The sequence below is a fragment of the Mobula birostris genome, unplaced genomic scaffold (assembly GCF_030028105.1).
Source record: "Mobula birostris isolate sMobBir1 unplaced genomic scaffold, sMobBir1.hap1 scaffold_1499, whole genome shotgun sequence".
Classification (NCBI taxonomy): domain Eukaryota; kingdom Metazoa; phylum Chordata; class Chondrichthyes; order Myliobatiformes; family Myliobatidae; genus Mobula; species Mobula birostris.
Genome location: NW_027274540.1, coordinates 6,391 through 77,419, shown reverse-complemented (window position 1 = coordinate 77,419; position 71,029 = coordinate 6,391). Strand labels below are relative to the sequence as shown.

The 71,029-nt window shown below is 56.5% G+C and overlaps 1 protein-coding gene across 1 annotated transcript; it reads right to left on the bottom strand.

The window, feature by feature from the left end:
• Positions 1 to 32,193: 32,193 nt before the first annotated feature.
• Positions 32,194 to 67,041, bottom strand: LOC140192493 (epidermal growth factor receptor-like; the record flags this gene model as incomplete). The annotated part of the gene is made up of 8 exons (XM_072250080.1): positions 66,842 to 67,041; positions 66,519 to 66,757; positions 59,863 to 60,014; positions 59,178 to 59,361; positions 52,528 to 52,665; positions 51,840 to 51,908; positions 49,892 to 50,010; positions 32,194 to 32,280 (listed from the first exon to the last, which is right to left on the bottom strand). Coding segments are annotated over exons 1-8 (1,188 nt in total), but the record flags the coding sequence as incomplete, so codon positions are not given.
• Between the last annotated feature and the right edge of the window lie 3,988 nt (positions 67,042 to 71,029).

Sequence of the window (71,029 nt, the reverse complement as noted above, 5' to 3'; positions counted from 1 at the left end):
TCCTCAGGGTGCAGAGAGACACGGACAGTCCTCAGGGTGCAGAGAGACAGAGACAGGCCTCAGGGTGCAGAGAGACACGGACAGTCCTCAGGGTGCAGAGAGGCAGACAGTTCTCAGGCTGCAGAGAGACAGAGACAGTCCTCAGGGTCCAGAGAGACAGACAGGCCTCAGGGTGCAGAGAGACACGGACAACCCTCAGGGTGTAGACAGACAGACAGTCATCAGAGAGCAGAGAGACAGACAGTCCTCAGGGTGCAGAGAGACGGACAGTCCTCAGGGTGCAGAGAGACAGAGACAGCCTCAGGGTGCAGAGACACGGACAGGCCTCAGGGTGCAGAGAGACACGGACAACCCTCAGGGTGTAGACAGACAGACAGTCATCAGAGAGCAGAGAGACAGACAGTCCTCAGGGTGCAGAGAGACGGACAGGCCTCAGGGTGCAGAGAGACACGGACAACCCTCAGGGTGTAGACAGACAGACAGGAGTTAGGGTGCAGAGAGACAGACAGTCCTCAGGGTGCAGAGAGACAGACAGTCCTCAGGGTGCAGAGAGACGGACAGTCCTCAGGGTGCAGAGAGACAGAAACAGCCTCAGGGTGCAGAGAGCCACGGACAGCCCTCAGGGTGCAGAGACACGGAGAGTCCTCAGGGTGCAGAGAGACAGACAGTCCTCAGCGTGCAGAGAGACAGATAGTCCTCAGGGTGAAGAGAGACACAAACAGTCCTCAGGATGCAGAGAGTTAGACAGACCTCAGGGTGCAGAGAGACACACACAGTCCTCAGGGTGCAGACAATCAGACCTCAGGGTGAAGAGAGACATACAATCCTCAGGGTGGAGAGAGACAGACAATCCTCAGGCTGAAGAGAGACAGTCTTCAGGGTCCAGAAAGAGACAGACAGTCTCCAGGGTGCAGAGAGACAGACAGACCTCAGGGTCCAGAGAGAGACAGACAGACCCCAGGGTGCAGACAGACAGACAGTCCTCAGGGTGCAAAGAGAGAGACAGACCTCAGGGTGCAGAGAGACACGGACAGTCCTCAGGGTGCAGAGACAGTGAGACAGTCCTCAGCGAGCAGAGAGACACAGACAGTCCTCAGGCTGCAGAGAGACAGACAGTCCTTAGGGTGCAGAGAGACACGGACAGTCCTCAGGGTGCAGAGAGACAGACAGTCCTCAGGGTGCAGAGAGACACAGACATGCCTCAGGGTGCAGAGAGACAGACAGGCCTCAGGGTGCAGATAGACAAACAGTCCTCAGGATGCAGAGAGACAGACAGTCCCCAGGGTGCAGAGAGACAGACAGTTCTCAGGCTGCAGAGAGACAGAGACCGTCCTCAGGGTCCAGAGAGACAGACAAACCTCAGGGTGCAGAAACACCGACCATCCTCAGGGTGCAGAGAGACAGAGACAGCCTCAGGGTGCAGAGACACGGACAGCCCTCAGGGTGCAGAGGGACAGACAGGCCTCAGGGTGCAGAGAGACACGGACAGCCCTCAGGGTGTAGACAGACAGACAGGAGTTAGGGTGCAGAGAGACAGACAGTCCTCAGGGTGCAGAGAGACGGACAGTCCTCAGGGTGCAGAGAGACAGAAACAGCCTCAGGGTGCAGAGAGCCACGGACAGCCCTCAGGGTGCAGAGACACGGAGAGTCCTCAGGGTGCAGAGAGACAGACAGTCCTCAGCGTGCAGAGAGACAAATAGTCCTCAGGGTGAAGAGAGACACAAACAGTCCTCAGGATGCAGAGAGATAGACAGACCTCAGGGTGCAGAGAGACACACACAGTCCTCAGGGTGCAGACAATCAGACCTCTGAGTGAAGAGAGACATACAATCCTCAGGGTGGAGAGAGACAGACAATCCTCAGGCTGAAGAGAGACAGTCTTCAGGGTCCAGAAAGAGACAGACAGTCTCCAGGGTGCAGAGAGACAGACAGACCTCAGGGTCCAGAGAGAGACAGACAGTCCCCAGGGTGCAGACAGACAGACAGTCCTCAGGGTGCAGAGAGAGAGACAGACCTCAGGGTGCAGACAGACACGGACCGTCCTCAGGGTGCAGAGAGACACGGACAGTCCTCAGGGTGCAGAGACAGTGAGACAGTCCTCAGCGAGCAGAGAGACACAGACAGTCCTCAGGCTGCAGAGAGACAGACAGTCCTTAGGGTGCAGAGAGACAGACAGTCCTCAGTGTGCAGAGAGACAGATAGTCCTCAGGGTGAAGAGAGACACAAACAGTCCTCAGGATGCAGAGAGATAGACAGACCTCAGGGTGCAGAGAGACACACACAGTCCTCAGGGTGCAGACAATCAGACCTCTGAGTGAAGAGAGACATACAATCCTCAGGGTGGAGAGAGACAGACAATCCTCAGGCTGAAGAGAGACAGTCTTCAGGGTCCAGAAAGAGACAGACAGTCTCCAGGGTGCAGAGAGACAGACAGACCTCAGGGTCCAGAGAGAGACAGACAGTCCCCAGGGTGCAGACAGACAGACAGTCCTCAGGGTGCAGAGAGAGAGACAGACCTCAGGGTGCAGAGAGACACGGACCGTCCTCAGGGTGCAGAGAGACACGGACAGTCCTCAGGGTGCAGAGAGACAGAGACAGGCCTCAGGGTGCAGAGAGACACGGACAGTCCTCAGGGTGCAGAGAGGCAGACAGTTCTCAGGCTGCAGAGAGACAGAGACAGTCCTCAGGGTCCAGAGAGACAGACAGGCCTCAGGGTGCAGAGAGACACGGACAACCCTCAGGGTGTAGACAGACAGACAGTCATCAGAGAGCAGAGAGACAGACAGTCCTCAGGGTGCAGAGAGACGGACAGTCCTCAGGGTGCAGAGAGACAGAGACAGCCTCAGGGTGCAGAGACACGGACAGCCCTCAGGGTGCAGAGGGACAGACAGGCCTCAGGGTGCAGAGACACGGACAACCCTCAGGGTGCAGACAATCAGACCTCTGAGTGAAGAGAGACACGGACAACCCTCAGGGTGTAGACAGACAGACAGTCATCAGAGAGCAGAGAGACAGACAGTCCTCAGGGTGCAGAGAGACGGACAGTCCTCAGGGTGCAGAGAGACAGAGACAGCCTCAGGGTGCAGAGACACGGACAACCCTCAGGGTGCAGACAGACAGACAGGAGTTAGGGTGCAGAGAGACAGACAGTCCTCAGGGTGCAGAGAGACAGACAGTCCTCAGGGTGCAGAGAGACGGACAGTCCTCAGGGTGCAGAGAGACAGAAACAGCCTCAGGGTGCAGAGAGCCACGGACAGCCCTCAGGGTGCAGAGACACGGAGAGTCCTCAGGGTGCAGAGAGACAGACAGTCCTCAGCGTGCAGAGAGACAGATAGTCCTCAGGGTGAAGAGAGACACAAACAGTCCTCAGGATGCAGAGAGTTAGACAGACCTCAGGGTGCAGAGAGACACACACAGTCCTCAGGGTGCAGAGAGACACGGACAGTCCTCAGGGTGCAGAGACAGTGAGACAGTCCTCAGCGAGCAGAGAGACACAGACAGTCCTCAGGCTGCAGAGAGACAGACAGTCCTTAGGGTGCAGAGAGACACGGACAGTCCTCAGGGTGCAGAGAGACAGACAGTCCTCAGGGTGCAGAGAGACACAGACATGCCTCAGGGTGCAGAGAGACAGACAGGCCTCAGGATGCAGATAGACAAACAGTCCTCAGGATGCAGAGAGACAGACAGTCCCCAGGGTGCAGAGAGACAGACAGGCCTCAGGGTGCAGAGAGACAGACAGTCCTCAGGGTGCAGAGAGGCACGGACAGTACTCAGGGTGCAGAGAGACAGACAGTCCTGAGGGTCCAGACAGAGACAGAAAGTCCTCAGGGAGCAGAGAGACACAGACAGTCCTCCGGGTGCAGAGAGACAGACAGTCCTCAGGGTGCAGAGAGAGAGACAGACCTCAGGGTACAGAGAGACGCACAGTCCTCTGGGTGCCGAGAGACGGAGAGCCCTCAGGATGCAGGCAGACAGACAGTCCTCAGGGTGCTGAGAGACAAGGACAGACCTCAGGGTGCTGAGAGACAAAGAAAGCCCTCAGGGTGCATAGAGACAGAGACAGGCCTCAGGGTGCAGAGACACAGACAGTCCCCAGGGTGCAGAGAGACAGAGAGGCCTCAGGGTGCAGAGAGACAGACAGTCCCCAGGGTGCAGAGAGACAGACAGGCCTCAGGGTGCAGAGAGGCACAGACAGTCCTCAGGGAGCAGAGAGACCAAGAAAGTCCTCAGGGTGAAGAGACACGGACAGTACTCAGGGTGTTGAGAGAGACAGACAGACCTCAGGGTGTAGAGACACAGGCAAACCTCAGGGTGCAGAGAGGCACGGACAGTCCTCAGGGTGCGGAGAGACAGAAACAGCCTCAGGGTGCAGAGAGCCACGGACAGCCCTCAGGGTGCAGAGACACAGACAGTCCTCAGGCTGCAGAGAGAGACAGACAGTCCTCAGGGTGCAGAGAGACAGACAGTCCTCGGGGTGCAGAGAGACACAGACAGTCCTCAGGGTCCAGAGAGAGAGACAAACCTCAGGGTGCAGAAACACCGACAGTCCTCAGGGTGCAGAGAGACAGACAGTCCTCAAGGAGCAGAGAGACAGACAGGCCTCAGGGTGCAGAGAGAGAGATAGTCCTCAGGGTGCAGAGAGACACGGACAGCCCTCAGGGTGCAGAGAGAGAGATAGTCCTCAGGGTGCAGAGAGACACGGACAGCCCTCAGCGTGCAGAGAAACAGACAGTCCTCAGGGTGCAGAGAGACAGACAGTCGTCAGGGTCCAGAGAGAGACAGACAGTCCTCAGGGAGCAGAGAGACACAGACAGTCCTCCGGGTGCAGAGAGACAGACAGTCCTCAGGGTGCAGAGAGAGAGACAGTCCTTAGGGTGCAGAGAGGCACGGACAGTCCTCAGGGAGCAGAGACATGGACAATTATCAGGGTGCAGAGAGACAGACAGTCCTCAGAGTGCAGAGGGACAGACAGCCTCAGGGTGCAGACACACAGACAGTCCTGAGGGTGCAGAGAGACAGACAGTCCTCAGGGTGCAGAGAGACACGGACAGTCCTCAGGGTGCAGAGAGACAGACAGGCCTCAGGGTGCAGAGAGACACGGACAGCCCTCAGGGTGTAGACAGACAGACAGGAGTTAGGGTGCAGAGAGACAGACAGTCCTCAGGGTGCAGAGATGCACGGACAGTTCTCAGGGTGCAGAGAGACAGATAGTCCTCAGGGTGCAGAGACACAGACAGTCTTCAGGGTGCAGAGAGAGAGATAGTCCTGAGGGTCCAGAGAGAGACAGAAAGTCCTCAGGGAGCAGAGAGACACAGACAGTCCTCCGGGTGCAGAGAGACAGACAGTCCTCAGGGTGCAGAGAGAGAGAGACAGACCTCAGGGTACAGAGAGACGCACAGTCCTCTGGGTGCCGAGAGACGGAGAGCACTCAGGATGCAGGCAGACAGACAGTCCTCAGGGTGCTGTGAGACAAGGACAGTCCTCAGGGTGCTGAGAGACAAAGAAAGCCCTCAGGGTGCAGAGAGACAGAGACAGGCCTCAGGGTGCAGAGAGACACGGACAGGCCTCAGGGTGCAGAGAGACAAACAGTCCTCAGGATGCAGAGGCAGACAGTCCTCAGGGTGCAGAGAGACAGACAGTCCTCAGGGTGCAGAGATACAGACAGTTCTCAGGGTGCAGAGAGAGAGACAGTCCTCAGGGTGCAGAGAGGCACGGACAGTACTCAGGGTGCAGAGAGACAGACAGTCCTGAGGGTCCAGAGAGAGACAGAAAGTCCTCAGGGAGCAGAGAGACACAGACAGTCCTCCGGGTGCAGAGAGACAGACAGTCCTCAGGGTGCAGAGAGAGAGAGACAGACCTCAGGGTACAGAGAGACGCACAGTCCTCTGGGTGCCGAGAGACGGAGAGCCCTCAGGATGCAGGCAGACAGACAGTCCTCAGGGTGCTGAGAGACAAAGAAAGCCCTCAGGGTGCAGAGAGACAGAGACAGGCCTCAGGGTGCAGAGAGACACGGACAGGCCTCAGGGTGCAGAGAGACAAACAGTCCTCAGGATGCAGAGGCAGACAGTCCTCAGGGTGCAGAGAGACAGACAGTCCTCAGGGTGCAGAGAGACAGAGAGGCCTCAGGGTGCAGAGAGACAGACAGTCCCCAGGGTGCAGAGAGACAGATAGGCCTCAGGGTGCAGAGAGGCACGGACAGTCCTCAGGGAGCAGAGAGACACAGGAAGTCCTCAGGGTGAAGAGACACAGACAGTACTCAGGGTGTTGAGAGAGACAGACAGGCCTCAGGGTGTAGAGACACAGACAAACCTCAGGGTGCAGAGAGGCACGGACAGTCCTCAGGGTGCGGAGAGACAGATAGTCCTCAGGGCGCAGAGACACAGACAGTCCTCAGGGTGCAGAGAGAGAGACAGTCCTCAGGGAGCAGAGAGACACAACAGTCCTCAGGGTGCAGAGACACGGACAGTCCTCAGGGTCCAGAGAGACAGACAAACCTGAGGGTGCAGAAACACCAACAATCCTCAGGGTGCAGACAGACAGACAGTTATCAGAGAGCAGAGAGACAGACAGGCCTCAGGGTGCAGAGACACGGACAGCCCTCAGGGTGCAGAGGGACAGACAGGCCTCAGGGTGCAGAGAGACACGGACAGGCCTCAGGGTGCAGAGAGACAAACAGTCCTCAGGATGCAGAGGCAGACAGTCCTCAGGGTGCAGAGTGACAGACAGTCCTCAGGGTGCAGAGAGACAGAGAGGCCTCAGGGTGCAGAGAGACAGACAGTCCCCAGGGTGCAGAGAGACAGATAGGCCTCAGGGTGCAGAGAGGCACGGACAGTCCTCAGGGAGCAGAGAGACACAGGAAGTCCTCAGGGTGAAGAGACACAGACAGTACTCAGGGTGTTGAGAGAGACAGACAGGCCTCAGGGTGTAGAGACACAGACAAACCTCAGGGTGCAGAGAGGCACGGACAGTCCTCAGGGTGCGGAGAGACAGATAGTCCTCAGGGCGCAGAGACACAGACAGTCCTCAGGGTGCAGAGAGAGAGACAGTCCTCAGGGAGCAGAGAGACACAACAGTCCTCAGGGTGCAGAGACACGGACAGTCCTCAGGGTCCAGAGAGACAGACAAACCTGAGGGTGCAGAAACACCAACAATCCTCAGGGTGCAGACAGACAGACAGTTATCAGAGAGCAGAGAGACAGACAGGCCTCAGGGTGCAGAGACACGGACAGCCCTCAGGGTGCAGAGGGACAGACAGGCCTCAGGGTGCAGAGAGACACGGACAGCCCTCAGGGTGCAGACAGATAGACAGACCTCAGCGTGCAGAGATTCGGACAGTCCCCAGGGTGCAGAGAGACAGACAGTCCCCAGGGTGCAGAGAGACAGACAGGCCTCAGGGTGCAAAGAGACAGACAGTCCTCAGGGTGCAGAGAGACAGACAGTCCTCAGGGTCCAGAGAGAGACAGACAGTCCCCAGGGTGCAGAGACAGACAGTCCTCAGGGTGCAGAGAGACAGACAGTCCTTAGGGTGCAGAGAGACCGATACAGTCTTCAGTGTGCAGAGAGACACGGACAGCCCTCAGGGTGCAGAGAGAGAGACAGACCTCAGGGTGCAGAGAGACGCACAGTCCTCTGGGTGCCGAGAGACGGAGAGCCCTCAGGATGTAGGCAGACAGACAGACCTCAGGGTGCTGAGAGACAAGGACAGTCCTCAGGGTGCTGAGAGACAAGGACAGCCCTCAGGCTGCAGAGAGACAGAGACAGGCCTCAGGGTGCAGAGAGACACGGACAGTCCTCAGGGTGCAGAGAGACAGACAGTTCTCAGGCTGCAGAGAGACAGAGACAGTCCTCAGGGTGCAGAGAGACAGACAGTCATCAGAGAGCAGAGAGACAGACAGTCCTCAGGGTGCAGAGAGACGGACAGTCCTCAGGGTGCAGAGAGACAGAGACAGCCTCAGGGTGCAGAGACACGGACAGCCCTCAGGGTGCAGAGGGACAGACAGGCCTCAGGGTGCAGAGAGACACGGACAACCCTCAGGGTGCAGACAGACAGACAGGAGTTAGGGTGCAGAGAGACAGACAGTCCTCAGGGTGCAGAGAGACAGACAGTCCTCAGGGTGCAGAGAGACGGACAGTCCTCAGGGTGCAGAGAGACAGAAACAGCCTCAGGGTGCAGAGAGCCACGGACAGCCCTCAGGGTGCAGAGACACAGACAGTCCTCAGGCTGCAGAGAGAGACAGACAGTCCTCAGGGTGCAGACAGACAGACAGTCCTCGGGGTGCAGAGAGACACCGACAGTCCTCAGGGTGCAGAGAGACAGACAGTCCTCAAGGAGCAGAGAGACAGACAGGCCTCAGGGTGCAGAGAGAGAGATAGTCCTCAGGGTGCAGAGAGACACGGACAGCCCTCAGGGTGCAGAGAGAGAGATAGTCCTCAGGGTGCAGAGAGACACGGACAGCCCTCAGCGTGCAGAGAAACAGACAGTCCTCAGGGTGCAGAGAGACAGACAGTCGTCAGGGTCCAGAGAGAGACAGACAGTCCTCAGGGAGCAGAGAGACACAGACAGTCCTCCGGGTGCAGAGAGACAGACAGTCCTCAGGGTGCAGAGAGAGAGACAGTCCTTAGGGTGCAGAGAGGCACGGACAGTCCTCAGGGAGCAGAGACATGGACAATTATCAGGGTGCAGAGAGACAGACAGTCCTCAGAGTGCAGAGGGACAGACAGCCTCAGGGTGCAGACACACAGACAGTCCTGAGGGTGCAGAGAGACAGACAGTCCTCAGGGTGCAGAGAGACACGGACAGTCCTCAGGGTGCAGAGAGACAGACAGGCCTCAGGGTGCAGAGAGACACGGACAGCCCTCAGGGTGTAGACAGACAGACAGGAGTTAGGGTGCAGAGAGACAGACAGTCCTCAGGGTGCAGAGATGCACGGACAGTTCTCAGGGTGCAGAGAGACAGATAGTCCTCAGGGTGCAGAGACACAGACAGTCCTCAGGGTGCAGAGAGAGAGACAGTCCTGAGGGTCCAGAGAGAGACAGAAAGTCCTCAGGGAGCAGAGAGACACAGACAGTCCTCCGGGTGCAGAGAGACAGACAGTCCTCAGGGTGCAGAGAGAGAGAGACAGACCTCAGGGTACAGAGAGACGCACAGTCCTCTGGGTGCCGAGAGACGGAGAGCCCTCAGGATGCAGGCAGACAGACAGTCCTCAGGGTGCTGTGAGACAAGGACAGTCCTCAGGGTGCTGAGAGACAAAGAAAGCCCTCAGGGTGCAGAGAGACAGAGACAGGCCTCAGGGTGCAGAGAGACACGGACAGGCCTCAGGGTGCAGAGAGACAAACAGTCCTCAGGATGCAGAGGCAGACAGTCCTCAGGGTGCAGAGAGGCAGACAGTCCTCAGGGTGCAGAGACACAGACAGTTCTCAGGGTGCAGAGAGAGAGACAGTCCTCAGGGTGCAGAGAGGCACGGACAGTACTCAGGGTGCAGAGAGACAGACAGTCCTGAGGGTCCAGAGAGAGACAGAAAGTCCTCAGGGAGCAGAGAGACACAGACAGTCCTCCGGGTGCAGAGAGACAGACAGTCCTCAGGGTGCAGAGAGAGAGAGACAGACCTCAGGGTACAGAGAGACGCACAGTCCTCTGGGTGCCGAGAGACGGAGAGCCCTCAGGATGCAGGCAGACAGACAGTCCTCAGGGTGCTGAGAGACAAGGACAGTCCTCAGGGTGCTGAGAGACAAAGAAAGCCCTCAGGGTGCAGAGAGACAGAGACAGGCCTCAGGGTGCAGAGAGACACGGACAGGCCTCAGGGTGCAGAGAGACAAACAGTCCTCAGGATGCAGAGGCAGACAGTCCTCAGGGTGCAGAGAGACAGACAGTCCTCAGGGTGCAGAGAGACAGAGAGGCCTCAGGGTGCAGAGAGACAGACAGTCCCCAGGGTGCAGAGAGACAGATAGGCCTCAGGGTGCAGAGAGGCACGGACAGTCCTCAGGGAGCAGAGAGACACAGGAAGTCCTCAGGGTGAAGAGACACAGACAGTACTCAGGGTGTTGAGAGAGACAGACAGCCCTCAGGGTGCAGAGACACGGAGAGTCCTCAGGGTGCAGAGAGACAGACAGTCCTCAGCGTGCAGAGAGACAGATAGTCCTCAGGGTGAAGAGAGACACAAACAGTCCTCAGGATGCAGAGAGTTAGACAGACCTCAGGGTGCAGAGAGACACACACAGTCCTCAGGGTGCAGAGAGACACGGACAGTCCTCAGGGTGCAGAGACAGTGAGACAGTCCTCAGCGAGCAGAGAGACACAGACAGTCCTCAGGCTGCAGAGAGACAGACAGTCCTTAGGGTGCAGAGAGACACGGACAGTCCTCAGGGTGCAGAGAGACAGACAGTCCTCAGGGTGCAGAGAGACACAGACATGCCTCAGGGTGCAGAGAGACAGACAGGCCTCAGGATGCAGATAGACAAACAGTCCTCAGGATGCAGAGAGACAGACAGTCCCCAGGGTGCAGAGAGACAGACAGGCCTCAGGGTGCAGAGAGACAGACAGTCCTCAGGGTGCAGAGAGGCACGGACAGTACTCAGGGTGCAGAGAGACAGACAGTCCTGAGGGTCCAGACAGAGACAGAAAGTCCTCAGGGAGCAGAGAGACACAGACAGTCCTCCGGGTGCAGAGAGACAGACAGTCCTCAGGGTGCAGAGAGAGAGACAGACCTCAGGGTACAGAGAGACGCACAGTCCTCTGGGTGCCGAGAGACGGAGAGCCCTCAGGATGCAGGCAGACAGACAGTCCTCAGGGTGCTGAGAGACAAGGACAGACCTCAGGGTGCTGAGAGACAAAGAAAGCCCTCAGGGTGCATAGAGACAGAGACAGGCCTCAGGGTGCAGAGACACAGACAGTCCCCAGGGTGCAGAGAGACAGAGAGGCCTCAGGGTGCAGAGAGACAGACAGTCCCCAGGGTGCAGAGAGACAGACAGGCCTCAGGGTGCAGAGAGGCACAGACAGTCCTCAGGGAGCAGAGAGACCAAGAAAGTCCTCAGGGTGAAGAGACACGGACAGTACTCAGGGTGTTGAGAGAGACAGACAGACCTCAGGGTGTAGAGACACAGGCAAACCTCAGGGTGCAGAGAGGCACGGACAGTCCTCAGGGTGCGGAGAGACAGAAACAGCCTCAGGGTGCAGAGAGCCACGGACAGCCCTCAGGGTGCAGAGACACAGACAGTCCTCAGGCTGCAGAGAGAGACAGACAGTCCTCAGGGTGCAGAGAGACAGACAGTCCTCGGGGTGCAGAGAGACACAGACAGTCCTCAGGGTCCAGAGAGAGAGACAAACCTCAGGGTGCAGAAACACCGACAGTCCTCAGGGTGCAGAGAGACAGACAGTCCTCAAGGAGCAGAGAGACAGACAGGCCTCAGGGTGCAGAGAGAGAGATAGTCCTCAGGGTGCAGAGAGACACGGACAGCCCTCAGGGTGCAGAGAGAGAGATAGTCCTCAGGGTGCAGAGAGACACGGACAGCCCTCAGCGTGCAGAGAAACAGACAGTCCTCAGGGTGCAGAGAGACAGACAGTCGTCAGGGTCCAGAGAGAGACAGACAGTCCTCAGGGAGCAGAGAGACACAGACAGTCCTCTGGGTGCAGAGAGACAGACAGTCCTCAGGGTGCAGAGAGAGAGACAGTCCTTAGGGTGCAGAGAGGCACGGACAGTCCTCAGGGAGCAGAGACATGGACAATTATCAGGGTGCAGAGAGACAGACAGTCCTCAGAGTGCAGAGGGACAGACAGCCTCAGGGTGCAGACACACAGACAGTCCTGAGGGTGCAGAGAGACATACAGTCCTCAGGGTGCAGAGAGACACGGACAGTCCTCAGGGTGCAGAGAGACAGACAGGCCTCAGGGTGCAGAGAGACACGGACAGCCCTCAGGGTGTAGACAGACAGACAGGAGTTAGGGTGCAGAGAGACAGACAGTCCTCAGGGTGCAGAGATGCACGGACAGTTCTCAGGGTGCAGAGAGACAGATAGTCCTCAGGGTGCAGAGACACAGACAGTCTTCAGGGTGCAGAGAGAGAGATAGTCCTGAGGGTCCAGAGAGAGACAGAAAGTCCTCAGGGAGCAGAGAGACACAGACAGTCCTCCGGGTGCAGAGAGACAGACAGTCCTCAGGGTGCAGAGAGAGAGAGACAGACCTCAGGGTACAGAGAGACGCACAGTCCTCTGGGTGCCGAGAGACGGAGAGCACTCAGGATGCAGGCAGACAGACAGTCCTCAGGGTGCTGTGAGACAAGGACAGTCCTCAGGGTGCTGAGAGACAAAGAAAGCCCTCAGGGTGCAGAGAGACAGAGACAGGCCTCAGGGTGCAGAGAGACACGGACAGGCCTCAGGGTGCAGAGAGACAAACAGTCCTCAGGATGCAGAGGCAGACAGTCCTCAGGGTGCAGAGAGACAGACAGTCCTCAGGGTGCAGAGATACAGACAGTTCTCAGGGTGCAGAGAGAGAGACAGTCCTCAGGGTGCAGAGAGGCACGGACAGTACTCAGGGTGCAGAGAGACAGACAGTCCTGAGGGTCCAGAGAGAGACAGAAAGTCCTCAGGGAGCAGAGAGACACAGACAGTCCTCCGGGTGCAGAGAGACAGACAGTCCTCAGGGTGCAGAGAGAGAGAGACAGACCTCAGGGTACAGAGAGACGCACAGTCCTCTGGGTGCCGAGAGACGGAGAGCCCTCAGGATGCAGGCAGACAGACAGTCCTCAGGGTGCTGAGAGACAAGGACAGTCCTCAGGGTGCTGAGAGACAAAGAAAGCCCTCAGGGTGCAGAGAGACAGAGACAGGCCTCAGGGTGCAGAGAGACACGGACAGGCCTCAGGGTGCAGAGAGACAAACAGTCCTCAGGATGCAGAGGCAGACAGTCCTCAGGGTGCAGAGAGACAGACAGTCCTCAGGGTGCAGAGAGACAGAGAGGCCTCAGGGTGCAGAGAGACAGACAGTCCCCAGGGTGCAGAGAGACAGATAGGCCTCAGGGTGCAGAGAGGCACGGACAGTCCTCAGGGAGCAGAGAGACACAGGAAGTCCTCAGGGTGAAGAGACACAGACAGTACTCAGGGTGTTGAGAGAGACAGACAGGCCTCAGGGTGTAGAGACACAGACAAACCTCAGGGTGCAGAGAGGCACGGACAGTCCTCAGGGTGCGGAGAGACAGATAGTCCTCAGGGCGCAGAGACACAGACAGTCCTCAGGGTGCAGAGAGAGAGACAGTCCTCAGGGAGCAGAGAGACACAACAGTCCTCAGGGTGCAGAGACACGGACAGTCCTCAGGGTCCAGAGAGACAGACAAACCTGAGGGTGCAGAAACACCAACAATCCTCAGGGTGCAGACAGACAGACAGTTATCAGAGAGCAGAGAGACAGACAGGCCTCAGGGTGCAGAGACACGGACAGCCCTCAGGGTGCAGAGGGACAGACAGGCCTCAGGGTGCAGAGAGACACGGACAGGCCTCAGGGTGCAGAGAGACAAACAGTCCTCAGGATGCAGAGGCAGACAGTCCTCAGGGTGCAGAGAGACAGACAGTCCTCAGGGTGCAGAGAGACAGAGAGGCCTCAGGGTGCAGAGAGACAGACAGTCCCCAGGGTGCAGAGAGACAGATAGGCCTCAGGGTGCAGAGAGGCACGGACAGTCCTCAGGGAGCAGAGAGACACAGGAAGTCCTCAGGGTGAAGAGACACAGACAGTACTCAGGGTGTTGAGAGAGACAGACAGGCCTCAGGGTGTAGAGACACAGACAAACCTCAGGGTGCAGAGAGGCACGGACAGTCCTCAGGGTGCGGAGAGACAGATAGTCCTCAGGGCGCAGAGACACAGACAGTCCTCAGGGTGCAGAGAGAGAGACAGTCCTCAGGGAGCAGAGAGACACAACAGTCCTCAGGGTGCAGAGACACGGACAGTCCTCAGGGTCCAGAGAGACAGACAAACCTGAGGGTGCAGAAACACCAACAATCCTCAGGGTGCAGACAGACAGACAGTTATCAGAGAGCAGAGAGACAGACAGGCCTCAGGGTGCAGAGACACGGACAGCCCTCAGGGTGCAGAGGGACAGACAGGCCTCAGGGTGCAGAGAGACACGGACAGCCCTCAGGGTGCAGACAGATAGACAGACCTCAGCGTGCAGAGATTCGGACAGTCCCCAGGGTGCAGAGAGACAGACAGTCCCCAGGGTGCAGAGAGACAGACAGGCCTCAGGGTGCAAAGAGACAGACAGTCCTCAGGGTGCAGAGAGACAGACAGTCCTCAGGGTCCAGAGAGAGACAGACAGTCCCCAGGGTGCAGAGACAGACAGTCCTCAGGGTGCAGAGAGACAGACAGTCCTTAGGGTGCAGAGAGACCGATACAGTCTTCAGTGTGCAGAGAGACACGGACAGCCCTCAGGGTGCAGAGAGAGAGACAGACCTCAGGGTGCAGAGAGACGCACAGTCCTCTGGGTGCCGAGAGACGGAGAGCCCTCAGGATGTAGGCAGACAGACAGACCTCAGGGTGCTGAGAGACAAGGACAGTCCTCAGGGTGCTGAGAGACAAGGACAGCCCTCAGGCTGCAGAGAGACAGAGACAGGCCTCAGGGTGCAGAGAGACACGGACAGTCCTCAGGGTGCAGAGAGACAGACAGTTCTCAGGCTGCAGAGAGACAGAGACAGTCCTCAGGGTGCAGAGAGACAGACAGTCATCAGAGAGCAGAGAGACAGACAGTCCTCAGGGTGCAGAGAGACGGACAGTCCTCAGGGTGCAGAGAGACAGAGACAGCCTCAGGGTGCAGAGACACGGACAGCCCTCAGGGTGCAGAGGGACAGACAGGCCTCAGGGTGCAGAGAGACACGGACAACCCTCAGGGTGCAGACAGACAGACAGGAGTTAGGGTGCAGAGAGACAGACAGTCCTCAGGGTGCAGAGAGACAGACAGTCCTCAGGGTGCAGAGAGACGGACAGTCCTCAGGGTGCAGAGAGACAGAAACAGCCTCAGGGTGCAGAGAGCCACGGACAGCCCTCAGGGTGCAGAGACACAGACAGTCCTCAGGCTGCAGAGAGAGACAGACAGTCCTCAGGGTGCAGACAGACAGACAGTCCTCGGGGTGCAGAGAGACACCGACAGTCCTCAGGGTGCAGAGAGACAGACAGTCCTCAAGGAGCAGAGAGACAGACAGGCCTCAGGGTGCAGAGAGAGAGATAGTCCTCAGGGTGCAGAGAGACACGGACAGCCCTCAGGGTGCAGAGAGAGAGATAGTCCTCAGGGTGCAGAGAGACACGGACAGCCCTCAGCGTGCAGAGAAACAGACAGTCCTCAGGGTGCAGAGAGACAGACAGTCGTCAGGGTCCAGAGAGAGACAGACAGTCCTCAGGGAGCAGAGAGACACAGACAGTCCTCCGGGTGCAGAGAGACAGACAGTCCTCAGGGTGCAGAGAGAGAGACAGTCCTTAGGGTGCAGAGAGGCACGGACAGTCCTCAGGGAGCAGAGACATGGACAATTATCAGGGTGCAGAGAGACAGACAGTCCTCAGAGTGCAGAGGGACAGACAGCCTCAGGGTGCAGACACACAGACAGTCCTGAGGGTGCAGAGAGACAGACAGTCCTCAGGGTGCAGAGAGACACGGACAGTCCTCAGGGTGCAGAGAGACAGACAGGCCTCAGGGTGCAGAGAGACACGGACAGCCCTCAGGGTGTAGACAGACAGACAGGAGTTAGGGTGCAGAGAGACAGACAGTCCTCAGGGTGCAGAGATGCACGGACAGTTCTCAGGGTGCAGAGAGACAGATAGTCCTCAGGGTGCAGAGACACAGACAGTCCTCAGGGTGCAGAGAGAGAGACAGTCCTGAGGGTCCAGAGAGAGACAGAAAGTCCTCAGGGAGCAGAGAGACACAGACAGTCCTCCGGGTGCAGAGAGACAGACAGTCCTCAGGGTGCAGAGAGAGAGAGACAGACCTCAGGGTACAGAGAGACGCACAGTCCTCTGGGTGCCGAGAGACGGAGAGCCCTCAGGATGCAGGCAGACAGACAGTCCTCAGGGTGCTGTGAGACAAGGACAGTCCTCAGGGTGCTGAGAGACAAAGAAAGCCCTCAGGGTGCAGAGAGACAGAGACAGGCCTCAGGGTGCAGAGAGACACGGACAGGCCTCAGGGTGCAGAGAGACAAACAGTCCTCAGGATGCAGAGGCAGACAGTCCTCAGGGTGCAGAGAGGCAGACAGTCCTCAGGGTGCAGAGACACAGACAGTTCTCAGGGTGCAGAGAGAGAGACAGTCCTCAGGGTGCAGAGAGGCACGGACAGTACTCAGGGTGCAGAGAGACAGACAGTCCTGAGGGTCCAGAGAGAGACAGAAAGTCCTCAGGGAGCAGAGAGACACAGACAGTCCTCCGGGTGCAGAGAGACAGACAGTCCTCAGGGTGCAGAGAGAGAGAGACAGACCTCAGGGTACAGAGAGACGCACAGTCCTCTGGGTGCCGAGAGACGGAGAGCCCTCAGGATGCAGGCAGACAGACAGTCCTCAGGGTGCTGAGAGACAAGGACAGTCCTCAGGGTGCTGAGAGACAAAGAAAGCCCTCAGGGTGCAGAGAGACAGAGACAGGCCTCAGGGTGCAGAGAGACACGGACAGGCCTCAGGGTGCAGAGAGACAAACAGTCCTCAGGATGCAGAGGCAGACAGTCCTCAGGGTGCAGAGAGACAGACAGTCCTCAGGGTGCAGAGAGACAGAGAGGCCTCAGGGTGCAGAGAGACAGACAGTCCCCAGGGTGCAGAGAGACAGATAGGCCTCAGGGTGCAGAGAGGCACGGACAGTCCTCAGGGAGCAGAGAGACACAGGAAGTCCTCAGGGTGAAGAGACACAGACAGTACTCAGGGTGTTGAGAGAGACAGACAGGCCTCAGGGTGTAGAGACACAGACAAACCTCAGGGTGCAGAGAGGCACGGACAGTCCTCAGGGTGCGGAGAGACAGATAGTCCTCAGGGCGCAGAGACACAGACAGTCCTCAGGGTGCAGAGAGACACAGACAGTCCTCAGGGTGCAGAGACACGGACAGTCCTCAGGGTGCAGAGAGACAGACAGGCCTCAGGGTGCAGACAGACAGACAGTCCTCAGGGAGCAGAGAGACACCGACAGTCCTCAGGGAGCAGAGAGACACGGACAGTACTCAGGGTGCAGAGAAGCACAGACAGTCCTCAGGGTCCAGAGAGACAGACAAACCTGAGGGTGCAGAAACACCAACAATCCTCAGGGTGCAGACAGACAGACAGTTATCAGAGAGCAGAGAGACAGACAGGCCTCAGGGTGCAGAGACACGGACAGCCCTCAGGGTGCAGAGGGACAGACAGGCCTCAGGGTGCAGAGAGACACGGACAGCCCTCAGGGTGCAGACAGATAGACAGACCTCAGCGTGCAGAGATTCGGACAGTCCCCAGGGTGCAGAGAGACAGACAGTCCCCAGGGTGCAGAGAGACAGACAGGCCTCAGGGTGCAAAGAGACAGACAGTCCTCAGGGTGCAGAGAGACAGACAGTCCTCAGGGTCCAGAGAGAGACAGACAGTCCCCAGGGTGCAGAGACAGACAGTCCTCAGGGTGCAGAGAGACAGACAGTCCTTAGGGTGCAGAGAGACCGATACAGTCTTCAGTGTGCAGAGAGACACGGACAGCCCTCAGGGTGCAGAGAGAGAGACAGACCTCAGGGTGCAGAGAGACGCACAGTCCTCTGGGTGCCGAGAGACGGAGAGCCCTCAGGATGTAGGCAGACAGACAGACCTCAGGGTGCTGAGAGACAAGGACAGTCCTCAGGGTGCTGAGAGACAAGGACAGCCCTCAGGCTGCAGAGAGACAGAGACAGGCCTCAGGGTGCAGAGAGACACGGACAGTCCTCAGGGTGCAGAGAGACAGACAGTTCTCAGGCTGCAGAGAGACAGAGACAGTCCTCAGGGTGCAGAGAGACAGACAGTCATCAGAGAGCAGAGAGACAGACAGTCCTCAGGGTGCAGAGAGACGGACAGTCCTCAGGGTGCAGAGAGACAGAGACAGCCTCAGGGTGCAGAGACACGGACAGCCCTCAGGGTGCAGAGGGACAGACAGCCCTCAGGGTGCAGAGGGACAGACAGGCCCAGGGTGCAGAGAGACACGGACAACCCTCAGGGTGTAGACAGACAGACAGGAGTTAGGGTGCAGAGAGACAGACAGTCCTCAGGGTGCAGAGAGACAGACAGTCCTCAGGGTGCAGAGAGACGGACAGTCCTCAGGGTGCAGAGAGACAGAAACAGCCTCAGGGTGCAGAGAGCCACGGACAGCCCTCAGGGTGCAGAGACACAGACAGTCCTCAGGCTGCAGAGAGAGACAGACAGTCCTCAGGGCGCAGAGACACCAACAATCCTCGGGGTGCAGACAGACAGACAGTTATCAGAGAGCAGAGAGACAGACAGGCCTCAGGGTGCAGAGACACGGACAGCCCTCAGGGTGCAGAGGGACAGACAGGCCTCAGGGTGCAGAGAGACACGGACAGCCCTCAGGGTGCAGACAGATAGACAGACCTCAGCGTGCAGAGATTCGGACAGTCCCCAGGGTGCAGAGAGACAGACAGTCCCCAGGGTGCAGAGAGACAGACAGGCCTCAGGGTGCAAAGAAACAGACAGTCCTCAGGGTGCAGAGAGACAGACAGTCCTCAGGGTCCAGAGAGAGACAGACAGTCCCCAGGGTGCAGAGACAGACAGTCCTCAGGGTGCAGAGAGACAGACAGTCCTTAGGGTGCAGAGAGACCGATACAGTCTTCAGTGTGCAGAGAGACACGGACAGCCCTCAGGGTGCAGAGAGAGAGACAGACCTCAGGGTGCAGAGAGACGCACAGTCCTCTGGGTGCCGAGAGACGGAGAGCCCTCAGGATGCAGGCAGACAGACAGTCCTCAGGGTGCTGAGAGACAAGGACAGACCTCAGGGTGCTGATAGACAAAGAAAGCCCTCAGGGTGTAGAGAGACAGCGACAGGCCTCAGGGTGCAGAGAGACACGGACAGGCCTCAGGGTGCAGACAGACAAACAGTCCTCAGGATGCAGAGGCAGACAGTCCTCAGGGTGCAGAGAGACAGACAGTCCTCAGGGAGCAGAGAGACACCGACAGTCCTCAGGGAGCAGAGAGACACGGACAGTACTCAGGGTGCAGAGAGACCGACAGTTCTTGGGGTGCAGAGAGACACAGACAGTCCTCAGGGTCCAGAGAGACAGACAAACCTGAGTGTGCAGAAACAGCAACAATCCTCAGGGTGCAGAGAGACAGACAGTCATCAGGCTGCAGAGAGACAGACAGTCCTTAGGGTGCAGAGAGACATGGACAGTCCTCAGGGTGCAGAGAGACAGACAGTCCTCAGGGTGCAGAGAGACACAGACATGCCTCAGGGTGCAGAGAGACAGACAGGCCTCAGGGTGCAGATAGACAAACAGTCCTCAGGATGCAGAGAGACAGACAGTCCCCAGGGTGCAGAGAGACAGACAGGCCTCAGGGTGCAGAGAGACAGACAGTCCTCAGGGTGCAGAGAGACACGGACAGTCCTCAGGGTGCAGAGAGACAGACAGTTCTCAGGCTGCAGAGAGACAGAGACAGTCCTCAGGGTCCAGAGAGACAGACAAACCTCAGGGTGCAGAAACACCGACAATCCTCAGGGTGCAGAGACACGGACAGCCCCAGGGTGCAGAGGGACAGACAGACCTCAGGGTGCAGAGAGACACGGACAGCCCACAGGGTGTAGACAGACAGACAGGAGTTAGGGTGCAGAGAGACAGACAGTCCTCAGGGTGCAGAGAGACAGACAGTCCTCAGGGTGCAGAGAGACGGACAGTCCTCAGGGTGCAGAGAGACAGAAACAGCCTCAGGGTGCAGAGAGCCACGGACAGCCCTCAGGGTGCAGAGACACGGAGAGTCCTCAGGGTGCAGAGAGACAGACAGTCCTCAGCGTGCAGAGAGACAGATAGTCCTCAGGGTGAAGAGAGACACAAACAGTCCTCAGGATGCAGAGAGATAGACAGACCTCAGGGTGCAGAGAGACACACACAGTCCTCAGGGTGCAGACAATCAGACCTCTGGGTGAAGAGAGACATACAATCCTCAGGGTGGAGAGAGACAGACAATCCTCAGGCTGAAGAGAGACAGTCTTCAGGGTCCAGAAAGAGACAGACAGTCTCCAGGGTGCAGACAGACAGACAGTCCTCAGGGTGCAGAGAGAGAGACAGACCTCAGGGTGCAGAGAGACACGGACCGTCCTCAGGGTGCAGAGAGACACGGACAGTCCTCAGGGTGCAGAGACAGTGAGACAGTCCTCAGCGAGCAGAGAGACACAGACAGTCCTCAGGCTGCAGAGAGACAGACAGTCCTTAGGGTGCAGAGAGACACGGACAGTCCTCAGGGTGCAGAGAGACAGACAGTCCTCAGGGTGCAGAGAGACGGACAGTCCTCAGGGTGCAGAGAGACAGAAACAGCCTCAGGGTGCAGAGAGCCACGGACAGCCCTCAGGGTGCAGAGACACAGACAGTCCTCAGGCTGCAGAGAGAGACAGACAGTCCTCAGGGTGCAGACAGACAGACAGTCCTCGGGGTGCAGAGAGACACCGACAGTCCTCAGGGTGCAGAGAGACAGACAGTCCTCAAGGAGCAGAGAGACAGACAGGCCTCAGGGTGCAGAGAGAGAGATAGTCCTCAGGGTGCAGAGAGACACGGACAGCCCTCAGGGTGCAGAGAGAGAGATAGTCCTCAGGGTGCAGAGAGACACGGACAGCCCTCAGCGTGCAGAGAAACAGACAGTCCTCAGGGTGCAGAGAGACAGACAGTCGTCAGGGTCCAGAGAGAGACAGACAGTCCTCAGGGAGCAGAGAGACACAGACAGTCCTCCGGGTGCAGAGAGACAGACAGTCCTCAGGGTGCAGAGAGAGAGACAGTCCTTAGGGTGCAGAGAGGCACGGACAGTCCTCAGGGAGCAGAGACATGGACAATTATCAGGGTGCAGAGAGACAGACAGTCCTCAGAGTGCAGAGGGACAGACAGCCTCAGGGTGCAGACACACAGACAGTCCTGAGGGTGCAGAGAGACAGACAGTCCTCAGGGTGCAGAGAGACACGGACAGTCCTCAGGGTGCAGAGAGACAGACAGGCCTCAGGGTGCAGAGAGACACGGACAGCCCTCAGGGTGTAGACAGACAGACAGGAGTTAGGGTGCAGAGAGACAGACAGTCCTCAGGGTGCAGAGATGCACGGACAGTTCTCAGGGTGCAGAGAGACAGATAGTCCTCAGGGTGCAGAGACACAGACAGTCCTCAGGGTGCAGAGAGAGAGACAGTCCTGAGGGTCCAGAGAGAGACAGAAAGTCCTCAGGGAGCAGAGAGACACAGACAGTCCTCCGGGTGCAGAGAGACAGACAGTCCTCAGGGTGCAGAGAGAGAGAGACAGACCTCAGGGTACAGAGAGACGCACAGTCCTCTGGGTGCCGAGAGACGGAGAGCCCTCAGGATGCAGGCAGACAGACAGTCCTCAGGGTGCTGTGAGACAAGGACAGTCCTCAGGGTGCTGAGAGACAAAGAAAGCCCTCAGGGTGCAGAGAGACAGAGACAGGCCTCAGGGTGCAGAGAGACACGGACAGGCCTCAGGGTGCAGAGAGACAAACAGTCCTCAGGATGCAGAGGCAGACAGTCCTCAGGGTGCAGAGAGGCAGACAGTCCTCAGGGTGCAGAGACACAGACAGTTCTCAGGGTGCAGAGAGAGAGACAGTCCTCAGGGTGCAGAGAGGCACGGACAGTACTCAGGGTGCAGAGAGACAGACAGTCCTGAGGGTCCAGAGAGAGACAGAAAGTCCTCAGGGAGCAGAGAGACACAGACAGTCCTCCGGGTGCAGAGAGACAGACAGTCCTCAGGGTGCAGAGAGAGAGAGACAGACCTCAGGGTACAGAGAGACGCACAGTCCTCTGGGTGCCGAGAGACGGAGAGCCCTCAGGATGCAGGCAGACAGACAGTCCTCAGGGTGCTGAGAGACAAGGACAGTCCTCAGGGTGCTGAGAGACAAAGAAAGCCCTCAGGGTGCAGAGAGACAGAGACAGGCCTCAGGGTGCAGAGAGACACGGACAGGCCTCAGGGTGCAGAGAGACAAACAGTCCTCAGGATGCAGAGGCAGACAGTCCTCAGGGTGCAGAGAGACAGACAGTCCTCAGGGTGCAGAGAGACAGAGAGGCCTCAGGGTGCAGAGAGACAGACAGTCCCCAGGGTGCAGAGAGACAGATAGGCCTCAGGGTGCAGAGAGGCACGGACAGTCCTCAGGGAGCAGAGAGACACAGGAAGTCCTCAGGGTGAAGAGACACAGACAGTACTCAGGGTGTTGAGAGAGACAGACAGGCCTCAGGGTGTAGAGACACAGACAAACCTCAGGGTGCAGAGAGGCACGGACAGTCCTCAGGGTGCGGAGAGACAGATAGTCCTCAGGGCGCAGAGACACAGACAGTCCTCAGGGTGCAGAGAGACACAGACAGTCCTCAGGGTGCAGAGACACGGACAGTCCTCAGGGTGCAGAGAGACAGACAGGCCTCAGGGTGCAGACAGACAGACAGTCCTCAGGGAGCAGAGAGACACCGACAGTCCTCAGGGAGCAGAGAGACACGGACAGTACTCAGGGTGCAGAGAAGCACAGACAGTCCTCAGGGTCCAGAGAGACAGACAAACCTGAGGGTGCAGAAACACCAACAATCCTCAGGGTGCAGACAGACAGACAGTTATCAGAGAGCAGAGAGACAGACAGGCCTCAGGGTGCAGAGACACGGACAGCCCTCAGGGTGCAGAGGGACAGACAGGCCTCAGGGTGCAGAGAGACACGGACAGCCCTCAGGGTGCAGACAGATAGACAGACCTCAGCGTGCAGAGATTCGGACAGTCCCCAGGGTGCAGAGAGACAGACAGTCCCCAGGGTGCAGAGAGACAGACAGGCCTCAGGGTGCAAAGAGACAGACAGTCCTCAGGGTGCAGAGAGACAGACAGTCCTCAGGGTCCAGAGAGAGACAGACAGTCCCCAGGGTGCAGAGACAGACAGTCCTCAGGGTGCAGAGAGACAGACAGTCCTTAGGGTGCAGAGAGACCGATACAGTCTTCAGTGTGCAGAGAGACACGGACAGCCCTCAGGGTGCAGAGAGAGAGACAGACCTCAGGGTGCAGAGAGACGCACAGTCCTCTGGGTGCCGAGAGACGGAGAGCCCTCAGGATGTAGGCAGACAGACAGACCTCAGGGTGCTGAGAGACAAGGACAGTCCTCAGGGTGCTGAGAGACAAGGACAGCCCTCAGGCTGCAGAGAGACAGAGACAGGCCTCAGGGTGCAGAGAGACACGGACAGTCCTCAGGGTGCAGAGAGACAGACAGTTCTCAGGCTGCAGAGAGACAGAGACAGTCCTCAGGGTGCAGAGAGACAGACAGTCATCAGAGAGCAGAGAGACAGACAGTCCTCAGGGTGCAGAGAGACGGACAGTCCTCAGGGTGCAGAGAGACAGAGACAGCCTCAGGGTGCAGAGACACGGACAGCCCTCAGGGTGCAGAGGGACAGACAGCCCTCAGGGTGCAGAGGGACAGACAGGCCTCAGGGTGCAGAGAGACACGGACAACCCTCAGGGTGTAGACAGACAGACAGGAGTTAGGGTGCAGAGAGACAGACAGTCCTCAGGGTGCAGAGAGACAGACAGTCCTCAGGGTGCAGAGAGACGGACAGTCCTCAGGGTGCAGAGAGACAGAAACAGCCTCAGGGTGCAGAGAGCCACGGACAGCCCTCAGGGTGCAGAGACACAGACAGTCCTCAGGCTGCAGAGAGAGACAGACAGTCCTCAGGGCGCAGAGACACCAACAATCCTCGGGGTGCAGACAGACAGACAGTTATCAGAGAGCAGAGAGACAGACAGGCCTCAGGGTGCAGAGACACGGACAGCCCTCAGGGTGCAGAGGGACAGACAGGCCTCAGGGTGCAGAGAGACACGGACAGCCCTCAGGGTGCAGACAGATAGACAGACCTCAGCGTGCAGAGATTCGGACAGTCCCCAGGGTGCAGAGAGACAGACAGTCCCCAGGGTGCAGAGAGACAGACAGGCCTCAGGGTGCAAAGAAACAGACAGTCCTCAGGGTGCAGAGAGACAGACAGTCCTCAGGGTCCAGAGAGAGACAGACAGTCCCCAGGGTGCAGAGACAGACAGTCCTCAGGGTGCAGAGAGACAGACAGTCCTTAGGGTGCAGAGAGACCGATACAGTCTTCAGTGTGCAGAGAGACACGGACAGCCCTCAGGGTGCAGAGAGAGAGACAGACCTCAGGGTGCAGAGAGACGCACAGTCCTCTGGGTGCCGAGAGACGGAGAGCCCTCAGGATGCAGGCAGACAGACAGTCCTCAGGGTGCTGAGAGACAAGGACAGACCTCAGGGTGCTGATAGACAAAGAAAGCCCTCAGGGTGTAGAGAGACAGAGACAGGCCTCAGGGTGCAGAGAGACACGGACAGGCCTCAGGGTGCAGAGAGACAAACAGTCCTCAGGATGCAGAGGCAGACAGTCCTCAGGGTGCAGAGAGACAGACAGTCCTCAGGGAGCAGAGAGACACCGACAGTCCTCAGGGAGCAGAGAGACACGGACAGTACTCAGGGTGCAGAGAGACCGACAGTTCTTGGGGTGCAGAGAGACACAGACAGTCCTCAGGGTCCAGAGAGACAGACAAACCTGAGTGTGCAGAAACAGCAACAATCCTCAGGGTGCAGAGAGACAGACAGTCATCAGGCTGCAGAGAGACAGACAGTCCTTAGGGTGCAGAGAGACATGGACAGTCCTCAGGGTGCAGAGAGACAGACAGTCCTCAGGGTGCAGAGAGACACAGACATGCCTCAGGGTGCAGAGAGACAGACAGGCCTCAGGGTGCAGATAGACAAACAGTCCTCAGGATGCAGAGAGACAGACAGTCCCCAGGGTGCAGAGAGACAGACAGGCCTCAGGGTGCAGAGAGACAGACAGTCCTCAGGGTGCAGAGAGACACGGACAGTCCTCAGGGTGCAGAGAGACAGACAGTTCTCAGGCTGCAGAGAGACAGAGACAGTCCTCAGGGTCCAGAGAGACAGACAAACCTCAGGGTGCAGAAACACCGACAATCCTCAGGGTGCAGAGACACGGACAGCCCCAGGGTGCAGAGGGACAGACAGACCTCAGGGTGCAGAGAGACACGGACAGCCCACAGGGTGTAGACAGACAGACAGGAGTTAGGGTGCAGAGAGACAGACAGTCCTCAGGGTGCAGAGAGACAGACAGTCCTCAGGGTGCAGAGAGACAGACAGTCCTCAGGGTGCAGAGAGACGGACAGTCCTCAGGGTGCAGAGAGACAGAAACAGCCTCAGGGTGCAGAGAGCCACGGACAGCCCTCAGGGTGCAGAGACACGGAGAGTCCTCAGGGTGCAGAGAGACAGACAGTCCTCAGCGTGCAGAGAGACAGATAGTCCTCAGGGTGAAGAGAGACACAAACAGTCCTCAGGATGCAGAGAGATAGACAGACCTCAGGGTGCAGAGAGACACACACAGTCCTCAGGGTGCAGACAATCAGACCTCTGGGTGAAGAGAGACATACAATCCTCAGGGTGGAGAGAGACAGACAATCCTCAGGCTGAAGAGAGACAGTCTTCAGGGTCCAGAAAGAGACAGACAGTCTCCAGGGTGCAGACAGACAGACAGTCCTCAGGGTGCAGAGAGAGAGACAGACCTCAGGGTGCAGAGAGACACGGACCGTCCTCAGGGTGCAGAGAGACACGGACAGTCCTCAGGGTGCAGAGACAGTGAGACAGTCCTCAGCGAGCAGAGAGACACAGACAGTCCTCAGGCTGCAGAGAGACAGACAGTCCTTAGGGTGCAGAGAGACACGGACAGTCCTCAGGGTGCAGAGAGACAGACAGTCCTCAGGGTGCAGAGAGACACAGACATGCCTCAGGGTGCAGAGAGACAGACAGGCCTCAGGGTGCAGATAGACAAACAGTCCTCAGGATGCAGAGAGACAGACAGTCCCCAGGGTGCAGAGAGACAGACAGGCCTCAGGGTGCAGAAACACCGACAGTCCGCAGGGTGCAGAGAGACAGACAGTCCTCAGGGTGCAGAGAGACAGACAGTCCTCAGGGTGCAGAGAGACACAGACAGTCCTCAAGGAGCAGAGAGACAGACAGGCCTCAGGGTGCAGAGAGAGAGATAGTCCTCAGGGTGCAGAGAGAAACAGACAGTCCTCAGGGTGCAGAGAGACAGACAGTCGTCAGGGTCCAGAGAGAGACAGACAGTCCTCAGGGAGCAGAGAGACACAGACAGTCCTCCGGGTGCAGAGAGACAGACAGTCCTCAGGGTGCAGAGAGAGAGACAGTCCTTAGGGTGCAGAGAGGCACGGACAGTCCTCAGGGAGCAGAGAGACACAGACAGTCCTCAGGGTGCAGAGACACGGAGAATTATCAGGGTGCAGAGAGACAGACAGTCCTCAGAGTGCAGAGGGACAGACAGCCTCAGGGTGCAGACACACAGACAGTCCTGAGGGTGCAGAGAGACAGACAGTACACAGGGTGCAGAGACACGGACAGCCCTCAGGGTGTAGACTGACAGACAGGAGTTAGGGTGCAGAGAGACAGACAGTCCTCAGGGTGCAGAGAGACGGACAGTCCTCAGGGTGCAGAGAGACAGAGACAGGCCTCAGGGTGCAGAGAGCCACGGACAGCCCTCAGGGTGCAGAGAGAGTCAGACAGGCCTCAGGGTGCAGAGAGACAAACAGTCCTCAGGATGCAGAGAGACAGACAGCCCTCAGGGTGCAGAGAGACAGACAGACCTCAGGGTGCAGAGAGGCAAACAGTCCTCAGGATGCAGAGAGACAGACAGTCCTCAGGGTGCAGAGAGACAGACAGACCTCAGCGTGCAGAGATTCGGTCAGTCCCCAGGGTGCAGAGAGACAGACAGGCCTCAGGGTGCAGAGAGACAGACAGTCCCCAGGGTGCAGAGAGACAGACAGGCAGGCCTCAGGGTGCAGAGAGACAGACAGTCCTGAGGGTGCAGAGAGGCACGGACAGTCCTCAGGGAGCAGGGAGACACAGACAGTCCTCAGGGTGCAGAGACACAGACAGTACTCAGGGTGCAGAAACACCGACAATCCTCAGGGTGCAGAGAGACAGACAGTCCTCAGAGAGGAGAGAGACAGACAGGCATCAGGGTGCAGAGAGACAGACAGTACACAGGGTGCAGAGACACGGACAGTACTCAGGGTGCAGAGGAACAGACAGGCCTCAGGGTGCAGAGAGACACGGACAGCCCTCAGGGTGTAGACAGACAGAAAGGAGTTAGGGTGCAGAGAGACAGACAGTCCTCAGGGTGCAGAGAGACAGACAGTCCTCAGGGTGTAGACAGACAGAAAGGAGTTAGGGTGCAGAGAGACAGACCGTCCTCAGGGTGCAGAGATGCACGGACAGTTCTCAGGGTACAGAGAGAGAGACTGTCCTCAGGGAGCAGAGAGACAAGACAGTCCTCAGGGTGCAGAGACACGGGCAGTACTCAGGGTGCAGAGAGACAGACAGTACTCAGTGTCGAAAGAGAGTCAGACAGTCCCCAGGGTGCAGAGAGACAGACAGACCTCAGCGTGCAGAGATTCGGACAGTCCCCAGGGTGCAGAGAGACAGACAGTCCCCAGGGTGCAGAGAGACAGACAGGCCTCAGGGTGCAGAGAGGCACGGACAGTCCTCAGGGTGTTGAGAGAGACAGACAGGCCTCAGGGTGCAGAGAGACAGACAGACCTCAGTGTGTAGAGACACAGACAAACCTCAGGGTGCAGAGAGGCACGGACAGTCCTCAGGGTGCGGAGAGACAGATAGTCCTCAGGGTGCAGAGACACAGACAGTCCTCAGGGTGCAGAGAGACAGACAGTCCTCAGGGAGCAGAGAGACACAGACAGTCCTCAGGGTGCAGAGACACGGACAGTACTCAGGGTGCAGAGAGACAGACAGTCCTCAGGGTGCAGAGAGACAGACAGTCCTCAGGGTCCAGAGAGAGACAGACAGTCCCCAGGGTGCAGAGACAGACAGTCCTCAGGCTGCAGAGGGACAGACAGTCCTCAGGGTGCAGACAGACAGACAGTCCTTAGGGTGCAGAGAGACCGATACAGTCTTCAGTGTGCAGAGAGACACGGACAGCCCTCAGGGTGCAGAGAGAGAGACAGACCTCAGGGTGCAGAGAGACGCACAGTCCTCTGGGTGCCGAGAGACGGAGAACCCTCAGGATGTAGGCAGACAGACAGTCCTCAGGGTGCTGAGAGACAAGGACAGTCCTCAGGGTGCAGAGAGACAGAGACAGGCCTCAGGGTGCAGAGAGACACGGACAGGCCTCAGGGTGCAGAGACACAGACAGTCCTCTGGGTCCAGAGAGAGACAGAAAGTCCTCAGGGAGCAGAGAGACACAGACAGTCCTCCGGGTGCAGAGAGACAGACAGTCCTCAGGGTGCAGAGAGAGAGACAGTCCTTAGGGTGCAGAGAGGCACGGACAGTCCTCAGGGAGCAGAGAGACACAGACAGTCCTCAGGGTGCAGAGACACGGAGAATTATCAGGGTGCAGAGAGACAGACAGTCCTCAGAGTGCAGAGGGACAGACAGCCTCAGGGTGCAGACACACAGACAGTCCTGAGGGTGCAGAGAGACAGACAGTACACAGGGTGCAGAGACACGGACAGCCCTCAGGGTGTAGACTGACAGACAGGAGTTAGGGTGCAGAGAGACAGACAGTCCTCAGGGTGCAGAGAGACGGACAGTCCTCAGGGTGCAGAGAGACAGAGACAGGCCTCAGGGTGCAGAGAGCCACGGACAGCCCTCAGGGTGCAGAGAGAGTCAGACAGGCCTCAGGGTGCAGAGAGACAAACAGTCCTCAGGATGCAGAGAGACAGACAGCCCTCAGGGTGCAGAGAGACAGACAGACCTCAGGGTGCAGAGAGGCAAACAGTCCTCAGGATGCAGAGAGACAGACAGTCCTCAGGGTGCAGAGAGACAGACAGACCTCAGCGTGCAGAGATTCGGTCAGTCCCCAGGGTGCAGAGAGACAGACAGGCCTCAGGGTGCAGAGAGACAGACAGTCCCCAGGGTGCAGAGAGACAGACAGGCAGGCCTCAGGGTGCAGAGAGACAGACAGTCCTGAGGGTGCAGAGAGGCACGGACAGTCCTCAGGGAGCAGGGAGACACAGACAGTCCTCAGGGTGCAGAGACACAGACAGTACTCAGGGTGCAGAAACACCGACAATCCTCAGGGTGCAGAGAGACAGACAGTCCTCAGAGAGGAGAGAGACAGACAGGCATCAGGGTGCAGAGAGACAGACAGTACACAGGGTGCAGAGACACGGACAGTACTCAGGGTGCAGAGGAACAGACAGGCCTCAGGGTGCAGAGAGACACGGACAGCCCTCAGGGTGTAGACAGACAGAAAGGAGTTAGGGTGCAGAGAGACAGACAGTCCTCAGGGTGCAGAGAGACAGACAGTCCTCAGGGTGTAGACAGACAGAAAGGAGTTAGGGTGCAGAGAGACAGACCGTCCTCAGGGTGCAGAGATGCACGGACAGTTCTCAGGGTACAGAGAGAGAGACTGTCCTCAGGGAGCAGAGAGACAAGACAGTCCTCAGGGTGCAGAGACACGGGCAGTACTCAGGGTGCAGAGAGACAGACAGTACTCAGTGTCGAAAGAGAGTCAGACAGTCCCCAGGGTGCAGAGAGACAGACAGACCTCAGCGTGCAGAGATTCGGACAGTCCCCAGGGTGCAGAGAGACAGAGAGGCCTCAGGGTGCAGAGAGACAGACAGTCCCCAGGGTGCAGAGAGACAGACAGGCCTCAGGGTGCAGAGAGGCACGGACAGTCCTCAGGGTGTTGAGAGAGACAGACAGGCCTCAGGGTGCAGAGAGACAGACAGACCTCAGTGTGTAGAGACACAGACAAACCTCAGGGTGCAGAGAGGCACGGACAGTCCTCAGGGTGCGGAGAGACAGATAGTCCTCAGGGTGCAGAGACACAGACAGTCCTCAGGGTGCAGAGAGACGCACAGTCCTCTGGGTGCCGAGAGACGGAGAACCCTCAGGATGTAGGCAGACAGACAGTCCTCAGGGTGCTGAGAGACAAGGACAGTCCTCAGGGTGCAGAGAGACAGAGACAGGCCTCAGGGTGCAGAGAGACACGGACAGGCCTCAGGGTGCAGAGACACAGACAGTCCTCTGGGTCCAGAGAGAGACAGAAAGTCCTCAGGGAGCAGAGAGACACAGACAGTCCTCCGGGTGCAGAGAGACAGACAGTCCTCAGGGTGCAGAGAGAGAGACAGACCTCAGGGTGCAGAGAGAGAGACAGTCCTTAGGGTGCAGAGAGGCACGGACAGTCCTCAGGGAGCAGAGAGACACAGACAGTCCTCAGGGTGCAGAGACACGGAGAATTATCAGGGTGCAGAGAGACAGACAGTCCTCAGAGTGCAGAGGGACAGACAGCCTCAGGGTGCAGACACACAGACAGTCCTGAGGGTGCAGAGAGACAGACAGTACACAGGGTGCAGAGACACGGACAGCCCTCAGGGTGTAGACTGACAGACAGGAGTTAGGGTGCAGAGAGACAGACAGTCCTCAGGGTGCAGAGAGACGGACAGTCCTCAGGGTGCAGAGAGACAGAGACAGGCCTCAGGGTGCAGAGAGCCACGGACAGCCCTCAGGGTGCAGAGAGAGTCAGACAGGCCTCAGGGTGCAGAGAGACAAACAGTCCTCAGGATGCAGAGAGACAGACAGCCCTCAGGGTGCAGAGAGACAGACAGACCTCAGGGTGCAGAGAGGCAAACAGTCCTCAGGATGCAGAGAGACAGACAGTCCTCAGGGTGCAGAGAGACAGACAGACCTCAGCGTGCAGAGATTCGGTCAGTCCCCAGGGTGCAGAGAGACAGACAGGCCTCAGGGTGCAGAGAGACAGACAGTCCCCAGGGTGCAGAGAGACAGACAGGCAGGCCTCAGGGTGCAGAGAGACAGACAGTCCTGAGGGTGCAGAGAGGCACGGACAGTCCTCAGGGAGCAGGGAGACACAGACAGTCCTCAGGGTGCAGAGACACAGACAGTACTCAGGGTGCAGAAACACCGACAATCCTCAGGGTGCAGAGAGACAGACAGTCCTCAGAGAGGAGAGAGACAGACAGGCATCAGGGTGCAGAGAGACAGACAGTACACAGGGTGCAGAGACACGGACAGTACTCAGGGTGCAGAGGAACAGACAGGCCTCAGGGTGCAGAGAGACACGGACAGCCCTCAGGGTGTAGACAGACAGAAAGGAGTTAGGGGTGCAGAGCAGACAGACAGTCCTCAGGGTGCAGAGAGACAGACAGTCCTCAGGTGTAGACAGACAGAAAGGAGTTAGGTGCAGAGAGACAGACCGTCCTCAGGGTGCAGAGATGCACGGACAGTTCTCAGGGTACAGAGAGAGAGACTGTCCTCAGGGAGCAGAGAGACAAGACAGTCCTCAGGGTGCAGAGACACGGGCAGTACTCAGGGTGCAGAGAGACAGACAGTACTCAGTGTCGAAAGAGAGTCAGACAGTCCCCAGGGTGCAGAGAGACAGACAGACCTCAGCGTGCAGAGATTCGGACAGTCCCCAGGGTGCAGAGAGACAGAGAGGCCTCAGGGTGCAGCAGAGACAGACAGTCCCAGGGTGCAGAGAGACAGACAGGCCTCAGGGTGCAGAGAGGCACGGACAGTCCTCAGGGTGTTGAGAGAGACAGACAGGCCTCAGGGTGCAGAGAGACAGACAGACCTCAGTGTGTAGAGACACAGACAAACCTAGGGTGCAGAGAGGCACGGACAGTCCTCAGGGTGCGGAGAGACAGATAGTCCTCAGGTGCAGAGACACAGACAGTCCTCAGGGTGCAGAGAGACAGACAGTCCTCAGGAGCAGAGAGACACAGACAGTCCTCAGGGTGCAGAGACCACAGGACAGTCCTCAGGGTGCAGAGAGACAGACAGTCCTCAGGTCCAGAGAGAGACAGACAGTCCCCAGGGTGCAGAGACAGGACAGTCCTCAGGCTGCAGAGGGACAGACAGTCCTCAGGGTGCAGACAGACAGACAGTCCTTAGGGTGCAGAGAGACCGATACAGTCTTCAGTGTGCAGAGAGACACGGACAGCCCTCAGGGTGCAGAGAGAGAGACAGACCTCAGGGTGCAGAGAGACGCACAGTCCTCTGGGTGCCGAGAGACGGAGAACCCTCAGGATGTAGGCAGACAGACAGTCCTCAGGGTGCTGAGAGACAAGGACAGTCCTCAGGGTGCAGAGAGACAGAGACAGGCCTCAGGGTGCAGAGAGACACGGACAAGCCTCAGGGTGCAGAGACACAGACAGTCCTCTGGGTCCAGAGAGAGACAGAAAGTCCTCAGGGAGCAGAGAGACACAGACAGTCCTCCGGGTGCAGAGAGACAGACAGTCCTCAGGGTGCAGAGAGAGAGACAGACCTCAGGGTGCAGAGAGACAGAGACAGCCTCAGGATGCAGAGAGCCACGGAGAGTCCTCAGGGTGCAGAGAGACAGACAGACCTCAGCGTGCAGAGATTCGGACAGTCCCCAGGGTGCAGAGAGACAGACAGTCCTTAGGCTGCAGCGAGACAGACAGTCCTCAGGGTGGAGACAGACAGACAGTCCTCAGGGTGCAGAGAGACCGAAAGAGTCCTCAGGGTAGAGAGAGGCAGATAGTCCTCAGGGTGCAGAGAGCCAGACAGTCCTCAGGGATCAGAGAGACACAGACAGTCCTCAGGGTGCAGAGACACGGACAGTACTCAGGGTGCAGAGAGACAGACAGTCCTCAGGGTGCAGAGAAACAGACATACCTCAGAGTGAAATGAGACAGACAGTCCTCAGGGATCAGAGAGAGAAAGACATTCCCCAGGGTGCAGAGAGAGACAGACAGTCCTCAGGGTGCAGAGAGACAGACAGTCCTCAGGGTGCAGACGGACAGACAGACCTCAGGGTGGCAGAGAGACAGAGACAGGCCTCAGGGTGCAGAGAGCCACGGACAGTCCTCAGGGTGCAGACAGACAGACAACCTCAGGGTGCAGAGAGAGACAGACAGTCCGCAGGGTGCAGAGAGACAAACAGTCTTCAGGGTGCAGTGAGACAAACAGTCCTTAGGCTGCAGAGAGACAGACAGTCCTCAGGGTGCAGAGATACACAGACAGAGCTCAGGGTGCAGAGAGACACAGACAGTCCTCGATGGTGCAGAGAGACGGACAGTCCTCAGGGTGCAGAGAGACGGACAGTCCTCAGGGTGCAGAGAGACCAAGACAGTCCTCAGGGTGGAGAGAGACAGACAGTCCTCAGGGTGCAGAGAGACAGACACAGTTCTCAAGGTGCAGAGAGAACATGACACAGTCCTCAGGGTGCAGAGAGACAGACAGACCTCAGGTGCAGAGAGACACGCACAGTCCTCAGGTGCAGAGAGACACAGACAGAGCTCAGGGTGCGAGGAGAGACGGACAGTCCTCAGGTGCAGAGAGACAGACAGTCCTCAGGGTGGAGACAGACAGGCAGTCCTCAGGGTGCAGAGAGACAGACAGTCTCAGGGTGGAGACAGACAGGCAGTCCTCAGGGTGCAGAGAGACAACATCCTCAGGGTGCAGTGAGACAAACAATCCTTAGGCTGCAGAGCGACAGACAGTCCTCAGGGTGCAGAGATACACAGACAGAGGTCAGGGTGCAGAGAGACACAGACAGTCCTCATGGTGCAGAGAGACGGACAGTCTCAGGGTGCAGAGAGACCAAGACAGTCCTCAGGGTGCAGAGAGACACGCACAGTCCTCAGGGTGCAGAGAGACAGACAGACCTCAGGTGCAGAGAGACACGGACAGTCCTCAGGGTGCAGAGAGACACAGACAGAGCTCAGGGTGCAGAGAGACGGACAGTCCTCAGGGTGCAGAGAGACAGACAGTCCTCAGGGTGGAGACAGACAGGCAGTCCTCAGGGTGCAGTGAGACAGACAGTCCTCAGGGTGGAGACAGACAGGCAGTCTCAGGGTGCAGAGAGACCAAGACAGTCCTCAGGGTGCAGAGAGAAAGACACAGTCCTCAGGGTGCAGAGAGACACGCACAGTCCTCAGGGTGCAGAGAGACAGACAGACCTCAGGGTGCAGAGAGACACGGACAGTCCTCAGGGTGCAGAGAGACAGACAGTCCTCAGACTGAAGAGAGACAGACAGACGTCAGGGTGACAGATGAGACACGGGCAGTCCTCAGGGTGCAGAGAGGCAGACAGTCCTTAGGGTGCAGAGAGACACAGACAATCCACAGGGTGCAGAGAGACACGCACAGCCCTCAGGGTGCAGAGAGAAAGACCGTCCTCAGGGAGCAGAGAGACAAGACAGTCCTCAGGGTGCAGAGACACGGACAGTACTCAGGGTGCAGAGAGACAGACAGTACTCAGCATTGAGAGAGAGTCAGACAGTCCCCAGGGTGCAGAGAGACAGACAGGACTTAGGGTGCAGAGATTCGGACAGTCCTCAGGTATAGAGACACAGACAAACCTCAGGATGCAGAGACACAGACAGCCCTCAGGGTGCAGAGAGACAGACAGTCCTCAGGGAGCAGACAGACATTGACAGTCCTCAGGGTGCAGAGACATGGACAGTACTCAGGGTGCAGAGAGACAGACAGTCCTCAGGGTGCAGAGAGACAGATAGTCCTCAGGGTGAAGAGAGACACAAACAGTCCTCAGTATGCAGAGAGATAGACAGACCTCAGGGTGCAGAGAGACACACACAGTCCTCAGGGTGCAGACAGACAGACCTCAGGGGAAGAGAGACATACAATCCTCAGAGTGGAGAGAGACAGACAATCCTCAGGCTGAAGAGAGACAGTCTTCAGGGTCCAGAAAGAGACAGACAGTCCCCAGGGTGCAGAGAGACAGACAGACCTCAGGGTGCAGAGTGACAGACAGTCCGTCAGGGTCCAGAGAGAGACAGACAGTCCCCAGGGTGCAGACAGACAGACAGTCCTCAGGGTGCAGAGAGAGTGACAGACCTCAGGGTGCAGAGAGACACGGACCGTCCACAGGGTGCAGAGAGACACGGACAGTCCTCAGGGTGCAGAGACAGTGAGACAGTCCCGAGAGAGCAGAGAGACAGACAGGCCTCAGGGTGCAGAGACACAGACAGTCCTGAGGGTGCAGAGAGACAGACAGTACACAGGGTGCAGAGACACAGACAGTACTCAGGTGCAGAGAGACAGACAGTACACAGGGTGCAGAGACACGGACAGTCCTCAGGGTATAGAGACACAGACAAACCTCAGATGCAGAGACACAGACAGTCCTCAGGGTGCAAAGAGACAGACAGTCCTCAGGGAGCAGACAGACACTGACAGTCCTCAGGATGCATAGACACGGACAGTACTCAGGGTGCAGAGAGACAGACAGTCCTCAGGGTGCAGAGAGACAGATAGTCCTCAGGGTGAAGAGAGACACAAACATTCCTCAGGATGCAGAGAGATAGACAGACCTCAGGGAGCAGAGAGACACACAGCAGTCCTCAGGGTGCAGAGAGCCACAGACAGTCCTCAGGGTGCAGAGAGACAGAGAGCCCTCAGGGTGCAGAAAGGCAGACTGTCCCCAGGGTGCAGAGACACAGACAGTCCTCAGGGTGCAGACAGACAGACAGTCCATAGGGATCAGAGAGACAGACAGTCCTCAGGGTGCAGAGAGAGACAGGCAGTCCCCAGGGTGCAGAGACAAGGACAGTACTCAGGGTGTAGAGAGAGAGACGGCCCTCAGGGTCCAGAGAGAGACAGACATTCCCCAGGGTGCAGAGAGACAGAAATTTCTCAGGATCAGAGAGACACAGACAGTCCTCAGGGTGCAGAGACACGGACAGTACTCAGGGTGCAGAGAGACAGACAGTCCACAGGGTGCAGAGAAACAGACATACCTCAGGGTGCAGAGAGACAGACAGTCCTCAGGGATTAGAGAAACACAGACAGACTTCAGGGTGCAGAGACACAGACAGTACTCAGGGTGCAGAGAGAAAGACAGTCCTCAGGGTCCAGAGAGAGACTGAGAGTCCCCAGGGTGCAGAGAGACAGACAGACCTCAGGGTGCAGAGAAACACGGACAGTCCTCAGGGTGCAAAGAGACAGAGAGTCCTCAGGGTGCAGAGAGATAGACAGTCCTCAGGGAGCAGAGAGACAGACAGTCCTTAGGGTGCAGAGAGAGACAGACGGTCCTCAGTGTGCAGAGAGACACAGACAGTCCTTAGGGTGCAGAGAGACAGACAGTCCTCAGCGTGCAGAGAGGCACGGAGAGGCCTCAGGGTGCAGAGAGACAGATAGTCCTCAGGATGCAGAGAGACAGACAGGGAGCAGAGAGAGACAGAAAGTCCTCAGGGTGTAGAGACACGGACAGTACTCAGGGTGCAGAGAGACAGACAGCCCTCAGGGTGCAGAAAGAAAAGGACAGTCCTCAGGGTGCAGAGAGACAGACAGTCCTCATGGTGCAGAGAGACAGACAGACCTCAGGGTGCAGAGAGACACAGACAGTCCTCAGTGTGCTGAGAGACACGGACAGCCCTCAGGGTGCAGAGAGACAGACAGTCCTCATGGTGCAGAGAGACAGACAGTCCTCAGGGAGCAGAGAGAGACAGACAGTCCTCAGGGTGCAGAGAGACAGACAGACCTCAGGGTGCAGAGAGACACAGACAGTCCTCAGTGTGCAGAGAGACACGGACAGCCCTCAGGGTGCATAGAGACAGACAGGCCTCAGGTGCAGAGAGACAGACAGACCACAGGGTGCAGAGGACACGGACAGCCCTCAGGGTGCAGAGACAGACAGGCCTCCGCAGTGCAGCGAGACAGACAGTCCTCAGGGTTCAGAGAAACAGAGAGTCCTAAGGGTGCAGAGACACAGACAGTCCTCAGGGTGCAGAGACAAGGATAGTACTCAGGGTGCAGAGAGACAGACGGTCCTTAGGGCCAGGAGAGACAAAGACATTCCCCAGGGTGCAGAGAGACAGATAGTCCTCAGGGTGCAGAGACACAGACAGTACTCAGGGTGCAGAGAGACAGACAGTCCTCAGCGTCGAGAGAGAGACAGACAGACAGTCCCCAGGGTGCAGAGAGACAGACAGGCCTCAGGGTGCAGAGATTCGGACAGTCCTCAGGGTGCAGAGAGACAGACAGTTCTCAGGGAGCAGACAGACACAGACAGTCCTCAGGGTGCAGAGACACGACATTACTGAGGGTGCAGAGAGACAGACAGTCCCCAGGGTGCAGAGAGACAGATAGTCCTCAGGGTGAAGAGAGACACAAACAGTCCTCAGATGCAGAGAGATAGACACGACTCAGGGTGCAGAGAGACACACATAGTCCTCAGGGTGCAGACAGACAGACCTCAGGGTGAAGAGAGACATACAATCCTCAGGGTGGAGAGAGACAGACAATCCTCAGGCTGAGAGAGACAGACAGTCTTCAGGGTCCAGAAAGAGACAGACAGTCCCAGGGTGCAGAGAGACAGACATACCTCAGGGTGCAGAGTGACAGACAGTCCTCAGGGTCCAGACAGAGACAGACAGTCCCAGGGTGCAGACAGACAAACCAGTCCTCAGGGTGCAGACAGAGAGACAGACCTCAGGGGTGCTGAGAGACCACAGACCGTCCCTCAGGGTGCAGAGAGACATGGACAGTCCTCAGGGTGCAGACAGACAGACTAGTCCTCAGGGTGCAGAGAGACAGACAGTCCTCAGGGTGCAGAGAGACACAGACAGACCTCAGGGTGCAGAGTGACACGACAGTCCTCAGGGTGCAGAGAGACAGACAGTCCTCAGGGTGCAGAAAGACAGACTCTCCCCAGGGTGCAGAGAGAGACAGGACAGTCCTCAGGGTGCAGGAGAGACAGACAGTCCTCAGGGTGCAGAGAGGCACGGACAGTCCTCAGGGTGCAGAGACACAGATAGTCCTCAGGTGTGCAGAGAGACAGACTGTCCTCAGGGTGCAGAGAGAGACACAGACAGTCCTCAGGGTGTAGAGATACGGACATTACTGAGGGTGCAGAGAGACAGACCAGTCCTCAGCGTCGAGAGAGAGAGAGACAGACAGTCCCCAGGGTGCAGAGAGACAGACAGAGCTCAGGGTGCAGAGAAGACAGACAGGCCTCAGGGTGCAGAGATTCGGACAGTCCTCAGGGTGCAGAGAGACAGACAGTTCTCAGGGAGCAGAGAGACACAGACAGTCCTCAGGTGCAGAGGACACGGACATTACTGAGGGGTGCAGAGAGACAGACAGTCCGCCAGGGTGCAGAGAGACAGATAGTCCTCAGGGTGAAGAGAGACACAAACAGTCCTCAGGATGCAGAGAGATAGACAGACCTCAGGGTGAGCAGACAGACACAGACAGTCCTCAGGGTGCAGACAGACAGACTCAGGGGAAGAGAGAGACATACAATCCTCAGGGTGGAGAGAGACAGACAATCCGCGGGCTGAAGAGAGACAGACAGTCTTCAGGGTCCAGAAAGAGAACAGACAGTCCCCAGGGTGCAGAGAGACAGACAGACCTCAGGTGTGCAGAGTGACAGACAGTCCTCAGGGTCCAGAGAGAGACAGACAGTCCCCAGGGTGCAGACAGACAGACAGTCCTCAGGGAGCAGAGAGACAGACAGTCCTTAGGGTGCAGAGAGACAGACAGTCCTCAGTGTGCAGAGACACACAGACAGTCTTAGGGTGCAGAGAGACAGACAGTCCTCAGCGTACAGAGAGGCACGGAAAGGCCTCAGGGTGCAGAGAGACAGATAGTCCTCAGGATGCAGAGAGACAGACAGTCCCTCAGGGAGCAGAGAGAGACAGACAGTCCTCAGGTGTGTAGAGACACGGACAGTACTCAGGGTGCAGAGACACAGACAGCCCTCAGGGTGCAGAGAGACAGACAGTCACATGGGCTGCAGAGAGACAGACAGACCGTCAGGGTGCAGAGAGACAGACAGACCACAGGGTGCAGAGAGACACGGACGACCCTCAGGGTGCTGAGACAGACAGGCCTCAGGGTGCAGCGAGACAGACAGTCCTCAGGGTTCAGAGAAACAGAGAGTCCTAAGGGTTCAGAGACACAGACAGTCCTCAGGGTGCAGAGACAAGGTTAGTACTCAGGGTGCAGAGAGACAGACGGTCCTTAGAGTCCAGAGAGAGAAAGACATTCCCCAGGGTGCAGAGAGACAGATAGTCCTCAGGGTGCAGAGACACAGACAGTACTCAGGGTGCAGAGAGACAGACAGTCCTCAGCGTCGAGAGAGAGACACAGACAGTCCCCAGGGTGCAGAGAGACAAACAGACCTCAGGGTGCAGAGTGACAGACAGTCCTCAGGGTCCAGAGAGAGACAGACAGTCCCCAGGGTGCAGACAGACAAACAGTCCTCAGGGTGCAGACAGAGAGACAGACCTCAGGGTGCTGAGAGACACAGACCGTCCTCAGGGTGCAGAGAGACACGGACAGTCCTCAGGGTGCAGACAGACAGATAGTCCTCAGGGTGCAGAGAGACAGACAGTCCTCAGGATGCAGAGAGACACAGACAGTCCTCAGGGTGCAGAGAGATAGACAGACCTCAGGGTGCAGAGAGACAGACAGTCCTCAGGGTGCAGAGAGACAGACAGCCCTCAGGGTGCAGAAAGACAGACTCTCCCCAGGGTGAAGAGAGAGACAGACAGTCCTCAGGGTGCAGAGAGACAGACAGTCCTCAGGGTGCAGAGAGACACGGACAGTCCTCAAGGTGGAGAGAGACAGACAGTCCTCAGGGTGCAGAGAGAGACAGACAGTCCTCAGGGTGCAGAGAGGCACGGACAGTCCTCAGGGTGCAGAGAGACAGACTCTCGCCAGGGTACAGAGACACAGACAGTCCTCCGGGTGCAGACAGACAGACAGTCCTCAGGGATCAGAGAGACAGACAGTCCTCAGGGTGCAGAGAGAGAGAGAGACAGTCCTCAGGATGCAGAGAGATAGACAGACCTCAGGGTGCAGAGAGACAGACTGTCCTCAGGGAGCAGAGAGACAAAACAGTCCTCAGGGTGCAGAGACACGGCAGTACTCAGGGTGCAGAGAGACAGACAGTACTCAGTGTCGAGAGAGAGCCAGACAGTCCCCAGGGTGCAGAGAGACAGACAGGCCTCAGGGTGCAGAGAATCGAACAGTCCTCAGGGTATAGAGACACAGACAAACCTCAGGATGCAGAGACACAGACAGTCCTCAGGGTGCAGACAGACAGACAGACAGACCTCAGGGTGCAGAGAGACACAGACAGTCCTCAGGGTGCAGAGAGACAGACAGCCCTCAGGGTGCAGAAAGACAGACTCTCGCCAGGGTGCAGAGACACAGACAGTCCTCCGGGTGCAGACAGACAGACAGTCCTCAGGGATCAGAGAGACAGACAGTCCTCAGGGTGCAGAGAGGCACGGACAGTCCTCAGGGTGCAGAGACACAGATAGTCCTCAGGGTGCAGAGAGACAGACTGTCCTCAGGGTGCAGAGAGACACAGACAGTCCTCATGGTGCAGAGAGACGGACAGTCCTCAGGGTGCAGAGAGACAGACAGTCCTCAGGTTGGAGACAGACAGACAGTCCTCAGGGTGTAGGGAGACACGGAAGTCCTCAGGGTGCAGAGAGACAGACATGTCCTCAGGGTGCAGAGAGACAGAGACAGGCCTCAGGGTGCAGAGAGCCACGGACAGTCTTCAGGGTGCAGACAGACAGACAGACCACAGGGTGCAGAGAGAGACAGACAGTCTGCAGGGTGCAGAGAGACAAACAGTCCTCAGGGTCCAGAGAGACAGACAGTCCTTAGGCTGCAGAGAGACAGACAGTCCTCAGGGTGGAGACAGACAGACAGTCCTCAGGGTGCAGAGAGACCGAAAGAGTCCTCAGGGTAGAGAGAGACAGATAGTCCTCAGGGTGCAGAGAGCCAGACAGTCCTCAGGGATCAGAGAGACACAGACAGTCCTCAGGGTGCAGAGACACGGACAGTACTCAGGGTGCAGAGAGACAGACAGCCCTCAGGGTGCAGAGAAACAGACATACCTCAGGGTGCAGAGAGACAGACAGTCCTCGGGAATCAGAGAGAGAAAGACATTCCCCAGGGTGCAGAGAGACAGACAGTCCTCAGGGTGCAGACGGACAGACAGACCTCAGGGTGCAGAGAGACAGAGACAGGCCTCAGGGTGCAGAGAGCCACGGACAGTCCTCAGGGTGCAGACAGACAGACAACCTCAGGGTGCAGAGAGAGACAGACAGTCCGCAGGGTGCAGAGAGACAAACAGTCTTCAGGGTGCAGTGAGACAAACAGTCCTTAGGCTGCAGAGAGACAGACAGTCCTCAGGGTGCAGAGAGACAGACACAGTCCTCAGGGTGCAGAGAGACACGCACAGTCCTCAGGGTGCAGAGAGACAGACAGACCTCAGGGTGCAGAGAGACACGGACAGTCCTCAGGGTGCAGAGAGACACAGACAGAGCTCAGGGTGCAGAGAGACGGACAGTCCTCAGGGTGCAGAGAGACAGACAGTCCTCAGGGTGGAGACAGACAGGCAGTCCTCAGGGTGCAGACAGACAAACAGTCCTCAGGGTGCGGTGAGACAAACAGACCTTAGGCTGCAGATAGACAGACAGTCCTCAGGGTGCAGAGATACACAGACAGAGGTCAGGGTGCAGAGAGACACAGACAGTCCTCATGGTGCAGAGAGACGGACAGTCCTCAGGGTGCAGAGAGACCAAGACAGTCCTCAGGCTGCAGAGAGACACGCACAGTCCTCAGGGTGCAGAGAGACAGACAGACCTCAGGGTGCAGAGAGACACGGACAGTCCTCAGGGTGCAGAGAGACACACACAGTCCTCAGGGTGCAGACAGACAGACCTCAGGGGGAAGAGAGACATACAATCCTCAGAGTGGAGAGAGACAGACAATCCTCAGGCTGAAGAGAGACAGTCTTCAGGGTCCAGAAAGAGACAGACAGTCCCCAGGGTGCAGAGAGACAGACAGACCTCAGGGTGCAGAGTGACAGACAGTCCTCAGGGTCCAGAGAGAGACAGACAGTCCCCAGGGTGCAGACAGACAGACAGTCCTCAGGGTGCAGAGAGAGTGACACACCTCAGGGTGCAGAGAGACACGGACCGTCCTCAGGGTGCAGAGAGACACGGACAGTCCTGAGGGTGCAGAGAGACAGACAGTACACAGGGTGCAGAGACACAGACAGTACTCAGGGTGCAGAGAAACAGACAGTACACAGGGTGCAGAGACACGGACAGTACTCAGGGTATAGAGACACAGACAAACCTCAGGATGCAGAGACACAGACAGTCCTCAGGGTGCAGAGAGACAGACAGTCCTCAGGGAGCAGACAGACACTGACAGTCCTCAGGGTGCAGTGACACAGACAGTCCTCAGGGTGCAGAGAGACAGACAGTCCTCAGGGAGCAGAGAGAGACAGACAGTCCTCAGGGTGTAGAGACACGGACAGTACTCAGGGTGCAGAGACACAGACAGCCCTCAGGGTGCAGAAAGAAAAGGACAGTCCTCAGGGTGCAGAGAGACAGACAGTCCTCATGGTGCAGAGAGACAGACAGACCTCACGGTGCAGAGAGACACAGACAGTCCTCAGTGTGCAGAGAGACACGGACAGCCCTCAGGGTGCATAGAGACAGACAGGCCTCAGGGTGCAGAGAGACAGACAGCCCTCAGGGTGCAGAAAGACAGACTCTCCCCAGGGTGCAGAGAGAGACAGACAGTCCTCAGGGTGCAGAGAGACAGACAGTCCTCAGGGTGCAGAGAGACACGGACAGTCCTCAGGGTGTAGAGACACGGACAGTCCTCAGGGTGCAGTGACACAGACAGTCCTCAGGGTGCAGAGAGACAGACAGTCCTCAGGGAGCAGAGAGAGACAGACAGTCCTCAGGGTGTAGAGACACGGACAGTACTCAGGGTGCAGAGACACAGACAGCCCTCAGGGTGCAGAAAGAAAAGGACAGTCCTCAGGGTGCAGAGAGACAGACAGTCCTCATGGTGCAGAGAGACAGACAGACCTCACGGTGCAGAGAGACACAGACAGTCCTCAGTGTGCAGAGAGACACGGACAGCCCTCAGGGTGCATAGAGACAGACAGGCCTCAGGGTGCAGAGAGACAGACAGCCCTCAGGGTGCAGAAAGACAGACTCTCCCCAGGGTGCAGAGAGAGACAGACAGTCCTCAGGGTGCAGAGAGACAGACAGTCCTCAGGGTGCAGAGAGACACGGACAGTCCTCAGGGTGTAGAGACACGGACAGTCCTCAGGGTGCAGAGAGACAGACTCTCGCCAGGGTACAGAGACACAGACAGTCCTCCGGGTGCAGACAGACAGACAGTCCTCAGGGATCAGAGAGACAGACAGTCCTCAGGGTGCAGAGAGAGAGAGAGACAGTCCTCAGGATGCAGAGAGATAGACAGACCTCAGGGTGCAGAGAGACAGACAGTCCTCAGGGAGCAGAGAGACAAAACAGTCCTCAGGGTGCAGAGAGACAGACAGTCCTCAGGGTGCAGACAGACAGACAGTCCTCAGGGATCAGAGAGACAGACAGTCCTCAGGGTGCAGAGAGGCACGGACAGTCCTCAGGGTGCAGAGACACAGATAGTCCTCAGGGTGCAGAGAGACAGACTGTCCTCAGGGTGCAGAGAGACACAGACAGTCCTCATGGTGCAGAGAGACAGACAGTCCTCAGGGTGCAGAGAGGCACGGACAGTCCTCATGGTGCAGAGACACAGATAGTCCTCAGGGTGCAGAGAGACAGACTGTCCTCAGGGTGCAGAGAGACACAGACAGTCCTCATGGTGCAGAGAGACGGACAGTCCTCAGGGTGCAGAGAGACAGACAGTCCTCAGGTTGGAGACAGACAGACAGTCCTCAGGGTGTAGGGAGACACGGAAGTCCTCAGGGTGCAGAGAGACAGACATGTCCTCAGGGTGCAGAGAGACAGAGACAGGCCTCAGGGTGCAGAGAGCCACGGACAGTCTTCAGGGTGCAGAGAGACAAACAGTCCTCAGGGTCCAGAGAGACAGACAGTCCTTAGGCTGCAGAGAGACAGACAGTCCTCAGGGTGGAGACAGACAGACAGTCCTCAGGGTGCAGAGAGACCGAAAGAGTCCTCAGGGTAGAGAGAGGCAGATAGTCCTCAGGGTGCAGAGAGCCAGACAGTCCTCAGGGATCAGAGAGACACGGACAGTCTTCAGGGTGCAGAGAAACAGATATACCTCAGGGTGAGAGACAGACAGTCCTCGGGGATCAGAGAGAGAAAGATATTCCCCAGGGTGCAGAGAGACAGACAGTCCTCAGGGTGCAGAGAGACAGACAGTCCTCAGGGTGCAGACGGACAGACAGACCTCAGGGTGCAGAGAGACAGAGACAGGCCTCAGGGTGCAGAAAGCCACGGACAGTCCTCAGGGTGCAGACAGACAGACAACCTCAGGGTGCAGAGAGAGACAGACAGTCCGCAGGGTGCAGAGAGACAAACAGTCTTCAGGGTGCAGTGAGACAAACAGTCCTTAGGCTGCAGAGAGACAGACAGTCCTCAGGGTGCAGAGAGACACGCACAGTCCTCAGGGTGCAGAGAGACAGACAGACCTCAGGGTGCAGAGAGACACGGACAGTCCTCAGGGTGCAGAGAGACACAGACAGAGCTCAGGGTGCAGAGAGACGGACAGTCCTCAGGGTGCAGAGAGACAGACAGTCCTCAGGGTGGAGACAGACAGGCAGTCCTCAGGGTGCAGAGAGACAAACAGTCCTTAGGCTGCAGATAGACGGACAGTCCTCAGGGTGCAGAGAGACCAAGACAGTCCTCAGGGTGCAGAGGGACACGCACAGTCCTCAGGGTGCAGAGAGACAGACAGACCTCAGGGTGCAGAGAGACACGGACAGTCCTCAGGGTGCAGAGAGACACACACAGTCCACAGGGTGCAGAGAAACAAACATACCTCAGGGTGCAGAGAGACAGACAGTCCTCAGGGTATAGAGACACAGACAAACCTCAGGATGCAGAGACACAGACAGTCCTCATGGTGCAGAGAGACAGACAGACCTCAGGGTGCAGAGAGACACAGACAGTCCTCAGTGTGCAGAGAGACACGGACAGACCTCAGGGTGCATAGAGACAGACAGGCCTCAGGGTGCAGAGAGACAGACAGACCACAGGGTGCAGAGAGACATGGACAGCCCTCAGGGTGCAGAGACAGACAGGCCTCCGCGTGCAGCGAGACAGACAGTCCTCAGGGTTCAGAGAAACAGAGAGTCCTAAGGGTGCAGAGACACAGACAGTCCTCAGGGTGCAGAGACAAGGATAGTACTCAGGGTGCAGAGAGACAGACGGTCCTTAGGGTCCAGAGAGAGAAAGACATTCCCCAGGGTGCAGAGAGACAGATAGTCCTCAGGGTGCAGAGACACAGACAGTACTCAGGGTGCAGAGAGACAGACAGTCCTCAGCGTCGAGAGAGAGAGAGAGACAGACAGTCCCCAGGGTGCAGAGAGACAGACAGGCCTCAGGGTGCAGAGATTCGGACAGTCCTCAGGGTGCAGAGAGACAGACAGTTCTCAGGGAGCAGACAGACACTGACAGTCCTCAGGGTGCAGAGACACGGACATTACTGAGGGTGCAGAGAGACAGACAGTCCCCAGGGTGCAGAGAGACAGATAGTCCTCAGGGTGAAGAGAGACACAAACAGTCCTCAGGATGCAGAGAGATAGACAGACCTCAGGGTGCAGAGAGACACACACAGTCCTCAGGGTGCAGACAGGCAGACCTCAAGGTGAAGAGTAACATACAATCCTCAGGGTGGAGAGAGACAGACAATCCTCAGGCTGAAGAGAGACAGACAGTCTTCAGGGTCCAGAAAGAGACAGACAGTCCCCAGGGTGCAGAGAGACAGACATACCTCAGGGTGCAGAGTGACAGACAGTCCTCAGGGTCCAGAGAGAGACAGACAGTCCCCAGGGTGCAGACAGACAAACAGTCCTCAGGGTGCTGAGAGACACAGACCGTCCTCAGGGTGCAGAGAGACATGGACAGTCCTCAGGGTGCAGAGAGACACGGACAGTCCTCAGGGTGCAGACAGACAGATAGTCCTCAGGGTGCAGAGAGACAGACAGTCCTCAGGATGCAGAGAGACACAGACAGTCCTCAGGGTGCAGAGAGATAGACAGACCTCAGGGTGCAGAGAGACAGACAGTCCTCAGGGTGCAGAGAGCCACAGACAGTCCTCATGGTGCAGAGAGACAGACAGACCTTAGGGTGCTGAGAGACAGACCGTCCTCAGGGTGCAGAGAGACACGGACAGTCCTCAGGGTGCAGACAGACAGATAGTCCTCAGGGTGCAGAGAGACAGACAGTCCTCAGGATGCAGAGAGACACAGACAGTCCTCAGGGTGCAGAGAGATAGACAGACCTCAGGGTGCAGAGAGACAGACAGTCCTCAGGGTGCAGAGAGCCACAGACAGTCCTCAGGGTGCAGAAAGACAGACAGTCCTCATGGTGCAGAGAGACAGACAGACCTCAGGGTGCAGAGAGACACAGACAGTCCTCAGTGTGCAGAGAGACACGGACAGCCCTCAGGGTGCATAGAGACAGACAGGCCTCAGGGTGCAGAGAGACAGACAGACCACAGGGTGCAGAGAGACACGGACAGCCCTCAGGGTGCAGAGACAGACAGGCCTCCGCGTGCAGCGAGACAGACAGTCCTCAGGGTTCAGAGAAACAGAGAGTCCTAAGGGTGCAGAGACACAGACAGTCCTCAGGGTGCAGAGACAAGGATAGTACTCAGGGTGCAGAGAGACAGACGGTCCTTAGGGTCCAGAGAGAGAAAGACATTCCCCAGGGTGCAGAGAGACAGATAGTCCTCAGGGTGCAGAGACACAGACAGTACTCAGGGTGCAGAGAGACAGACAGTCCTCAGCGTCGAGAGAGAGAGAGAGACAGACAGTCCCCAGGGTGCAGAGAGACAGACAGGCCTCAGGGTGCAGAGATTCGGACAGTCCTCAGGGTGCAGAGAGACAGACAGTTCTCAGGGAGCAGACAGACACTGACAGTCCTCAGGGTGCAGAGACACGGACATTACTGAGGGTGCAGAGAGACAGACAGTCCCCAGGGTGCAGAGAGACAGATAGTCCTCAGGGTGAAGAGAGACACAAACAGTCCTCAGGATGCAGAGAGATAGACAGACCTCAGGGTGCAGAGAGACACACACAGTCCTCAGGGTGCAGACAGGCAGACCTCAAGGTGAAGAGTAACATACAATCCTCAGGGTGGAGAGAGACAGACAATCCTCAGGCTGAAGAGAGACAGACAGTCTTCAGGGTCCAGAAAGAGACAGACAGTCCCCAGGGTGCAGAGAGACAGACATACCTCAGGGTGCAGAGTGACAGACAGTCCTCAGGGTCCAGAGAGAGACAGACAGTCCCCAGGGTGCAGACAGACAAACAGTCCTCAGGGTGCTGAGAGACACAGACCGTCCTCAGGGTGCAGAGAGACATGGACAGTCCTCAGGGTGCAGAGAGACACGGACAGTCCTCAGGGTGCAGACAGACAGATAGTCCTCAGGGTGCAGAGAGACAGACAGTCCTCAGGATGCAGAGAGACACAGACAGTCCTCAGGGTGCAGAGAGATAGACAGACCTCAGGGTGCAGAGAGACAGACAGTCCTCAGGGTGCAGAGAGCCACAGACAGTCCTCATGGTGCAGAGAGACAGACAGACCTTAGGGTGCTGAGAGACAGACCGTCCTCAGGGTGCAGAGAGACACGGACAGTCCTCAGGGTGCAGACAGACAGATAGTCCTCAGGGTGCAGAGAGACAGACAGTCCTCAGGATGCAGAGAGATACAGACAGTCCTCAGGGTGCAGAGAGATAGACAGACCTCAGGGTGCAGAGAGACAGACAGTCCTCAGGGTGCAGAGAGCCACAGACAGTCCTCAGGGTGCAGAAAGACAGACAGTCCTCATGGTGCAGAGAGACAGACAGACCTCAGGGTGCAGAGAGACACAGACAGTCCTCAGTGTGCAGAGAGACACGGACAGCCCTCAGGGTGCATAGAGACAGACAGGCCTCAGGGTGCAGAGAGACAGACAGACCACAGGGTGCAGAGAGACACGGACAGCCCTCAGGGTGCAGAGACAGACAGGCCTCCGCGTGCAGCGAGACAGACAGTCCTCAGGGTTCAGAGAAACAGAGAGTCCTAAGGGTGCAGAGACACAGACAGTCCTCAGGGTGCAGAGACAAGGATAGTACTCAGGGTGCAGAGAGACAGACGGTCCTTAGGGTCCAGAGAGAGAAAGACATTCCCCAGGGTGCAGAGAGACAGATAGTCCTCAGGGTGCAGAGACACAGACAGTACTCAGGGTGCAGAGAGACAGACAGTCCTCAGCGTCGAGAGAGAGAGAGAGACAGACAGTCCCCAGGGTGCAGAGAGACAGACAGGCCTCAGGGTGCAGAGATTCGGACAGTCCTCAGGGTGCAGAGAGACAGACAGTTCTCAGGGAGCAGACAGACACTGACAGTCCTCAGGGTGCAGAGAAACATGGACAGTCCTCAGGGTGCAGAGAGACACGGACAGTCCTCAGGGTGCAGACAGACAGATAGTCCTCAGGGTGCAGAGAGACAGACAGTCCTCAGGGTGCAGAGAGACAGACAGTCCTCAGGATGCAGAGAGACACAGACAGTCCTCAGGGTGCAGAGAGATAGACAGACCTCAGGGTGCAGAGAGACAGACAGTCCTCAGGGTGCAGAGAGCCACAGACAGTCCTCATGGTGCAGAGAGACAGACAGACCTTAGGGTGCTGAGAGACAGACCGTCCTCAGGGTGCAGAGAGACACGGACAGTCCTCAGGGTGCAGACAGACAGATAGTCCTCAGGGTGCAGAGAGACAGACAGTCCTCAGGATGCAGAGAGACACAGACAGTCCTCAGGGTGCAGAGAGATAGACAGACCTCAGGGTGCAGAGAGACAGACAGTCCTCAGGGTGCAGAGAGCCACAGACAGTCCTCAGGGTGCAGAGAGACAGACAGTCCTCATGGTGCAGAGAGACAGACAGACCTCAGGGTGCAGAGAGACACAGACAGTCCTCAGTGTGCAGAGAGACACGGACAGCCCTCAGGGTGCATAGAGACAGACAGGCCTCAGGGTGCAGAGAGACAGACAGACCACAGGGTGCAGAGAGACACGGACAGCCCTCAGGGTGCAGAGACAGACAGGCCTCAGGGTGCAGCGAGACAGACAGTCCTCAGGGTTCAGAGAAACAGAGAGTCCTAAGGGTGCAGAGACACAGACAGTCCTCAGGGTGTAGAGACAAGGATAGTACTCAGGGTGCAGAGAGACAGATGGTCCTTCGGGTCCAGAGAGAGAAAGACATTCCCCAGGGTGCAGAGAGACAGATAGTCCTCAGGGTGCAGAGACACAGCCAGTACTCAGGATGCAGAGAGACAGACAGTCCTCAGCGTCGAGAGAGAGAGAGACAGACAGTCCCCAGGGTGCAGAGAGACAGACAGGCCTCAGGGTGCAGAGAGACACGGACAGTCCTCAGGGTGCAGAGAGACACAGACAGAGCTCGGTGCAGAGAGACGGACAGTCCTCAGGGTGCAGAGAGACAGACAGTCCTCAGGGTGGAGACAGACAGGCAGTCCTCAGGGTGCAGAGAGACAGACAGGGCTCAGGGTGCAGAGAGACAGACAGGGCTCAGGGTGCAGAGAGACAGACAGTCCTCAGGGTGCAGAGAGACGGACAGTCCTCAGGGTGCAGAGAGACAGACAGTCCTCAGGGTGCAGAGAGACACGGACAGTCCACCATTCCCACACGGGTCCCGGCTCTGTGGGCGTTCCCGCGGTCGGTGTGTCCTTACCAGGCAGTCGGTGTCCTTGGGGCCCACGCAGCCCGCGGCGCACTCGCTGTGACAGCAGTCCGTTGGGTGTGTCCCCTTGCAGCGGGTTAGGCACTCCTGCGCGCAGATCTTCCGAGTCACTGCAAAACGGAACAAGCAGGGTATCGCGGCTTCATTAAAACCTGCGTTAGAGCACCCCTCGAAAACCGTGGTCGGTTCTGGTCACCTCAGGACGGGAAGGATGGGAATGTTTCAGAAGGAGGGCAGAAACATATAGAAATATAGAAAATAGGTGCAGGAGTAGGCCATTCGGCCCTTCGAGCCTGTACCGCCATTCAGTACGATCATGGCTGATCATCCAACTCAGAACCCTGCACCAGCCTTCCCTCTATACCCCCTGATCCCCGTAGCCACAAGGGCCATATCTAGCTCCCTCTTAAATATAGCCAATGAACTGGCCTCAACTGTTTGCTGTGGCAGAGAATTGCACAGATTCACCACTCTCTGTGTGAAGAAGTTTTTCCTAATCTCAGTCCTAAAAGGCTTCCCCTCTATCCTCAAACTGTGACCCCTCGTTTTGGACTTCCCCAACATCCGGTACAATCTTCCTGCATCTAGCCTGTCCAATCCCTTTAGGATTTTATACGTTTCAATCAGATCCCCCCTCAATCTTCTAAATTCCAACGAGTACAAGCCTAGTTCATCCAGAGGAGATTTACCAGGAGTAGAGGGCGAGTGCTCTGAGGATAGGTTAGGTGAGGCACAGCTTTGCTCTAGGGGATCAGCGGAGGCTCGATCAAGGTGTACAAGATGGTAAGAGGCAGACAGAGTGGACAGCTAGTGTGGAAATGGCTGACACAAGACAGCATAGATCAACATGACTGGAGGAAGTTAGTGGGGTGGGGGAGTAATTGTTGTTTACACGGAGAGTGGTGAGTGCGTGGAATGTCCTGCCAGGGGCGGTGGTAAAATAAATAAAGGCATCCGTTAGTCTTGTGAGACCATGGATCTGCGCCTGGAAAGTCTTCACTCTCCAGGGCGCAGGCCTGGGCAAGGTTGTATGGAAGACCGGCAGTTGCCCATGCTGCAAGTCTCCCCTCTCCATGACACTGATGTTGTCCAAGGGAAGGGCATTAGGACCCATACAGCTTGGCACCGGTGTCGTCGCAGAGCAATGTGTGATTAAGTGCCTTGCTCACGGACACAGCACGCTGCCTCAGCCAGGGCTCGTTCAGATCACTAGTCGAATGCCTTAACCACTTGGCCACGTGCCAAGGGGTGGTGGCAGAGGGAAGGGTTATATTGATTTTAGAGTCGGTTAAAGGTCAGCACAACATTGTGGGCCGAAAGTTGAAGGTCGACACAACGTTGCACTGTACCGTGTTGTAATGGTCTACGTGCGAAGTCAGAGGTCTGAGTGGGTCCCCATCCCAGTGAACGCTCAGAGTACAGGCTGCCCTGGCGTTGAACGACAGCACCCTTGGGTGAAGGTCTGCTGTGGTGCCCGGAGCGCCAGCAAGCGGACCACCACCGGCACTGTCGCGGACAGCCGGTGCGCCAAATGGAGGGCAGGAAACCGAAGGGTTAAGGATCAGCTTTGGCGCGTCACTCCACCCGTAGGATTGTGCCGGGGGGGGGGGTCTGCCCCGTAAAGTGTCGCCACGCACCAGGCGCCAACACTGCACGCCCACGGATCGCTGAGCCTGACCCATACGTCTCCAGACCGTGGGAGGAAACCCTCGCGGCCGCGGGGAGAGAACGTACAAACGCCTTACGGACAGCGGTGGGAACCGAACCCGTGTGGCCGGTACCGTAAAGCGTCCGCTCACCGCTACGCTACCTCCCACCCCCCCGAGAAAGTCCGATCCCAACTGGAAGGCTGGCACCAGCGATAAATAAGAGATCAGAAGGTGGGGGGGGCTATAACTGATGAGGCTCCCCCGCCGCGACACTGTTTGGGGTCACTCACACGTCTGGCAGTAGTCAGGACCCGAACCCCAGCACGACGATGACTCACAGAGAGGACTGCAGCTTTCACCTACCAAAGGGGTAGAGAGAGAGAAAGAGACGGCATTTAAAGCACGGCACATCGAGGACAGAACCTGCGCTGTCTCGTATCCCCCAGAGTGGGCGGCCAACGCCAGCCTCCATTTACCGACGAGCCACTCGTGCGTACGGGCTGTCCGGAGGGTTACCGCCTCCGGTGAAGGGGCTCGTCCTTTCTGGGGGGGGGGGGGTGGGAGGGGCAGCTCACTCATCTTGGGTCCCCAAGCAGACACTCAGCTCTCAGTTGCTGTTTGCACACGACAGCGGCCACATGCCGCGGCACAGTGCATCGACAGGTGAGGGCAGTGGGCGGGTCTCGGACCCCGGTGAGACGGGGACGTGCCTTGCCCCGCTCCGGCGGACTGAGCGGATGCCATCTACGGTGAGATCCAACGGCCAGGGAGGAGTTCCTGCAATGCTCCGCGGAGAACGGAGGTCATGGTAAGGCACGGGAGACCAGGGAAGAGCCCCGGCTTGTGACGCTCGTCCGTAACGAGACCCGGGAGATCCGCGGAACTGCCCCAGAGCGACGGCTTTCCCGCTTTAAAAAAACCCCTCCCACACAGGTTCCCAGCCGTCACCGTCGGGTGCGACGGCCAGCCGCCACTCACATGAGACGGTCCGATTCCAGTCCACGGTCCCGGCGAAGGGGAACTTGTTGTTCTTGTCCTGAATGTCGTCCCACTGAATCGTCTCCTGGAAGCACATGAGGGGGTTGTCGCTGATCCAGACACTCCCGGTCAGGATTTCTGTCGAACACACGCCTGCGTTACTAATGGTGCACAGCCTGGTAGCTCACACGATGAGGTCAAACTGCAATAACTCGTCATTAAACTTAACAAAAGAGTCGCATAACCCTGTATAACGGTTCCTTAAAGTTATTACACATGGGGGCGGGAATGGGGATAAGCTCCCACTACCTACTAATGGTGTGCGTCTGAAATAGCCCCTGAGGTACAGGAGTCTGAAGACACACACTCAGCGATTCAGGAACAGCTTCTTCCCCTCTGCCATCAGGGAGGAGGTACAGGAGCCTGAAGACACACACTCAACGATTCAGGAACAGCTCCTTCCCCTCTGCCATCAGGGAGGAGGTACAGGAGCCTGAAGACACACACTCAATGATTCAGGAACAGCTTCTTCCCCTCTGCCATCAGGGAGGAGGTACAGGAGCCTGAAGACACACACTCAACGATTCAGGAACAGCTTCTTCCCCTCTGCCATCAGGGAGGAGGTACAGGAGCCTGAAGACACACACTCAGCGATTCAGGAACAGCTTCTTCCCCTCTGCCATCAGGGAGGAGGTACAGGAGCCTGAAGACACACACTCAACGATTCAGGAACAGCTTCTTCCCCTCTGCCATCAGGGAGGAGGTACAGGAGCCTGAAGACACACACTCAGCGATTCAGGAACAGCTTCTTCCCCTCTGCCATCAGGGAAGAGGTACAGGAGCCTGAAGACACACACTCAATGATTCAGAAACAGCTCCTTCCCCTCTGCCATCTGATTTCTGAATGGACGTTGAACTTGTGAACACTACCTCAGTACCTTTTTAAAATTCTATTTTTGCTCTACTTATTGAACTTAACTATTTAATATAAATAAATATCATATAAATGTTTACTCTAGTTTACTGAGCTCTTCCTTTCTATTATTATGTATCGCATTGTACTGCTGCCACAAATTCCACGACGTATGCCGGTGATGTTAAACCTGATTCTGCCCCTGACCACCCAGCCCAGCTCCCCAGCTTCACGTCTGGCTGAGCCACTCTGCCTGGCAGAACCGTTTCCACCGACAGGAGAAGGGGCAAAGGCCTCGTCTCGGGCAGATGGCGGCTCGTCAGCCGAGGTTGGCAGCTCATGTGGGAGAAGGAAGACTCTGATCTCAACCCTCCCGCCGCCTTGCGGCTCGAGTCACTCACGGGGAAGGCTTTGGGAGTAAACCCCTAGGGGGGTGATTGGAGTCCCTAACGACGGGCAGCTCCTGGTGCCAAACTGTAGCGGTCTCGGCTGTTCCTCTGGGTTCGTCAGCTGCGTGGAGAGGGGGAGATTGCTCGCTCTCCGTATCGTACTGCCCAGGCTTGCGTATCTGGTGACCTGGGGCACAACGTCCGTGGTTGACCCCGACCCACGGGAGGGCCTCGCTCGCGCCAAACAGCGCCAAGACCATGGGCGCCCTCGCGCCCTACGTAACGGAGTGGTAGTGCAATGGCTAACGTGACTCCTTTATAGCGCTGGTGACGGGAGCCCAACCGCGCTGCTGGCCGTAAAGGAGTCTGCAGGTTCTCCCCGAGACCGCGTGGGTTTCCCCTGGGTGCTCCAGCTTCCTCCCACGGTCCCAACCCGTACGGGTTAGCGTTAGTGAGCTCCTGTTGGTGCCGGAAACTTGGCCGCCCTTGCGGGCCGTCCCCAGCACATCGTCGGACTGTGACGGTCGTTGACGCAGACGCCGCCTTTCACTGTGTGTGCGTTTCCATTTACGCGTGAACAGTAACAGGAGTCCATATAGATTAGCTACGAAGGAGGTCGAGCCTGAGAGGCTAATCCTGATGAAGCGGCTTGGCCCAAAACATCGACTGTTTATCCCTCTCCATGGAGTTGCTGAGTTCCCCGTGTGAGCGTGAGTGTGAATCTGTGCGAGTGTCTGTGTCTATCTTTGTGTGTGTCTGTGTCTGACTGTGTCTGTCTATGTGTGTGTGTGTGTGTGTGTGAGTGTGTGTATATGTCTGTGTGTGTGTGTGGTGTGTGTCTGTGTGCATCTGTACGCCTGTGTCCGTCTGTGTGTGTGTGTGTGTGTCTGTGTGTGTGTCTGTGTGTGTGTGTGTGTGTATATGTCTGTGTGTGTGTGTGTGTGTGTGTGTGTATATGTCTGTGTGTGTGTGTGGTGTGTGTCTGTGTGCATCTGTACGCCTGTGTCCGTCTGTGTGTGTGTGTGTGTGTGTCTGTGTGTCTATATATGTCTGTGTGTGTGTGTGTGTGTGTGTCTGTGTGTGTATATATGTCTGTGTGTGTGTGTGTGTGTGTGTCTGTGTGTGCATCTGTACGCCTGTGTCCATCTGTGTGTTTGTGTGTCTCTGTGGTGTGTCCGTCTGTGTGTGTGTATGTCTGTGTGTGTGTGTGTGTGTGTGTGTGTATATATGTCTGTGTGTGTGTGTGTATATATGTCTGTGTGTGTGTGTATATATGTCTGTGTGTGTGTATGTCTGTGTGTGTGTGTGTGTGTGTGTATATATGTCTGTGTGTGTGTGTGTGTCTGTCTGTGAGTGTGTGTGTGTGTGTGTGTGTGTGTGTGTGTATATATGTCTGTGTGCGTGTGTATATATGTCTGGGTGTGTGTGTGTGTGTGTGTGTGTGTGTGTGTGTGTGTGTGTGTGTGTATATATGTCTGTGTGTGTGTGTATATATGTCTGGGTGTGTGTGTGTGTGTGTGTGTGTGTGTGTTACTCTGGATTTCCAGCATCTGCAGATTCCCTTGTGTTTGTATTCTAACGGGCGTTGCGGAACACGGGAGGGGGGCTGGATGTTTTGAGAGCGTGGGGAGTAAAGTTGACGTGGTATCGAGGAGGTGCAGAGAACACGAGAAGAGGGGCGAGGCCGTACCTGCCAAATGGGACACCTGAGGCGCACTACAACGTCACGGGGGAAGATTACTAGCAACCATTCCACATAACAGCTGGCTCACGGATTGGGGATACAGGACACACGACTTGGCGGAGGGATGAGGAGAAGCTCTTGCGTAGCAGAACGGGTTGTGTGAGGCCCCCGTCAATTGAGGTCGACCATGGATGCTGGGTCCCAGCTGTCTATGTGATACGCAAGCCGGGTCAGTACGATACAGGGAGCGAGCTGTTGCCCGTGTGGCGGGCTCCCCCTCGCCACGCAGCCGATGAACCCAGAGGAACTGCAGAGACTGGTACAGTTTGGCATCAGGAGCTGCCAGTCAGCGTTGGACTGTCTTAGGGACCCCAGCTCCGGATTTTTCCCTCAGGGTTTATACCCGAAGCCTTCCCCGTGAGTGGGTCTAGCCGCAAGACACCGGAGGCTTGAGATCAGAGTCTTCCTTCCTCTAGAATCCATCTTTGTTAAGGGAGGCAGGAACTGGCAATCGATGCCTTTGCGAGAAGCCCTCAGGGACGCAAGGGTGGATAAGTAATTTGCCATATTGGGGCTAAGAGCAGGAAAATTTCCCCCTCGTGCCAAGGAGATCAGTGGTGGAATTTGGGGGAGTTGATTGGGATTTAAATTAAAGATTTCATTTGTTGCAAGAACATTGAAGCATACAGTGAAATGCAACGACCAACACAGTCCCCGCTTCAGGCTTTTGGCTCATTGACCCTGATAGATCAATGGACTGAGTGCAGGAGATGGGATCTTGATGTTGTAGAAGACATTGGTGAGGCCTAATTTGGAGTACTGTGTGCAGTCTTGGTCACCCACCTACAGGAAAAATGTAAACAAGGTTGAAAGAGTGCAAAGAAAATTTTTACAAGGGTGTTGCCGGGTCTGGGCTGAGTTACAAGGAAAGATTGAACGGGTTAGGACTTTATTGAGAGGAGATTTGAGAGAGGTATATAAAATTACGAGGGGTAAAGACAGGGCAATACAAGCAGGCTTTTTTCCACGGAGGCTGGGTGGCACTACGAGCGGAGGTCATGCGTTAAGAGTGAAAGGTGAAAAGTTCAAGGGCGACACATGAGGGGGGAAAGTCTTCACTCCGAGGGGCGTCAGAGTGTGGAACGAGGAAGCGGTGCACGATTTCAGCACTTAGGAGACATTTGGATAGGTACATGGACGCCAGGTATATGAAGAGCTACGGTCCCAGCGCAGGCAGATTAAATGGTTCAGTACAGACTAGATGGGCCGAAGGGCCTGATTCTGTGTTGTACTCTATAACCACTCACTATTTCTGAGGTTGAAGCAAGCAGATGGAAGTTGGGCTGAAGCTTTGTAAGGCGCTGGTCAGACCCCGCCTAGTGTATTGAGTGCAGCTTTGGGCCCCTTGTCTAGCAGATGTGCTGGCATCGGAGGGGGTTCAGAAAGGGTTAACATATGAGCAGTGTTTGATGTCTCTGGGCCTGTAATTGCTGGAGTTTAGAAGAATGAGGGGGTACTTCATTAAAACCTCTTGAATACTGAGAGGCCGAAACAGAGTGGATGTGGAGAGGATGTTTCCTGTAGTGGGGGAGTCTAGGATCAGAGGGCACAGATAGAGTGGATGTGGAGAGGATGTTTCATATAGTGGGGGAGTCTAGGATCAGAGGGCACAGATAGAGTGGATGTGGAGAGGATGTTTCCTGTAGTGGGGGAGTCCAGGACCAGAGGGCACAGATAGAGTGGATGTGGAGAGGATGTTTCCTGCAGTGGGGGAGTCTAGGACCAGAGGACACAGATAGAGTGGATGTGGAGAGGATGTTTCCTATAGTCGGGGAGTCTAGGATCAGAGGGCACAGATAGAGTGGATGTGGAGAGGATGTTTCCTATAGTTGGGGAGTCTAGGATCAGAGGGCACAGATAGAGTGGATGTGGAGAGGATGTTTCCTATTGTGGGGGAGTCCAGGACCAGAGGGCACAGATAGAGTGGATGCGGAGAGGATGTTTCCTATAGTGGGGGAGTCCAGGATCAGAGGACACAGATAGAGTGGATGTGGAGAGGATGTTTCCTATAGTGGGGGAGTCTAGGACCAGAGGGCACAGATAGAGTGGATGCGGAGAGGATGTTTCCTATAGTGGGGGAGTCTAGGACCAGAGGACACAGATAGAGTGGATGCGGAGAGGATGTTTCCTACAGTGGGGGAGTCTAGGACCAGCGGACACAGATAGAGTGGATGCGGAGAGGATGTTTCCTATAGTGGGGGAGTCTAGGACCAGAGGGCACAGATAGAGTGGATGCGGAGAGGATGTTTCCTATAGTGGGGGAGTCTAGGACCAGAGGGCACAGATAGAGTGGATGTGGAGAGGATGTTTCCTGTAGTGGGGGAGTCCAGGACCAGAGGGCACAGATAGAGTGGATGTGGAGAGGATGTTTCCTGCAGTGGGGGAGTCTAGGACCAGAGGACACAGATAGAGTGGATGTGGAGAGGATGTTTCCTATAGTCGGGGAGTCTAGGATCAGAGGGCACAGATAGAGTGGATGTGGAGAGGATGTTTCCTATAGTTGGGGAGTCCAGGACCAGAGGGCACAGATAGAGTGGATGCGGAGAGGATGTTTCCTATAGTGGGGGAGTCCAGGATCAGAGGACACAGATAGAGTGGATGTGGAGAGGATGTTTCCTATAGTGGGGGAGTCTCGGACCAGAGGGCACAGATAGAGTGGATGCGGAGAGGATGTTTCCTATAGTGGGGGAGTCTAGGACCAGAGGACACAGATAGAGTGGATGCGGAGAGGATGTTTCCTACAGTGGGGGAGTCTAGGACCAGCGGACACAGATAGAGTGGATGCGGAGAGGATGTTTCCTATAGTGGGGGAGTCTAGGACCAGAGGGCACAGATAGAGTGGATGCGGAGAGGATGTTTCCTATAGTGGGGGAGTCTAGGACCAGAGGACACAGATAGAGTGGATGCAGAGAGGATGTTTCCTATAGTGGGGGAGTCTAGGACCAGAGGACACAGATAGAGTGGATGTGGAGAGGATGTTTCCTATAGTGGGGGAGTCTAGGACCAGAGGCACAGATAGAGTGGATGTGGAGAGGATGTTTCCTATAGTGGGGGAGTCTAGGACCAGAGGCACAGATAGAGTGGATGTGGAGAGGATGATTCCTATAGTGGGGGAGTCTAGGACCAGAGGACACAGATAGAGTGGATGTAGAGAGGATGTTTCCTATGGTGGGGTAGTCTAGGACCAGAGGACACAGATAGAGTGGATGTGGAGAGGATGTTTCCTATAGCGGGGGGAGTCTAGGACCAGAGGGTGCAGTGTCAGAATGGAGGGATGCCCAGTTAGAACAGAGATGAGGAGGAATTTCTTTAGCCAGAGTGTGGTGAATCTGTGGAATTCATTGTCACAGACGGCTGTGTAGGCTGAGTCATTGGGTGTATTTAAAGCAGAGGTTGATAGGTTCTTGATTAATCAGGGTGTCAGAGGTTACAGGGAGAATGAGGTTGAGAGGGATAGTAAATAAGGCATGATGGAATGGTGGAGCAGACTCGATGGGCTGAATGGCCTAATTCTGCTCCTTTGTCCTGTAGACTAAGTGTGTTTTTGAGTCACCTACCTACAGGAAAAATGTGAAGGACACTGAGATAGCAGAAAGGCCCTGACCTGTCAGTCTCCTCATCCTCAGCTCTCGCAGACCGGTCCCCGAAGGGTTGTAGTTCGAGAGCACGGCCAGCGCAAAGCGGCCCTCGTACAACTGGCTCCCCCGGATGACACGCAGGTTCTCCAGCGGAATGTAGCTGACCTCGTTGTGGGCGATCAGGACGTAGCCCTGGACCTCCTGGATATCCTGGACGGTGGAGACAGCAAACGTGATCCACGGCCGGTTGGGGCTCAGAGCGCACCCAGCCGCGGTCAGCACCCCGCCCCCCCGGATCAGGCCGCGGGCGATCGCGTGAGGACATCACGGAGAGGAGGGAGGGGAACGGGGGGGAGTGGAGAGGGGAGGTGTGGGGGCAGTGTGGGGTGGGAGTGATGGAGGAGATTGGACTGGCTGGGGAGTGAAGGGTGGAGGGCAGGTTGAGAGGGACGGGGGCGTGTCGGGGGAGGAGGAGCCGGGTGAGAGCTCGATGATTGGGAAGTGAAGTGGGGGGTGAGCCAGAGGGACGATAGCAGCTGTTCAGGGCCTTGAGGAAGGTGAGGTCAGGGTGATGCCCCCCTCCCCTCAGGTGAGTGATCTCCAGCTTGCCCTGCAGCTGAGGACGAGGGGTGGGTGACAGACTGGGGTGTAGCGCTGGGGGGTGAGAGGGGGAGGGATTGGGAAGACTCACGGTCACAGCGTCCCGGTTACCTTGAGGAAGGTGAGGTCCAGGTGACCCTTCAGGTGCGTGATCTCCAGGTTGCCCTGCACCTCCCGGCAGTTCTCGTAGACCTTACGCAGGGTGTAGTAATGGTTTTCCAGAGTGAAGGTCTGCGTCATCTTCACGTCGGTCCCTGGGCACACTGAAACAAACACACGGCGCGCCGGGGGTTAGCAGCGTCTGCCCGGACTCGCTGACCGCCGGACCGGGCGGGGGGGGGGGGGGGGGGAGGACCGATCCAGCCCGTCACAGCCCTTTCGCCTGCCCGTGCCGCCAACCCCGTCACCGAACCTGCAGGCGACGCCCTGGTGATCGGATCAATCGCAAATAACGACGGAACAGAACACTGCAGAACCTGAATGGTGCAGTAATCATAACTTCTCGCTCAACATTTTAAAAAAATGATTATCGATTTCAGGAAATCGAGGTGGTGTGAGCAAGCTCCACAGCTCGCACATGGTGGGGCAGTGGAAAGGGTCTACAGATTTAAGGTCCTGGGGTTGAACATCACACCCCTCGGACCAGCAACATCTGCTTATTAGTCGCGGCAATGCCTGCACCATCTCAGAAGTTTAGAGGGTTTGAAAAGTTCAAAGTGAAGTTCATTGCAGGCGTGCATACATGTCATGACGTACAAACCCAGAGGTTCTATTCCCTGCGGGCATGCTCAGCGAATCTATGGAGCAGTAACTGTAAACAGGAGCGGCTGCAGGTGCTTGCAAGCATACCGAGATGGTATGACAGTACGGAAAGCCAGCTGCAACACCCTTTCCCAATACCCCCACCGCCCCCAGAGCTGCCGTGCAACTGAACAATGCCCCAATTTTAGATCCGTTTGTTTTTAATTCAGTGGAATTCGAGACAGACGTCACTCCAAATAGTTCAGAGCTTATTTTTTTAAATTGACTCACGGTGCCTTTTGTAACTGAGACGTCAGTATGCTGTATGAAAACCCACATCAGGAAACCCCACCACCCAGGACACGCTCTCTGTTCACCGCTGCCATCAGGAACGAAATACGGGTGTGCAGTGGAGAGGATGTTGCCCAGTACAGAAAGACCAATGCCCAAAAAATGGGGGATCCCACCAAAAGTCACGGTCCATCAGGGCTAAAGCCTTCCCCACCATTGAGCACACCTACACGAAATGCTGTCCCAGGACAGCATCATCCATCATCAGGGACCCCCACCACCAGGTTCAGGAACAGTTATTACCCCCTCAACCATCAGGAAGGAGGTACAGGAGCCTCAGGACCCACACCACCAGGTTCAGAAACAGTTATTACCCCTCAACCATCAGGAAGGAGGTACAGGAGCCTCAGGTCCCACACCACCAGGTTCAGGAGCAGTTATTACCCCCTCAACCATCAGGAAGGAGGTACAGGAGCCTCAGGACCCACACCACCAGGTTCAGAAACAGTTATTACCCCCTCAACCATCAGGAAGGAGGTACAGGAGCCTCAGGTCCCACACCACCAGGTTCAGGAACAGTTATTACCCCTCAACCATTGGGAAGGAGGTACAGGAGCCTCAGGACCCACACCACCAGGTTCAGGAACAGTTATTACCCCCTCAACCATCAGGAAGGAGGTACAGGAGCCTCAGGTCCCACACCACCAGGTTCAGGAACAGTTATTACCCCTCAACCATCAGGAAGGAGGTACAGGAGCCTCAGGACCCACACCACCAGGTTCAGAAACAGTTATTACCCCCTCAACCATCAGGAAGGAGGTACAGGAGCCTCAGGTCCCACACCACCAGGTTCAGGAACAGTTATTACCCCTCAACCATCGGGAAGGAGGTACAGGAGCCTCAGGACCCACACCACCAGGTTCAGGAACAGTTATTACCCCTCTACCATCAGAAAGGAGGTACAGGAGCCTCAGGGCCCACACCACCAGGTTCAGGAACAGTTATTACCCCTCAACCATCAGGAAGGAGGTACAGGAGCCTCAGGACCCACACCACCAGGTTCAGAAACAGTTATTACCCCCTCAACCATCAGGAAGGAGGTACAGGAGCCTCAGGTCCCACACCACCAGGTTCAGGAACAGTTATTACCCCTCAACCATCAGGAAAGAGGTACAGGAGCCTCAGGACCCACACCACCAGGTTCAGAAACAGTTATTACCCCCTCAACCATCGGGAAGGAGGTACAGGAGCCTCAGGGCCCACACCACCAGGTTCAGGAACAGTTATTACCCCTGAACCATCAGGAAGGAGGTACAGGAGCCTCAGGGCTCACACCACCAGGTTCGGGAACAGTTATTACCCCCTCAACTATCAGGAAGGAGGTGCAGGAGCCTCAGGGCCCACACCACCAGGTTCAGGAACAGTTATTACCCCTGAACCATCAGGAAGGAGGTACAGGAGCCTCAGGGCCCACACCACCAGGTTCAGGAACAGTTATTACCCCTGAACCATCAGGAAGGAGGTACAGGAGCCTCAGGACACACACCACCAGGTTCAGGAACAGTTATTACCCCTCAACCATCCGAGAGGATAATTTCACTGGCCCCATTACTGAACTGTTCCCACAACCTCTGGACTCACTTTCAAGGACTCTTCATCCCAGGCTCTCGATATTTATTGATTATTTCTTTCGTGCTGTATTTGCACATTTTGTTGTCCCCTGTGTTCCGGCGGAACGCCCAAGTGGTGCAGTCTTTCACCGATCCTGCTCTGGCCACTATTCTGTAGATTTATGGAGTATGCCCACAAGAAAGTGAACCTCAGGGTTGTACACAGATGTACTTTGATGAGATGTTCACTCGTGACTGCACTGCACCAACTGGAGTCGCACTGAAACCTCGTTGCCCTCGGCGATGACAACAAATCTCCACCTGTCCGATTGTCTTTCAAACGTTGCTATCGTACCTGTATGCTGGGGGCTCGTCCCACATACAGTACATACCACCCTTTTGTGATAAAAGAAAATGCTCTGGCAGCTCTGACAATATCTGACATCTCTCACCTGCCCTCCGCCTCCTGATCACCCACCCTAGGGGGAAAAAAACAGAACAGACCACATATTCACCCTGTCCACTGCCTCCAATCATTTAATGAACTTCCAGAAGAACAGAAATAGGCCATTCAGCCCCTTCCATTGAGCTGATTTATTATCCCCCCCAACCCCATTCTCCTGCCTTCTCCCCGTAACCTTTGATGGCATGACTGATCAAGAACCCGTTGACCTCTAATTTAAATGAACCCAATAACTTCCCTCCACAGATACACACATCCACCTCTTTATCAGGAATACCAATAAACCTGCTCATTGATACAAACGCCCAGTCAGACACTCAATGCACACAAGACCACAGGTCCACTTTGTGACAATGAATTCCACAGATTCGCCATCCTGTGGCTAAAGAAATTCCTCCTCATCTCTGCTCTAAATTGACACCCTCTATTCTGAGGCTGTGCTCTCCGGTCATAGACTCCCCCCACTATAGGAAACATCCTCTCCACATCCACTCTATCTGTGTCCTCTGGTCCTAGACTCTCCCACTATAGGAAACATCCTCTCCACATCCACTCTACCTGTGTCCTCTGGTCCTAGACTCCCCCACTATAGGAAACATCCTCTCCACATCCACTCTATCTGTGTCCTCTGGTCCTAGACACCCCCCCCATAGGAAACATCCTCTCTACATCCACTCTATCTGTGTCCTCTGGTCCTAGACTCTCCCACTATAGGAAACATCCTCTCCACATCCACTCTATCTGTGTCCTCTGGTCCTAGACTCCCCCACTATAGGAAACATCCTCTCCACATCCACTCTATCTGTGTCCTCTGGTTCTAGACTCCCCCACTATAGGAAACATCCTCTCCACATCCACTCTATCTGTGTCCTCTGGTCCTAAACTCCCCCACTACAGGAAACATCCTCTCCACATCCACTCTATCTGTGTCCTCTGGTCCTAGACACCCCCCCTATAGGGAACATCCTCTCCACATCCACTCTATCTGTGTCCTCTAGTCCTAGACTCCCCCACTATAGGAAACATCCTCTCCACATCCACTCTATCTGTCTCCTCTGGTCCTAGACACCCCCCCCCCCCGTATAGGAAACATCCTCTCCACATCCACTCTATCTGTGTCCTCTGGTCCTAAACTCCCCCACTACAGGAAACATCCTCTCCACATCCACTCTATCTGTGTCCTCTGTTCCTAGACTCCCCCACTATAGGGAACATCCTCTCCACATCCACTCTATCTGTATCCTCTGGTCCTAGACTCCCCCACTATAGGAAACATCCTCTCCACATCCACTCTATCTGTGTCCTCTGGTCCTAAACTCCCTCACTATAGGACACATCCTCTCCACATCCACTCTATCTGTGTCCTCTGGTCCTAGACAGCCCCCCTATAGGAAACATCCTCTCCACATCCACTCTACCTGTGTCCTCTGGTCCTAGACAACCCCCTATAGGAAACATCCTCTCCACATCCACTCTATCTGTGTCCTCTAGTCCTAGACTCCCACACTATAGGAAACATCCTCTCCACATCCACTCTATCTGTGTCCTCTGGTCCTAAACTCCCTCACTATAGGACACATCCTCTCCACATCCACTCTATCTGTGTCCTCTGGTCCTAGACTCCCCCACTATAGGGAACATCCTCTCCACATCCACTCTATCTGTGCCCTCTGGTCCTAGACTCCCCCACTATAGGGAACATCCTCTCCACATCCACTCTATCTGTGTCGTCTGGTCCTAGACTTCCCCACTATAAGAAACATCCTCTCCACATCCACTCTATCTGTGCCCTCTGGTCCTAGACTCCCCCACTATAGGAAATATCCTCTCCACATCCACTCTATCTGTGTCCTCTGGTACTAGACTCGCCCACTATAGGAAACATCCTCTCCACATCCACTCTATCTGTGTCCTCTGGTCCTAGACTCCCCCACTATAGGAAACATCCTCCCCACATCCACTCTATCTGTGTCCTCTGATCCTAGACTCCCCCAATATAGGAAACATCCTCTCCACATCCACTCTATCTGTGCCCTCTGGTCCTAGACTCCCCCCACTGTAGGAAACATCCTCTCCACATCCACTCTATCTGTGCCCTCTGGTCCTAGACTCCCCGCACTATAGGAAACATCCTCTCCACATCCACTCTATCTGTGTCCTCTGGTCCTAGACTCCCCAACTATAGGAAACAGCCTCTCCAAATCCACTCTATCTGTGCCCTCTGGCCCTAGACTCCCCCCACTATAGGAAACACCCTCTCCACATCCACTCTATCTGTGCCCTCTGGTCCTAGACTCCCCCCACTATAGGGAACAGGCTCTCCACATGCACTCTATCTGTGCCCTCTGGTCCTAGACTCCCCCACTATAGGGAACATCCTCTCCACATCCACTCTACCTGTGCCCTCTGGTCCTGGACTCCCCCACTATAGGGAACATCCCCTCCACATCCACTCGATCTGTGTCCTCTGGTCCTAGACTCCCCCACTATAGGAAACATCCTCTCCACATCCACTCTATCTGTGTCGTCTGGTCCTAGACTCCCCCACTATAGGGAACATCCTCTCCACATCCACTCTATCTGTGCCCTCTGGTCCTAGACTCCCCCACTATAGGGAACATCCTCTCCACATCCACTCTATCTCTGTCCTCTGGTCCTAGACTCCCCCACTATAAGAAACACCCTCTCCACATCCACTCTATCTGTGTCCTCTGGTCCTAGACTCCCCCATTATAGGAAACATCCTCTCCACATCCACTCTATCTGTGTCCTCTGGTCCTAGACTCCCCCACTATAGGAAATATCCTCTCCACATCCACTCTATCTGTGCCCTCTGGTCCTAGACTCCCCCACTATAGGAAACATCCTCTCCACATCCACTCTATCTGTGCCCTCTTGTCCCAGACTCCCCCCACTATAGGAAACATCCTCTCCACATCCACTCTACCTGTGTCCTCTGGTCCTAGACTCCCCCACGATAGGAAACATCCTCTCCACATCCACTCTACCTGTGTCCTCTGGTCCTAGACTCCCCCACGATAGGAAACATCCTCTCCACATCCACTCTATCTGTGTCCTCTGGTCCTAGACTCCCCCACTGTAGGAAACATCCTCTCCACATCCACTCTATCTGTGCCCTCTGGTCCTAGACTCCCCCACTATAGGAAACATCCTCTCCACATCCACTCTATCTGTGTCCTCTGGTCCTAGACTCCCCCACTGTAGGAAACATCCTCTCCACATCCACTCTATCTGTGTCCTCTGGTCCTAGACTCCCCCACGATAGGAAACATCCTCTCCACATCCACTCTACCTGTGTCCTCTGGTCCTAGACTCCCCCACGATAGGAAACATCCTCTCCACATCCACTCTATCTGTGTCCTCTGGTCCTAGACTCCCCCACTATAGGAAACATCCTCTCCACATCCACTCTATCTGTGCCCTCTGGTCCTAGACTCCCCCACGATAGGAAACATCCTCTCCACATCCACTCTATCGAGGCCTCTCACCTCAAACCTAACTCATGCCGCAGTTATTTGAACTGGACTGAAAAGTTAACCAGAACACAGAAGCATAAGAGAGAGGAACGGAATTCGGCCCATCGCATCTGCTCGCGGCTGTCTTGTGATCCCTCTCCCTCCCCCCCGTAACGTTTCACCTACCTCGAGGGAAGGAGAGCCATGCGGGGCGGATTGCCCCGCAGAGTAGCAGGACCAGCAGGGGGGCGCCGGTGGCCCGGGGGACGACGCTGTCGGCCACCATGGCGCCGGTTGACGGGCGGGGAGGAACCTTGGGGTCCGGGGGGCCGGCGGGAGCCCCCCGCACAGCGGTCGGCGAGCTTGCTCTCAGCGGGTCAGTCCCAGGCAGGAGGCAGGCGATGGACCAGCAGGACAGGCACTTCCTGGACGGGAGTGAATTCGGAGAAGGAGACGTCACTCAGTTTCCTTCCTGTGGACTGACATCCATACCTCTGGCACCAGCTCACCGGTATCGATTACAGCCAGCCTGCCTGAAAAGAGAGCCCTGTCCAGACCCAACCTTATAGGGGATCGGCCCTTGCAGAAGGTGTGGGAGGGGGGGAATGGTGAGGCGGTTGGGAGCCGGCGGGTGGGCCGCGGTGATGCCCGAGCCATGAGGACGGCGAGTGGGATCGAGCAAGGAGGGGTGCGGATGGTGCCAAGGCATGGGGCGCAGGAGGAAGGGGGAGGCAGGGTGAGGGGGGGGGGAAGGGTTTGTGCTAGAGCTGTGTTGAGACGCAGGGGCAGGTGCAGGGTATTTATACACTGATGCCAGCAAACGATCAGGGGGTCATCGAGAGGAACGAGGCGCAGCAGGAAGAGTCGTGAGCCGGGACACAAGAACACGGTCAGGCTTAATATCACCCGCACACGTCATGAAATTTGTTTTCTGGCAGCAGCTAGGCACAGTAGTGAAAACCTAACTTAAATTAAATTAAATAAGCAGAGCAGAAAGAGAAGGACAAAAAGTGAGTCGGTTTGCGGGTTCGTTGTCCGTTCAGAAATCGGATGGCAGAGGGGAAGAAGCTGTTCCTGAATCATTGAGTGTGTGTCTTCAGGCTCCTATACCTCCTCTCTGATGGCAGAGGGGAAGGAGCTGTTCCTGAATCGTTGAGTGTGTGTCTTCAGGCTCCTGTACCTCCTCCCTGATGGCAGAGGGGAAGCAGCTGTTCCTGAATCATTGAGTGTGTGTCTTCAGGCTCCTGTACCTCCTCCCTGATGGCAGAGGGGAAGAAGCTGTTCCTGAATCACTGAGTGTGTGTCTTCAGGCTCCTGTACCTCCTCCCTGATGGCGGAGGGGAAGAAGCTGTTTCTGAATCGTTGAGTGTGTGTCTTCAGGCTCCTGTACCTCCTCCCTGATGGCAGAGGGGAAGAAGCTGTTCCTGAATCGTTGAGTGTGTGTCTTCAGGCTCCTGTACCTCCTCCCTGATGGCAGAGGGGAAGAAGCTGTTCCTGAATCGTTGAGTGTGTGTCTTCAGGCTCCTGTACCTGCTGCCTGATGGAAGAGGGGAAGGAGCTGTTCCTGAATCGTTGAGTGTGTGTCTTCAGGCTCCTGTACCTCCTCCCTGACGGCAGAGGGGAAGAAGCTGTTCCTGAATCGTTGAGTGTGTGTCTTCAGGCTCCTGTACCTCCTCCCGGATGGCAGAGGGGAAGAAGCTGTTCCTGAATCGTTGAGTGTGTGTCTTCAGGCTCCTGTACCTCCTCCCTGATGGCGGAGGGGAAGAAGCTGTTCCTGAATCGTCGAGTGTGTGTCTTCAGGCTCCTGTACCTCCTCCCTGATGGCAGAGGGGAAGAAGCTGTTCCTGAATCGTTGAGTGTGTGTCTTCAGGCTCCTGTACCTCCTCTCTGATGAGAAGAGGGCACGCCCTGGGGGATGGGGGTCCTCAAACACACCCACCGTTCTCTCTGTGCACTGAGAAATGTTCGGCTGCCCGTCACCCTTCACCTCACCACCACTGGACAAGCCGGCCTCCCCGGCAGTAAACCTTCAGAAAGCCACAACACCAAGCACCCCTCGAATCGCCCGAGAGTCTTCCCAGCGATGGAGAAGCGAGTCCGCTTGGCCGTGCCCGCACCTCAGGTTTTACCAGCGTGAGCCGAGGAAAGTCAAGAAAGTAAGAAGGCAAACAACAGGAATTCTGCAGATGCTGGTAATTCCAGCAACACACATCAAAGTTGCTGGTGAACGCAGCAGGCCAGGCAGCATCTCTAGGAAGAGGTACGGTCAACGTTTCAGGCCCAGACCAATAAGAAGAGTGGCTTTCGCCGCAGAGCACTTTCCACACGGACGACACGGTTCAAGGTGGCTTACAGTGGAATAAAGTGCAAAGATGAAAATCAAGTGTGTTCGTTAAAAGCCGGGTTAAGTGAATAGGTTTTGAGCTTGTGCTTGCAAGTGTCAGCTTGGCTTCCCACCATTTTTCTGCTCTGAACCCTCCCCCCACCCTTAAACGACAGTTCTGTGGAGCCCCCGCCTTTTACTTAGCAATACAGCACCTCCCAGCCGCAGCACCTCGAAATCCCCCGCTCGATCTCCCAGCCAGATCCCGAGACGATTTACAATGACCGACCGGTTCGTCTTCGGACTGCGGGGAGCAACGCGGAAACCCACACGGTCACGGGGAGAGCACACAAACTCCGCTGGGATCGAACTCCAAACTCTGATCGCGTCGCGCTAGGCCGCAACACCTCCGTGGCTAAGGTTTCGGTATTTGGAGTGCAGCTCGAACTATGATCTGGTACAGTCATGGATTCTTTCATTAGACCGGGGGCTCCCATTGTAGGGCGGCCACATGGACCCCTTGCTTAACGGATTTTGGCCCTTGGCCAGAGTAACACGAACGCTCTGTCACGTTAAACGCCAGCCACTTAGGTTTAGTGCCGCTGAGGTTTTACAGAAAGCACCTCTGTTCCCCACCGCCCACAGGACACGGCTCGGACACGGCCTCACTGGACTGCTGGGCCAGACTGAACAGCTGGTGTCACGTGCGGCCGTCTCTCGGAGGGGGACAGACACCTAAGGGCTGTCCGATCAGGGGTCACCCTGCAAGCCAACGTCGCGCACCCAGACCACAGAAACCACGGTGCGATGAAACACACACACCCGTCTCCACAGAAAGCAGAATTTCCCGGTGGCCATCCACTTTAGTTCCTACGCTCCTTCCCCTTTACCAGGATGCTGCCTGGATTAGAGAGCGTGCAGAGGAGATTCACCAGGATGCTGCCTGGATTAGAGAGGGTGCAGAGGGAGATTCACCAGGATACTGCCTGGATTAGAGAGGGTGCAGAGGAGATTCACCAGGATGCTGTCTGGATTAGAGAGAGTGCAGAGGAGATTCACCAGGATGCTGCCTCGATTAGAGAGGGTGCAGAGGAGATTCACCAGGATGCTGCCTGGATTAGAGAGGGTACAGAGGGGGGAGATTCACCAGGATGCTGCCTGGATTAGAGAGGGTGCAGAGGAGATTCACCAGGATGCTGCCTGAATTAGAGAGGGTGCAGAGGAGATTCACCAGGATGCTGTCTGGATTAGAGAGGGTGCAGAGGAGATTCACCAGGATGCTGCCTGAATTAGAGATGGTGCAGAGGAGATTCACCAGGATGCTGCCTGGATTAGAGAGGGTGCAGAGGAGATTCACCAGGATGCTGTCTGGATTAGAGAGAGTGCAGAGGAGATTCACCAGGATGCTGCCTCGATTAGAGAGGGTGCAGAGGAGATTCACCAGGATGCTGTCTGGATTAGAAAGGGTGCAGAGGAGATTCACCAGGATGCTGCCTGAATTAGAGATGGTGCAGAGGAGATTCACCAGGATGCTGCCTGGATTAGAGAGGGTGCAGAGGAGATTCACCAGGATGCTGCCTGGATTAGAGAGGGTGCAGAGGAGATCCACCAGGATGCTGCCTGGATTAGAGAGGGTGCAGAGGAGATTCACCAGGATGCTGCCTGAATTAGAGATGGTGCAGAGGAGATTCACCAGGATGCTGTCTGGATTAGAGAGGGTGCAGAGGAGATCCACCAGGATGCTGCCTGGATTAGAGGGGGTGCAGAGGAGATTCACCAGCATGCTGTCTGGATTAGAGAGGGTGCAGAGGAGGTTCACCAGGATGCTGCCTGGATTAGAGAGGGTGCAGAGGAGATTCACCAGGTTGCTGCCTGGATTAGAGAGGGGGTAGAGGAGATTCATCAGGTTGCTGCCTGGATTAGAGAGGGTACAGAGGGGGGAGATTCACCAGGATGCTGCCTGGATTAGAGAGGGTGCAGAGGAGATTCACCAGGATGCTGTCTGGATTAGAGAGGGTGCAGAGGAGATTCACCAGGATGCTGCCTGGATTAGAGAGGGTGCAGAGGAGATTCACCAGGATGCTGTCTGGATCAGAGAGGGTGCAGAGGAGATTCAGCAGGATGCTGCCTGCGTGCCAGACCCCTGCTGATTTGCATTCCCCAGAGGCCCGTGTCAAGACTGTAGGTATCTGCGGTGATCTGAGCCCCATGGGCTGGTACGGTAGCATAGCAGCGAGTGTAACTGCCCCTAAGGAGCGTGTATGTTCTCCCCATGACCTCGTGGGTTTCCTCCCGGTGCTCTGGTTTCCTCCCACAGTCCAAAGACGTACCGGTTAGTAGGTTAATGTACGGCCCGGGCTCGTTGGAACGGAAG